The following is a 72089-nucleotide window of genomic DNA, read 5'->3' as shown; positions in this document are numbered from 1 at the left end:
GCCGAAACCGTGACAGTACCCCCCCCTTGACGCGCGGCTCCAGACGTGCGCCGACTCCGGCCTCGGGGACGACCAGGAGGACGCGGAGCAGGGCGCGTCGGGTGCCCACGATGGAATTCCGTCAGGAGAGACGGGTCTAAAATGTCTCTCCTTGGCACCCAGCACCGTTCCTCCGGGCCGTACCCCTCCCACTCCACTAGATATTGGAGACCCCCCATCCGACGTCTCTAATCCAAGATGGACCGCACGGAGTACGCCGGTGCCCCCTCGATGTCCAATGGGGGCGGAGGAGTCTCCCTGATCTCACTTTCTTGGAGTGGGCCAGCTACCACCGGCCTGAGAAGAGACACATGGAACGAGGGGTTAATACTTTTATACTCAACAGGTAGTAGTAATTTGTAACACACCTCGTTCAATCTTCTCAGGACTTTAAATGGCCCTACAAACCGCCGACCCAGCTTCCGGCAGGGCAGGCGGAGGGGCAGGTTTCTGGTAGAGAGCCAGACTCGATCACCAGGTGCGTACACCGGTCCCTCACTGCGGTGGAGATCGGCGCTCGCCTTATGACGACGGAGGGCCCGCTGCAGGTGGACGTGTGCAGCGTTCCATGTCTCCTCCGAGCGCCGCACCCACTCATCCACCGCAGGAGCCTCGATCTGGCTCTGCTGCCAAGGTGCCAGAACCGGCTGGTAACCTAACACACATTGAAAAGGGGTTAGGTTAGTGGAGGAATGGCGTAGGGAATTCTGGGCCATCTCGGCCCAGGGAACGTACCTTGCCCACTCCTCCGGCCGGTCCCGGCAGTATGTTCTAAGAAACCTACCCACATCCTGGTTCACACGTTCCACCTGCCCATTACTCTCCGGGTGGTAACCCGAGGTGAGGCTCACCGAGACCCCCAACCGCTCCATAAAAGCTCTCCAGACTCTGGAGGTAAATTGGGGACCTCGATCAGACACGATATCCTCGGGTACCCCGTAGTGCCGGAACACATGGGTGAATAGTGCTTCGGCCGTTTGCAGGGCAGTAGGAAGGCCCGGCATATGGAGCAAACGACAGGCCTTAGAAAACCGGTCCACAACGACCAGTATAGTGGTATTCCCCTGTGAAGGAGGAAGGTCAGTGAGGAAATCCACCGAGAGGTGCGACCATGGTCGTTGTGGAATGGGCAGGGGCAATAACTTACCCCTAGGCAGATGTCTAGGCGCCTTACACTGGGCGCACACCGAGCAGGAGGAAATATAAACCCTCACATCCCTCGCCAACGTGGGCCACCAGTACTTGGCACTAAGACAGTGCACTGTCCGACCGATACCAGGGTGTCCAGAGGAGGGTGACGTGTGAGCCCAATAGATCAATCGATCCCGAACCTCGAGCGGAACGTACTTCCGACCCTCCGGGCATTGAGGTGGACTAGGGTCGGTGCGTAACGCCCGCTCGATTTCAGCATCGACCTCCCACACTACCGGTGCCACCAGACAAGACTCCGGCAGTATGGGCGTGGGCTCCACGGACCTCTCCTCCGTGTCATACCGCCGAGACAGTGCATCTGCCTTACCGTTCTGTGACCCAGGGATGTACGTGATCTTAAATGTGAACCGAGTCAAAAACATATTCCATCTCACCTGGCGAGGGTTCAGCCTCCTCGCTGCCCGGATGTACTCCAGGTTACGGTGGTCCGTCAAAATGAGGAAAGGGTGTTGAGCCCCCTCAAGCCAGTGCCTCCACACCTTTAGGGCCTGTACCACGGCTAACAGCTCCCTGTCCCCTACGTCATAATTTCGCTCCGCCGGACTGAGCTTCTTGGAAAAAAAAGCACAGGGGCGGAGTTTAGGTGGCGCGCCGGACCGTTGCGAAAGCACAGCTCCTATACCGGCCTCTGACGCGTCCACCTCTACCTGAAATGGTAAAGAGGGATCCGGATGCGCCAGCACCGGGGCCGAGGTAAACAGATCCTTCAGCCTCCCAAACGCCCTGTCCGCCTCGGCTGACCACTGCAGACGCACCGGACCCCCCTTCAAAAGAGACGTTATGGGAGCTGCCACCTGTCCAAAACCCCGGATAAACCTCCGGTAGTAATTCGCAAACCCCAAAAACTGCTGCACCTCCTTCACAGTGGTTGGCGTTTGCCAATTACGCACGGCTGACACCCGGTCTACCTCCATCTTCACCCCTGACGCAGACAACTGATAACCCAAAAAGGAGACCGACTCCTGGAAAAACAGATACTTCTCTGCCTTGACATACAGGTCGTGCTCCAACAGCCTCCGCAACATTCGGCGCACCAGGGCCACATGCTCGACCCGGGTAGGCGAGTACACGAGAATGTCATCTATGTACACGACCACCCCCTGCCCCTGCATGTCCCTAAAGATCTCATCCACGAATGATTGGAAAACTGACGGAGCGTTCATCAACCCGTATGGCATGACAAGATACTCGTAATGGCCCGAGGTGGTACTAAAGGCTGTCTTCCATTCGTCGCCCTCCCTAATGCGCACCAAGTTGTACGCGCTCCTGAGATCTAATTTAGTGAAGAAACGCGCCCGTGCAATGACTCCGTCATGGTCGCAATCAGCGGGAGTGGATAACTGTACTTCACCGTGATCTGATTGAGACCACGGTAATCTATGCACGGGCGTAACCCACCATCCTTTTTCTTCACAAAAACGAAACTCGAGGACGCAGGGGAAGTGGAAGGCCATATGTATCCTTGTCTCAGAGATTCGTCTATGTAAGTCTCCATAGCTCTCTTCTCCTCCTGAGACAGAGGATACACATGGCTCCGTGGGAGCGCAGCTCCTGCCTGGAGGTCTATCGCACAATCTCCCTGCCTATGGGGAGGCAACTGCGTCGCCCTCGACTTACTGAACACAATAGCCAAATCCTCATACTCAGGGGGAACGTGCAATGCGGGCACCTGGTTTGGACTCTCCACCGAGGTAGCCCCTACGGAAACGCCTAAGCATCGACCCACACACTGGGCAGACCACTCCATCAGAGCCCTCTCCTGCCACGAAATAGATGGGTTATGGGTACTCAACCAGGGCATGCCCAGCACCACCGGATACGCAGGCGAGTCGATCAGAAATAGCTGGATCATCTCCTGATGACTCCCCTGCGCACACATCCTAAGTGGCGCCGTGACCTCCCTGATCAAGCCCGCACCCAACGGACGGCTATCTAGGGCATGAACGGGGAAGGGGACGTCAACAGGAAGAAGGGGAATCCCTAATGCTAAACAAAATTTCTTATCAACAAAATTCCCAGCCGCGCCTGAATCTACCAGCGCCCTATGCTGGGAATGAGGTGCTACCTGTGGAAAACGCACAGGTATACAGAAGTGTGCAACAGAGAGCTCTGGGTGAGCGGGGCGCATACTCACCTGGAAGGACTCCCCAGTGCGGGACCTGTCGTCTTCTCCCCTAGGAGGCCATCCCCAGCACCTAGCCGCGGTGTGTCCTCCCCGACCACAGTTGGTGCAGGAGATGGACCCCCTCGTAAGCCGACCCCTCCTCTCTCTAGCGCCAGCGCCCCCGAGCTCCATGGGGCACGGCTCGGAGGCGCTGGAGGGTGAAATGGACGGACCCCCCTCGGGACGTCCGCGGGTGGCTAGCAGGGTATCCAGCCTGATGGACATGTTGACCAACTGGTCGAACGAGAGACTGGTGTCCCTACAGGCTAGCTCCCTACGGACGTCCTCACGTAGACTACATCGGTAGTGATCGATGAGGGCCCGCTCATTCCACCCTGCATCCGCCGCTAGAGTACGGAATTCCAAGGCGAACTCCTGGGCACTCCTCTTCCCCTGCCGGAGGTAGAACAGACGCTCCCCCGCCGCTTTCCCCTCCGGGGGATGGTCGAACACCGCCCTAAAGCGGCGGGAGAACTCGTCGTATGTAATGGTGTTAGCGTCTATTCTCCTCCACTCTGCGTTGGCCCATTCCAACGCCTTGCCGGACAGGCAGGAGATCAGGGCGGACACGCTCTCGTGTCCCGAGGGCGCCGGGTGCACGGTGGCCAGGTAAAGCTCCACCTGGAGAAGGAATCCCTGACACCCGGCAGCGGTCCCATCGTAGGCCCTCGGGAGCGAGAGTCGAACTCCTCTGGGTTCCGGCGCGGGAATGGGCTGGCTGGCCGATGGTAAGGGCAGGGAAGATGGCGGTGGAGGTGCCCCTCGGTTCTCCCAGCCTCGGATGGTGGTGATCACCTCCTGCAGGGCGGCCCCCATCCGTAGGATCTGGTCATTCTGCTCGCGGATCCTGTCCTCCAGCGTCTCCTGTGCTGCTGTGGCTCCTGCTGATTCCATTCGATATGGTGTGTGATTTTGTCAAAGATGCTGTAGGTGGGTGTGGTGGTGGAATCAGGCGCAGGACACAGAAGTACAGTCCAAAAGACTTTAGTGAAATATCCGCACTGAACAAAAATGAACAAACTAGCCTGAAGGCGAAACTCCGCACGCAGGCGACAAAACAAAACGGGCGCACTACTCAGGTGCGACAAAACGCTCCAACACAGTGGAGAAAATAGCTCAACCGAGCAATACAGAAAATACATCCAGCAACGCACGACAGAGTAAGCAATCACACACAACAATGAACAAACACAACGAGAACTTATAGGACACTAATTACACTAAACGATAACAGGTGTAACAACAATCAGACAAAAGTAAACGAACATAGAAACATGCAACGGTGGCAGCTAGTATTCCGGAGACGACGAACGCCGAAGCCTGCCCGAGCAAGGAAGAGAGGCAGCCTCGGCCGAAACCGTGACAAACTGACCCAGAGGCATTTCAGCTGTCAGCTACTGTATTTATTTATCATTTAACTCATTCTTATTTACAATGACGGCCTACACCGGCCAAACCCGGACGACGCTTGGCCAATTGTGCGCCGCCCTATGGGACTCCCAATCACGGCCGGATTGTGATACAGCCTGGAATTGAGCCAGGGTTTGTAGTGACGCCTCTAGCACTGGAGATGCAGTGCCTTAGACCACTGAGATGCAGTGCCTTAGACCGCTGAGATGCAGTGCCTTGGACCGCTGAGATGCAGTGCCTTGGACCGCTGAGATGCAGTGCCTTAGACCGCTGAGATGCAGTGCCTTAGACCGCTGAGATGCAGTGCCTTAGACCGCTGAGATGCAGTGCCTTGGACCGCTGAGATGCAGTGCCTTGGACCGCTGAGATGCAGTGCCTTAGACCGCTGCGCCACTCGGGAGCCCATCTGTAGAGGTACAGAGATAGAGATATACAGGGAGGCAACCAACCATTACAATTCCACAAACTCGTTCAGGGAGACGTCACGTTACCGGGTGAGAAGAGGAAGGGACGGCTTAGCACTGACCTGTCTGTCTCTAGAGCACTCCGTCCGGAAACAAAAGCCGTGACGTCATACTGTGAAATGTGTAGAGATGTTCCTGTTTTTCATTCACCTCCTCCTCGAGCAAGCTTTAAGTCAATAGGTCTCGTCTTAACTACGTAGGAAGTCTGAACTTTATCTTACCAAGCATAAGTCCAACTGTTCCATCCACTCATTGCTGTTGTATGACCTGCTATCCATTGGAAGGGATTTATCAAGCTACAACTGCCTTTTACTCTCAGACGTAAATAATTCCCCTGTCAGATCTCTCCGTCTGGGTATTAGCATCATTACTGGTGACATGGTAAAATGACTTTTCTGGGGAAGCTAGCGGTTAAGAGGCTTGTGAATTTGCTTGTTAAAATGTGACCTTTGGCCCTAAACACACACACACACACACACACACACACTGATATCTGATGTCTTTACGATGTGGCACGATGTGTCAGAGAAGAGTCACGGCTAGGGCACAGCACCCAAGGCTCTGCTGAACATGTTTGGGTAGAGGCCGGATACAGATGACTACAGTGTTCCCTACACACTACACCTAGGGTTACAACAACTCAGAGATGACACAACCCTCTTCCACCCACACAGTGGTTCCTGGCCCGGGAGGTAGCCTAGATATTAGAGAGGCGGGCCTGCAACCGGCGGGTCACCGGTTAGAATCTCAAGTCCAAAAGGAGAAAATCTATTGCTTGAGCAAGGCACGTTACCCTTAAAAACGACTATAGTATTCTTCTATTCTTTGTCTATATTATATTCTGCTTACCTCTCTCGTGTGGCTCGGCAGCCGAGTACACCGCCAGGAAGCCGCTCCCAGCCGTGTTGGCATCAGACACCATCTGAATGAGCATCTTGTTGCCGGTGGAGACCAGGGCGCCTGGCCTGAACGTCCCACAGAAGCGGCCCAGCCTTTGGCCTCTCACATGGCCGCTGTAAACATCCACGTAGTCATAGCGACACAGGTTGTCACTCTCCAGGTCAATGAAACGGAAGGACAGGACCACCACTTTACCCTCAGGGACCTGGGGACAACATACAATCATATACAGTACACGGTACAATCCACACAATCACATAAGGGGCATATCTGACAACTCAAATATAAGAGGAAACAAATCTTCCTCTGACATGCAATGAATGAACCTATATGAAACTTCCCCTCTTTTAACATCACCAATCTGAAATCAACAGTCAAAGCACTCCAAGTCTAAATATACCAAGGATACACATGTTATTAACAAGTAATAAACGTACAGTTATTCTTTAATTACAGGACTTTGCTGTTGGTGATTATTTCCTTGACTTACCATGTATTCATTTCAGCCATGTGACCAGACTGCATGTTAAAAATACCAAGCAGGCAGCTCAAAATGCCCGAGAGCTGCTGTGGCCACTAGCCAAATACCAGACTACCAATTACACAGTTAGGATTGGTGGATTAGTATACCATTGAAGTGTATTACAGAAACATTGCATCATCTTTAGTTCACTGATATTGCTTCTCATTCTGTCTGACATGGCGCTGGTAAAGTAATAGCCTACAGTAGCTAATCGGGAACATACTAAACGGATAACTGTTAAACATGGATCATGTATTTACAGTAGGCTACAAGTATGGTTGTCTCACCGTGATTCTCCAAACACATTTTGTATTTGGGGGGTACACCCCTGGATACCCTGGGCTCCCAACGACCCCAGTATCCCCCGTTATATTGCCTCCGCATGTAAACGTTGGTCTGGAAACATGAGAAAAAAATTTGTGACACTTCTAATTCTAATACAAATGGCTATCAAGGAATCTTTGAAAGGAGAAGAAGCCTAGGCGTAAAGGAATTGTTGGTGTTCATTATGGGGGTGTCTCGGCAATACGCATGTGTGCGTCCTCATGTATACAATGCACACTGCAGATTCCTCCAAAATAATAACTCCCCGGTGATGATGATGATGAAGATGATGATGATGATGATTGATGCGGTTCCTTCATCATTGTGCTGTAGACTAACGTATCCTTGACACCTCGTGTTAAGCCTTTGTACAATAGGCTAGTGCTACACAGTTGTTTTTCCTGAACAAAAGCCTAACACAAGAGCCCCAAAAAATATAGATTGTTAGATTAAAGTGAAGGGAAAAGGTAACCTACCTCCGTTGTGACCCCAATAGAGACTGCGTGCAGACCTCTGTCAAAGACAGGACACCCCAATGCTCAAAAAATACTGCATATTCTCCACATTGTCGGGTGAACGGACCAGCCACCACTTCGCCCGTTTTCGCTCCGTGGCATGAATGACATTCAGTGGCTCAAGCAGTGGGGAAAAAGTACCCAGGGAAGTTCCTAGAGGGAGTTTTACAGGCTGCAAGCTGGAACACAGACTAAGAGATGAATATAGCATTTGTTTTGCGTGGTAGGAGGGACCAGTCGACAGGCAGCTGCCTTTTTCCAAAACCTGGGATCAAAGACACACTGGAAGTATTGGGGTGGGAGGAGTATGGGGAGAGTGGGGGACTCTTGCTTTAGTTTTATTCCACACCTGGCATAATAACTTACTTTAGATAGAAAAAATGTGAATATCCCTAGTGAAAGATTTATCCAAAGAACAGAGTTCCATATGAACAAAATGTATGCACTTTGCATACAGACTGTTTCTATGTGGTCTTCAGAATGAAAAGCATTTAAAAACAAGTGAATACTGAATGAATACATGCAAAATATGCCTAAACAACAAAAATAGCATATAAGTCTATCATTATTTTAGATAACACTATTACAGTAGGAATATACAGTGCATTTGGAAAGTATTCAGACCCCTTCACTTTTTCCACATTTTGTTATGTTACAGCCTTATTCTAAAATGGATGGAATAGTTTTTTTCCCTTATCAATCTACACACAATACCCCATAATGACAATGCAAAAACAGGTTTTATTTGAAAATGTTGCTAATTTATAACAAATAAAAAAACGGAAATATCACATTTACACAAGTATTCAGACCCTTAACTCAGTACTTTGTTGAAGCACCTTTGGCAGCGATTACAGCCTCGAGTCTTCTTGGGTATGACACTACAAGCTTGACACACCTGTATTTGGGGAGTTTCTCCCATTCTTCTCTGCAGATCCTCTCAAGCTCTGTCAGGTTGGATGGGGAGTTTGGCTGCACAGCTATTTTCTGGTCTCTCCAGAGATGCTCAATCGGTTTCAAGTCCGGGCTCTGGCTGGGCCACTCAAGGACATTCAGAGACTTGTACCGAAGCCACTTCTGCGTTGTCTTGGCTGTGCGCTTAGGGTCGTTGTACTGTTGGAAGGTGAACCTTTGCCCCAGTCTGAGGTCCTGAGCAGATTTTAATTAAAACATTTCTGCTCTGGAGCAGGTTTTTACTTTGCTCTGTTCATCTTTGCCTGGATCCTGACTGGTCTCCCAGTCCCTGCCGCTGTTAAAACATCCCCACAGCATGATGCTGCCACCATCATGCTTCACCGTAGGGATGGTGCCAGGTTTCTTCCAGAAGTGACTTTTGGCATTCAGGCCAAAGAGTTCAATCATGGTTTCATCAGACCAGAGAATCTTGTTTCTCATGGTCTGAGAGTCTTTAGGTGCCTTTTGGCAAACTCCAAGCAGGCTGTCATGTGCCTTTTACTGAGGAGTGGCCTCTGTCTGGCCAATCTACCATAAAGGCCTGATTGGTGGAGTGCTACAGAGATGGTTCTCCTTCTGGAAGGTTCTCCCATCTCCACAGTGGAACTCTGGAGCTCTGCCAGAGTGACCATCGGGTCCTTGGTCACTTCTCCCCCGATTGCACAGTTTGGCCGGGCGGTCTTGGTGGTTCCGAACTTCTTCCATTTAAGAATGATGGAGGCCACAGTGTTCTTGGGGACCTTCAACACTGCAGACATTTTTTGGTACCCTTCCCCAAATCTGTGCCTCGACACAATCCTGTCTCTGAGCTCTACGGACAATTCCTTCGACCTCATGGCTTGGTTTTTGCTCTGATATGCACTATCAACTGTGGGACCGTATATAGACAGGTGTGTACCTTTCCAAATCATGTCCAATCAATTGAATTTACCACAGGTGGACTCCAATCAAGTTGTAGAAACATCTCAAGGATGATCAATATAAACAGGATGCTCCATTTCGAGTCTCTGTCACGATCGTTGGTTAGAGATGACCAAGGCGCAGCGTTGAAAGTGAACATATCCTTTATTTATACAGATCACACGATCAAAACAATAAACGATAACGTGACGTCTACGGTTTAACACGAACCGAAATGAACAAAAACCCACAACACTAAGGTGAACACTGACAGTTTAAATATGGCTCCCAATCAGAGATAACGAGCCGACAGCTGACACTCGTTACCACTGATTGGGAGTCACACGACCAAACAATGAAACACAACCAAATACAACACAACCAAATGAACACACCCTGGCTCAAAATACACAGTCCCGGAGCCAGAGCGTGACAGTACCCCCCCCTAAAGGCGCGGACTCCGACCGCGCCTACACCCCAAATAGGGAAGGGCTGGGTGGGTATTGCTCCTCGGAGGCGGCTCCGGCTCCGGGCTTGAACACCACCCTACTCCAATCCCCCCGTAGTGCCCCCAGTCCGATCTGACCCAGCTAGCTGGATCAGGACTGCCGACGCGCACCCCTGGCTTGGCGCGTGAGGCAGGAATGGACCGGACCTGGCAGACGATACGCACCCTTTGCATGGTGCGTGGAGCCGGAACAGGCCTCACCAGGCTGAAGACTCGCATCCCTGGCTTGGTGCGAGTAGCAGGAATGGGCTGAATCCGGCTGACGACTCGCACCCTTGGCTTGGTGCGAGTAGCAGGAATGGGCTGAATCCGGCTGACGACTCGCACCCTTGGCTTGGTGCGAATAGCAGGAATGGGCTGAATCCGGCTGACGACTCGCACCCTTGGCTTGGTGCGAGTAGCAGGAATGGGCTGAATCCGGCTGACGACTCGCACCCTTGGCTTGGTGCGAGTAGCAGGAATGGGCTGAATCCGGCTGACGACTCGCACCCTTGACTTGGTACAAGTGGCAGGAATGGGCCGGACTGGGCTGGCGACGTGCACCACAGACCTGGTGCGGAGAGCAGGAACGGGCAGAGCCGGGCTGACGAGACGCACCACAGGCTTGATGCGGAGAGCAGGCACGGGCCGTGCCGGACTGACGACGCACACCACTGGCTTGGTGCGGGAAGCTTGGATGGGCCGGACTGTACTGGGGACACACACCACTGGTCCTACACCGGGATCTGGAACGGGCCGGACCGGACTGGCAACACACGCCAGTACCTCTCGCCGTGCCTCTACTTCCTCCATCCCCTCTTCGACCAGTGGCCCCCGTAACCCGGCGGCCTTCTCCAGCAACCCACTGGGCCGCTCTATCGCGGCCTCCCGCTGGTCCGACGTCGTGAGCCCCCCCCTAAAAATTTTCGGGGCGTCTCTCCTACCCGTGGACCAGGTCTCCATGTCCCTCGCCAGCCTCTCGCCCTTCTGCCATAATGTCAAGCCCTTCTCTTCCTCACTCGGCTTGACCCAGTCCAGGAGGCGAAGGAGATCTGTGATGGATCTCCCTGGCGATGGCTCCTGGACACGCTGCTTGGTCCCATCTTGGTGGGTTTTTCTGTCACGATCGTTGGTTAGAGATGACCAAGGCGCAGCGTTGAAAGTGAACATATCCTTTATTTATACAGATCACACGATCAAAACAATAAACGATAACGTGACGTCTACGGTTTAACACGAACCGAAATGAACAAAAACCCACAACACTAAGGTGAACACTGACAGTTTAAATATGGCTCCCAATCAGAGATAACGAGCCGACAGCTGACACTCGTTACCACTGATTAGGAGTCACACGACCAAACAATGAAACACAACCAAATACAACACAACCAAATGAACACACCCTGGCTCAAAATACACAGTCCCGGAGCCAGAGCGTGACAGTCTCATAGCAAAGGTTCTGAATACTTGGTATTTCCGTTTTTTTTTTTTTTATACATTTGCAAAAATCTCTAACAACAAATGTTTGCTTTGTCATTATGGGGTATTGTGTGTAGATTGATGATAATATTAGAATAAGGCTCTAACATAACAAATTGTGGAAAAAGTGAAGGGGTCTGAATACTTTCTGAATGCACTGTATGTTACAGTATTTACATTTACATTCCAAAATGTCCCCTTCTGCACCACATGTACATTACACCATATGTATCCTCTATACCAGGTAGTATCAGAGGAAGGCCTTAAAAAAGCCCCTAAAAATTGAACAGCCTAAAAATTGTCGGAATCCACCCAAGTCACAGTCTGGTCTCTCTGCTACCGCACGGCAAGTTCCGGAGCACCAAGTCTGGGACCAAAATGCTCCTGAACAGCTTCTACCACAAAGCCATGAATAAGACTGCTGAATAGTTAATCAGACTTCCTGCTTTTCACCCCTACCAACATGTACATATTACCTCAATAAATCACACCAACTGCACTACATGACCAAATGTATGTGGACACCTGCTCGTTGAACATCTCATTCCAAAATCATGGGCATTAATATGGAGTTTGTCCTGCTATAACATACTCCATTCTTCTGGGAAGGTATTCCACTAGATGTTGGAACATTGCTGCGGGGACTTGCTTCCATTCAGCCACAAGAGCATTAGTGAGGTTGGGTACTGATGTTGGGCGATTAGGACTGGCTCGTTGAGGTCAGGGCTCTGTGCAGGCCAGTCAAGTTCATCCACACCGATCTCAACAAACCATTTCTGTATGGACCTCGCTTTGTGCACAGGGGCATTGTCATGCTGAAACAGGAAAGGGCCTTCCCCAAACTGTTGCCACAAAGTTGGAAGCACAGAATCATGTAGAATGTCATTGTATGCTGTAGCGTTAAGATTTCCATTCACTGGAACTGAGGGGCCTAGCCCGAACCATGAAAAACAGCCCCAGACCATTATTCCTCGTCCACCAAACTTGACGGTTGGCACTATACATTGGGGCAGGTAGCGTTCTCCTGGCATCCGCCAAACCTAGATTTGTCCGTTGGGAATGCCAGATGGTGAAGCGTGATTCATCACTCCAGAGAATGCGTTGCCACTGCTCCAGAGTCCAACGGTGGTGAGCTTTACACCACTCCAGCCGACGCTTGGCATTGCGCATGGTGATCTTAGGCTTGTGTGCGGCTGCTCGGCCACGGAAACCCATTTCATGAAGCTCCCGATGAACACAGTTGCACAGAGGCAGTTTGGAACTCGGTAGTGAGTGTTGCAACCGAGGACAGACGATTTTTACGCGCTACCCACTTCAGCACTCGGTGGTCCCGTTCTGTGAGCTTGTGTGGCACACCACTTCGTGGCTGAGCCATTGTTGCTCCTAGATATTTCCACTTCACAATAACAGCACTTACAGTTGACTGGGGCAGCTCTAGCATGGCAGAAATTTGACGAACTGACTTGTTGGAAAGGTGGCATCCTATGACGGTGCCACGTTGAAAGTCACTGAGCTCTTCAGTGAGGCCATTCTACTGCCAATGTTTGTCTATGGAGATTGCATGGCGGTGCGCTCGATTTCATACACCTGTCAGCAATGGGTGTGGCTGAAATAGCCGAATCCACTAATTTGAAGGGGTGTCCATGTGCTTTTGTATATATATTGTACCTCGTACAGTGACTCGGTACAGATACTCCTCATATATAGACTATATATAGCCTAGTTATTGTTATTTTATTGTGTTCCATTTTTTGTCTATTTGCTATTTTTCTTTATTTTTAACTGCATGGTTGGGAAAGAACTGGTAAGTATGTATTTCACGGTAAAATCTGACAAATAAAATGGATTTGATTTGTTATATGCTATGTATTTGACAGACAGACAGACAGACACACACACACACACGAGACAGAAAACACAGAGAGCAGGCTGTAAATGGCTCCATCTGGTGGAGCAAATGAAGCATTGCCTCTCAAATAAATGTTTTCAGGTTGTCTGAATGTGTAATATTGGCTTGAAAGGCCATGTATCAACAGGTCATCAATAGTACATTTTACATTTACATTTTAGTCATTTAGCAGACGCTCTTATCCAGAGCGACTTACAGTTAGTGAGTGCATACATTTTTCATACTGGCCCCCCATACAAGTTGGGTAATGCAATTTAAATATGGGGTAGGCATCAACCCCACAAAAAAGAAATCACGACTGTGATTTACAGTTGGCTGATTAATTAATAGTTCTAGTTTTTTTCTTTATCGACTAGCGTATTATTACACGGCCACAATTTAGGTGGTAGGCCATTCAAACCACTAAGCTATGACGCAAACAGTCATCGATATTTCTTTATTTGACTATTTTGGACTAGGTAAAAAAAAACGTATCCCAAAATCGGTAATTGATTAGAGTTTGCATAACCAAGATGGCGGACCGAACGCCTGGTGGTTCGCAGAAAGCCAGCGCAAAGGTGAATCTTTTAATCGATATTTACTTGATGTATAGGCTATTAAACGCTATACGAACTGTTTATTGTACTTTGTGTGGTTATAAACGTTGTGCAGCGGTAGCCATACGTGTTCCTAATTATAAGGAGCATTTGTGTACGAAAAGACCAGGTAGTTAACTAACGCTAGCTAGCTAAAGGGCCTGATACACCAGTATTTTTCCTGTTTCAAACATTGGACTGATTTCACCAGGTGTTTACCTAGCTAACTGATTACTATGATAGGATTTGGCTCATTTAGCTAGTTGCTATGAGTTGGTGCTTGATTTTGGTTGTTGCACCAGCGTGGAGAATAAATAAACGGTAGCTAGCTAACGCTACCCTGCACTAGTCCTTTGCCTCTGTGAAGCTGTAGATGGACGAAAACGATCGGACCCGACGTATCCGTAGGCCTCCTGGCAGCCAGTGTTAACTAACTACTAGTGGTGCCAGCCAACTAAGTTAGTTAGCTAAGCTACTGACAAACTGTCAACATTTCGATCATTCCAATTCAACAACGCATCAATACTATCCACAGTATTAGTAAATTGCTAGTTGGCTATTAGCTAGATAGTTAGCAGCTAGCTAGCAACAACCTGTCACCTCACAAGTTAGCATAACCTCACCAGTTAGCATACTGTAAGGTAACTGCTTCACAACTTTGTCTGTCAGGTCAGCGTGTTAACTAATGCCTGGAAGAATATCAAGCAATCTCAAGGAAAATGCACAAATTAGTTAAAATATATATTAACTATTATTGTACTGTGACATGAGAGTGTATTCAACTCTTCAGCTAACTAAATTGTATTTTGTTTACATTTGTAGGCGCTTCTAGAGAGCAAGTTGAAGTCCTTCAGCATTGGCAAAACGGCCGTGTCCAAGAGGACCCTAAGCAAGAAGGAACAAGAGGAAATCAAAAAGAAGGTAAGACTAAATATAAGTGTTGAAAATGTATTTTATGTTACAAGTCACGCTCTCCGTAGCCGATGTGAGTAAGACTTTTAAGCAGGTCAACATTCACAAGGCCGCAGGGCCAGACGGATTACCAGGACGTGTACTCCGAGCATGCGCTGACCAACTGGCAAGTGTCATCACATTTTCAACATGTCCCCTGACTGAGTCTGTAATACCAACATGTTAGAAGCAGACCACCATAGTCCCTGTGCCCAAGAACATTAAGATAACCTGCCTAAATTACTACCGACCCGTAGCACTCACGTCTGTAGTCATGAAGTGCTTTGAAAGGCTGGTCATGGCTCACATCAACACCATTTTCCCAGAAACCCTAGACCCACTCCAATTTGCATACCACCCCAACAGATCCACAGATGATGCAATCTCTATTGCACTCCACACTGCCCTTTCCCACCTGGACAAGAGGAACACCTACGTGAAAATGCTATTCATTGACAGCTCAGCGTTCAACACCATAGTGCCTGACAACGACGAGACAGCCTATAGGGAGGAGGTCAGAAACCTGGCTGTGTGGTGCCAGGATAACAACCTCTCCCTCAACGTGATCAAGAGAAAGGAGATGATTGTGGACTACAGGAAAAAAAAGAGGACTGAGCAAGTCCCCGTTCTCATCGACGGGGCTGTAGTGGAACAGGTTGAGAGCTTAAATTTCCTTGGTGTCCACATCACCAACAAACTATCATGGTCCAAACACACCAAGACAGTCGTGAAGAGGGCCCGACAAAGCCTATTCCTCCTCAGGAGACTGAAAAGATTTGGCATGTGTCCTCAGATCCTCAAAAAGTTCTACAGCTGCACCATCGAGAGCATCCTGACTGGTTGCATCACCGCCTGGTATGGCAGCTGCTTGGCCTCCGACCGCAAGGCACTACAGAGGGTAGTGCGTACGGCCCAGTACATCACTGGGGCCAAGCTTCCTGCCATCCAGTACCTCTATACCAGGTGGTGTCAGAGGAAGGCCCTAAAAATTGTCAGACTCCAGTCACCCTAGTCATAGACTGTTCTCTCTGCTACCGCACAGCAAGCGGTATCGGAGCGCCAAGTCTATGTCCAAAAGGCTTCTTAACAGCTTCTACCCCCAAGCCATAAGACTCCTGAACAGCTAATCATGGCTACCCGGACTATTTGCATTGCCCCCCCCCAACCCCCACCCCCTCTTTTACGCTGCTGCTACTCTGTTTATTATCTATGCATAGTCACTTTAACTCTTCCCACATGTACATATTACCTCAATTACCTCGACTAACCGGTGCCCCCGCACATTCACTCTGTACCAGTACCCCCAGTATAGGTTACATTTTTCACTTACTATTTTTTCATTACCCATCTTATTTTTTTTACTGCATTGTTGGTTAAGGGCTTGTAAGTAAGCATTTCACTGTAAGGTCCACACCTGTTGTATTCGGCGCATGTGGCAAATAACATTTGATTTGAAGTTACAAGTTGTGGCCCACACAAGGGATCAAATTGAAATCGGGATATGCCCACATGTTTGTTTTGGGCAACATCCTAATTCACCTTGCATTTTGAATTAACTTGATCATTCCAAAGTGCGTGCATGTAGCTTCAGCTTTTTGTGTTTAACTTGGATTGTTGAATCGGTGTTGTGTTGATTAGAGCAAACGGTAGCAAAAGTTTTTGCAACAGAAATTAAAATACGTTTTTCTTATTGGACAAGTGCTCTGATGTTGTGAGAGATGTTGATGGTCTGGTCCTTGGCAGGAGGATGAGCGTGCAGCTGCAGAGATCTATGAAGAGTTCCTGGCTGCCTTCGAGGGAGGAGAGGGCAAGGTCAAGGCCTTCGTCCGGGGGGGCATTGCTAACGCAACTAAAGGTAAGAAGAACCAACTCAACCTTCACAAATCGCACAAAACTATCAGGGATATTTTTTAGCTAAATACTAAATGTGTAGATATGTTGTTTAGTAGGGTTGGGCAGTCAAATTACCAATTTCCATTGTCTCTGTGTAATGGATAAATACAGTTGTAAACTATTGTATTGTACATTGTAGTAAGAAACTAGACTAACTTGTGTTGACGTACTGAATGTTTCTTCCTACAGAGGAGGCTGCTTCTGATGACAAGAAGGGCAAGCTGTATAAACCCAAGTCACGCTTCGAAACAACAGCAGCACCGAAAAGCAGCTTCCTGCCTTTGGAAACCCCTCCACAGTTTTTAACATTAGATAAAATACATGTATGTATCATTGCAATCAGCATTTACAGTGGGGGAAAAAAGTATTTAGTCAGCCACCAATTGTGCAAGTTCTCCCACTTAAAAAGATGAGAGAGGCCTGTAATTTTCATCATAGGTACACGTCAACTATCATAGGTACACATGGTCCTCTGTAGCTCAGCTGGTAGAGCACGGCGCTTGTAACGCTAAGGTAGTGGGTTCGATCCCCGGGACCACCCATACACAAAAAAAAATGTATGCACGCATGACTGTAAGTCGCTTTGGATAAAAGCGTCTGCTAAATGGCATATTATATTATTATAACTATGACAGACAAAATTAGATTTTTTTTCTCCAGAAAATCACATTGTAGGATTTTTAATGAATTCATTTGCAAATTATAGTATTTGGTCAATAACAAAAGTTTCTCAATACTTTGTTATATACCCTTTGTTGGCAATGACACAGGTCAAACGTTTTCTGTAAGTCTTCACAAGGTTTTCACACACTGTTGCTGGTATTTTGGCCCATTCCTCCATGCAGATCTCCTCTAGAGCAGTGATGTTTTGGGGCTGTTGCTGGGCAACACAGACTTTCAACTCCCTCTAAAGATTTTCTATGGGGTTGAGATCTGGAGACTGGCTAGGCCACTCCAGGACCTTGAAATGCTTCTTAAGAAGCCACTCCTTCGTTGCCCGGGTGGTGTGTTTGGGATCATTGTCATGCTGAAAGACCCAGCCACGTTTCATCTTCAATGCCCTTGCTGATGGAAGGAGGTTTTCACTCAAAATCTCACGATACATGGCCCCATTCATTCTTTCCTTTACACGGATCAGTCGTCCTGGTCCCTTTGCAGAAAAACACCCCCAAAGCATGATGTTTCCACCCCCATGCTTCACAGTAGGTATGGTGTTCTTTGGATGCAACTCAGCATTCTTTGTCCTCCAAACACGACGAGTTGAGTTTTTACCAAAAAGTTCTATTTTGGTTTCATCTGACCATATGACATTCTCCCAATCCTCTTCTGGATCATCCAAATGCACTCTAGCAAACTTCAGACGGGCCTGGACATGTACTGGCTTAAGCAGGGGGACACGTCTGGCACTGCAGGATTTGAGTCCCTGGCGGCGTAGTGTGTTACTGATGGTAGGCTTTGTTACTTTGGTCCCAGCTCTCTGCAGGTCATTCACTAGGTCCCCCCGTGTGGTTCTGGGATTTTTGCTCACCGTTCTTGTGATCATTTTGACCCCACGGGGTGAGATCTTGCGTGGAGCCCCAGATCGAGGGAGATTATCAGTGGTCTTGTATGTCTTCCATTTCCTAATAATTGCTCCCACAGTTGATTTCTTCAAACCAAGCTGCTTACCTATTGCAGATTCAGTCTTCCCAGCCTGGTGCAGGTCTACAATTTTGTTTCTGGTGTCCTTTGACAGCTCTTTGGTCTTGGCCATAGTGGAGTTTGGAGTGTGACTGTTTGAGGTTGTGGACAGGTGTCTTTTATACTGATAACAAGTTCAAACAGGTGCCATTAATACAGGTAACGAGTGGAGGACAGAGGAGCCTCTTAAAGAAGAAGTTACAGGTCTGTGAGAGCCAGAAATCTTGCTTGTTTGTAGGTGACCAAATACTTATTTTCCACCATAATTTGCAAATAAATTCATTAAAAATCCTACAATGTGATTTTCTGTTTTTTTTCTTTTTCTCAATTTGTCTGTCATAGTTGACGTGTACCTATGATGAAAATTACAGGCCTCTCTTATCTTTTTAAGTGGGAGAACATGCACAATTGGTGGCTGACTAAATACTTTTTTTTCCCCCACTGTATTTGACTGCTGTTAAACTAATCTAATAGGTAGTCCTTTTACTGGACTAATATATTTTTTAACTTCCTTTCAGACACTGAAGAAAACAACTGAAAAGGGGAAGAAGAAGAGTAACCTAGAGCTGTTTAAGGAAGAACTGAAACAGTAAGCGATTTCACATCCCTCATCTGTTGCTCCATGGACTTGTCGATTGCCCTGGATTGCATGACATCTTCTCTGTCCGTCTCTCCCAGAATACAGGAGGAGAGGGATGAGAGGCACAAGATCAAAGGCAGAGTCAGTCGATTCGAACCTCTCTCTGGGACGGAGGGAAAACGCTCCTCAAGTAAGTGTCTGCTGTATAACTACTGACCGGGTGAGGTTAGGCTGGAGTCTGTTTCAATGGTCGAACAAAGCATGTCAGTTAAGATTTCAGGCTAGGAAACCGCTAGACTATCTAAAATACATACAGTGGGGAGAACAAGTATTTGATACACTGGCAATTTTGCAGGTTTTCCTACTTACAAAGCATGTAGAGGTCTGTAATTTTTATCATAGGTACACTTCAACTGTGAGAGACGGAATCTAAAACAAAAATCCAGAAAATCACATTGTATGATTTTTAAGTAATTAATTTGCATTTTATTGCATGACATAAGTATTTGATCACCTACCAACCAGTAAGAATTCCGGCTCTCACAGAGCTGTTAGTTTTTCTTTAAGAAGCCCTCCTGTTCTCCACTCAGTACCTGTATTAACTGCACCTGTTTGAACTCGTTACCTGTATAAAAGACACCTGTCCACACACTCAATCAAACAGACTCCAACCTCTCCACAATGGCCAAGACCAGAGAGCTGTGTAAGACATCAGGGATAAAATTGTAGACCTGCACAAGGCTGGGATGGGCTACAGGACAATAAGCAAGCAGCTTGGTGAGAAAACAACAACTGTTGGCGCAATTATTAGAAAATGGAAGAAGTTCAAGATGACGGTCAATCACCCTCGGTCTGAAGCGCCATGAAAGATCTCACCTCGTGGGGCATCAATGATCATGAGGAAGGTGAGGGATCAGCCCAGAACTACACGGCAGGACCTGGTCAATGACCTGAAGAGAGCTGGGACCACAGTCTCAAAGAAAACCATTAGTAACACACTATGCCGTCATGGATTAAAATCCTGCAGCGCATGCAAGGTCCCCCTGCTCAAGCCAGCGCATGTCCAGGCCCGTCTGAAGTTTGCCAATGACCATCTGGATGATCCAGAGGAGGAATGGGAGAAGGTAATGTGGTCTGATGAGACAACAATAGAGCTTTTTGGTCTAAACTCCACTCGCCGTGTTTGGAGGAAGAAGAAGGATGAGTACAACCCCAAGAACACCATCCCAACCGTGAAGCATGGAGATGGAAACATTATTCTTTGGGGATGCTTTTCTGCAAAGGGGACAGGACGACTGCACCGTATTGAGGGGAGGATGGATGGGGCCATGTATCGCGAGATCTTGGCCAACAACCTCCTTCCCTCAGTAAGAGCATTGAAGATGGGTTGTGGCTGGGTCTTCCAGCATGACAACGCCCCGAAACACACAGCCAGGGCAACTAAGGAGTGGCTACGTAAGAAGCACCTCAAGGTCCTGGAGTGGCCTAGCCAGTCTCCAGACCTGAACCCAATAGAAAATCTTTGGAGGGAGCTGAAAGTCCGTATTGCCCAGCGACAGCCCCGAAACCTGAAGGATCTGGAGAAGGTCTGTATGGAGGAGTGGGCCAAAATCCCTGCTGCAGTGTGTGCAAACCTGGTCAAGACCTACAGGAAACGTATGATCTCTGTAATTGCAAACAAAGGTTTCTGTACCAAATATTAAGTTCTGCTTTTCTGATGTATCAAATACTTATGTCATGCAATAAAATGCAAATTACTTAAAAATCATACAATGTGGTTTTCTGGATTTTTGTTTTAGATTCCGTCTCTCACAGTTGAAGTGTACCTATGATAACAATTACAGACCTCTACATGCTTTGTAAGTAGGAAAACCTGCAAAATCGGCAGTGTATCAAATACTTGTTCTCCCCACTGTAAAGGCTCTTGGATCATACTGACTACCCCCCTCCTCATACTGACTACATCCACCACCCCGCATACTGACTGCCTTCAACCCCCCCCCTAATACTGACTGCCTTCAAACCCCCCCTCATACTGACTGCCTTCAACCCCCCCCCCCCCCTAATACTGACTGCCTCCAACCTCTTCCTCATACTGACTGTCTCCAACCCCCCCTCATACTGACTGCCTGCAAACCCCCCCTCATACTGACTGCCTCCAACTCCCCCCCCGCTCACACTGATTGCCTCCAACCCCCCCGCTCATGCTGACTACCTCCAACCCCCCCGCTCATGCTGACTACCTCCAACACCCCCATACTGACTGCCTCCATGCCCTCATACTGACTGCCTCCACCCCCCTCATACTGACTGCCTCCACCCCCTCATAATGACTGCCTTCAACCCTCCCACCCCCTCTCATACTCACTGCCTCCAACCCCCCCTCCTCATACTGACTGCCTCCAACCCCCTCCCGCTTCATACTGTCTGCCTCTGATCCCCCCTTCTTACTGACTGTCTCCGACCCCCCCCACCACCCTCTTACTGACTGCCCCCACCCCCCTCATACTGACTGCCTCAAACCCCACACACTAACTGCCTTCAATCCCCCCCTTATACTGACTGCCTCCAACCCCCCCACACTGACTGCCTCCAACCCCCCCACACTGACTGCCTCCAACCCCCCCACACTGACTGCCTCCAACCCCCCCACACTGACTGCCTCCAACCCCCCCACACTGACTGCCTCCAACCCCCCCACACTGACTGCCTCCAACCCCCCCACCCCACATACTGACTGCCTTCAATCCCCCCTCATACTGACATGCCTCAAACCCCCCCTCTCATACTGACTGCCTCAAACCCCCCCTCTCATACTGACTGCCTCCAACCCTCTCCCCTCTCATACTGACTGCCTCCAACCCCCCCTCTCATACTGACTGACTCAACCCCCCCATACTGACTACCTCCAACCCTCTCCCCTCTCATACTGACTGCCTCCAACCCCCCCCTCTCATACTGACTGTCTCAAACCCCCCATACTGACTGCCTTCAATCCCCCCCATACTGACTGCCTCAAACCCCCCCTCTCATACTGACTGCCTTAAATCCCCCCTCATACTGACTGCCTCCAACCCTCTCCCCTCTCATACTGACTACCTCCAACCCTCTCCCCTCTCATACTGACTGCCTCAACCCCCCCCTCATACTGACTGCCTCAAACCCCCGATACTGACTGCCTTCAATCCCCCCCTCATACTGACTGCCTGCCAACCCCCCATACTGACTGCCTCCAACTCCCCCTATACTGACTACCTCCAACTCCCCCTATACTGACTGCCTCCAACCCATACTGACTGCTTCCACGCCCTCACACTGACTGCTTCCACCCCCTCATACTGACTGCCTCCAACCCCCTCGACCCCCATACTGACTTCCTCCAACCCCCTTCATCCCCCTCATATTGACTGCCTGCAAACCCCCCCTCCTCATACTGACTGCCTCCAACCCCCCTCTCATACTGACTGCCTCCAACCCCCCTCTCATACTGACTACCTCCAACCCTCTCCCCTCTCGTGCTGACTGCCTCAACCCCCCCCTCATACTGACTGCCTCCAACTCCCCCCATACTGATTGCCTCCAACCCCTCCATACTGATTGCCTCCAACCCCCCCATACTGACTGCCTCCAACCCCCCCATACTGATTGCCTCCAACCCCTCCATACTGATTGCCTCCAACCCCCCCATACTGACTGCCTCCACCCCCATTCACACCAACTGCCTCCAAGCCCCCCCATGCTGACTGTCTCCAAGCCCCCCCATGCTGACTACCTCCAACCCCTCCTCATACTGACTGCCTCCACACCCTCATACTGACTGCATCCAACCCCCTCATACTGACTGCCTCCACCCCCCTTCACATTGACTGCCTCCAAGCCCCCCCATACTGACTGCCTGCAAACCCCCCCTCATACTGACTGCCTCCAACCCCCCTCATACTGACTGCCTTCATCCCCCATACTGATTGCCTCCACCCCCCTCCTCCTGACTGCCTCCAACCTTCTCCCCCCATACTGACTGCCTCAACCCCCTCCATCCCACCATACTGACTGCCTCCAACCCCCTCCACCCCACCATACTGACTGCCTCAACCCCCTCCACCCCTCATACTGATTGCCTCCAACCCCCTCATACTGATTGCCTCCAACCCCCCATACTGACTACCTCCAACCCCCCCTCCTCATATTTACTGCCTCCAACCCCCCCTCTTCACACTGACTGCCTCCAACCCCCTCCTAATACTGACTGCCTCAACCTCCCCCATCCTCATACTGACTGCCTCCAACCTCCCCCATACTGACTACCTCCACCCCCCATACTGACTGCCTCCAACCCCCTCCACCCCCCATACTGACTTCCTCCAACCCTCCCACCCCCTCATACTGACTGCCTCCACCCCCCTCATACTGACTGCCTCCAACCCTCCACCCCCCTCATACTGACTGCCTCCACCCCCCTCATACTGACTGCCTCCACCCCCCCACCCCCTCATACTGACTGCCTCCACCCCCCCACCCCCCTCATACTGACTGTCTCCAACCCCCCCTCATACTGACTACCCTCACCCCCCTCATACTGACTACCTTCTCCCCCCATACTGACTGCCTCAACCCCCTCCACCCCACCATACTGACTGCCTCAACCCCCTCCACCCCTCATACTGATTGCCTCCAACCCCCTCATACTGATTGCCTCCAACCCCCCATACTGACTACCTCCAACCCCCCCTCCTCATATTTACTGCCTCCAACCCCCCCTCTTCACACTGACTGCCTCCAACCCCCTCCTAATACTGACTGCCTCAACCTCCCCCATCCTCATACTGACTGCCTCCAACCTCCCCCATACTGACTACCTCCACCCCCCATACTGACTGCCTCCAACCCCCTCCACCCCCCATACTGACTTCCTCCAACCCTCCACCCCCCTCATACTGACTGCCTCCACCCCCCTCATACTGACTGCCTCCACCCCCCCACCCCCTCATACTGACTGCCTCCACCCCCCCACCCCCCTCATACTGACTGCCTCCAACCTCCCCCATACTGACTACCTCCACCCCCCATACTGACTGCCTCCAACCCCCTCCACCCCCCATACTGACTTCCTCCAACCCTCCACCCCCCTCATACTGACTGCCTCCACCCCCCTCATACTGACTGCCTCCACCCCCCCACCCCCTCATACTGACTGCCTCCACCCCCCCACCCCCCTCATACTGACTGCCTCCAACCTCCCCCATACTGACTACCTCCACCCCCCATACTGACTGCCTCCAACCCCCTCCACCCCCCATACTGACTTCCTCCAACCCTCCACCCCCCTCATACTGACTGCCTCTACCCCCCTCATACTGACTGCCTCCACCCCCCCACCCCCTCATACTGACTGCCTCCACCCCCCCCCCTCTCTCATACTGACTGCCTCCACCCCCCCACCCCCCTCATACTGACTGCCTCCACCCCCCCACCCCCTCATACTGACTGCCTCCACCCCCCCACCCCCCTCATACTGACTGCCTCCAACCCTCCACCCCCTCATACTGACTGCCTCCACCCCCCTCATACTGACTGCCTCCACCCCCACACCCCCTCATACTGACTGCCTCCACCCCCCCACCCCCCTCATACTGACTGTCTCCAACCCCCCCTCATACTGACTACCCTCACCCCCTCATACTGACTACCTTCTCCCCCCATACTGACTGCCTCAACCCCCTCCACCCCCCTCATACTGACTGCCTCCACCCCCCTCATACTGACTGCCTCCACCCCCCCACCCCCTCATACTGACTGCCTCCACCCCCCCACCCCCCTCATACTGACTGTCTCCAACCCCCCCTCATACTGACTACCCTCACCCCCCTCATACTGACTACCTTCTCCCCCCATACTGACTGCCTCAACCCCCTCCACCCCACCATACTGACTGCCTCAACCCCCTCCACCCCTCATACTGATTGCCTCCAACCCCCTCATACTGATTGCCTCCAACCCCCCATACTGACTACCTCCAACCCCCCTCCTCATATTTACTGCCTCCAACCCCCCCTCTTCACACTGACTGCCTCCAACCCCCTCCTAATACTGACTGCCTCAACCTCCCCCATCCTCATACTGACTGCCTCCAACCTCCCCCATACTGACTACCTCCACCCCCCATACTGACTGCCTCCAACCCCCTCCACCCCCCATACTGACTTCCTCCAACCCTCCACCCCCCTCATACTGACTGCCTCCACCCCCCTCATACTGACTGCCTCCACCCCCCCACCCCCTCATACTGACTGCCTCCACCCCCCCACCCCCCTCATACTGACTGCCTCCAACCTCCCCCATACTGACTACCTCCACCCCCCATACTGACTGCCTCCAACCCCCTCCACCCCCCATACTGACTTCCTCCAACCCTCCACCCCCCTCATACTGACTGCCTCCACCCCCCTCATACTGACTGCCTCCACCCCCCCACCCCTTCATACTGACTGCCTCCACCCCCCCACCCCCCTCATACTGACTGCCTCCAACCCCCTCCACCCCCCATACTGACTGCCTCCAACCCCCTCCACCCCCCATACTGACTTCCTCCAACCCTCCACCCCCCTCATACTGACTGCCTCTACCCCCCTCATACTGACTGCCTCCACCCCCCCACCCCCTCATACTGACTGCCTCCACCCCCCCCCCCTCTCTCATACTGACTGCCTCCACCCCCCCACCCCCCTCATACTGACTGCCTCCACCCCCCTCATACTGACTGCCCCCCCCCCCCCTCCCCCCCCCCTCTCATACGGACTGCCTCCACCCCCCCCCCCCCCCCCCCCCCCCCCTCATACTGACTGCCCCCCCCCCCCCCCTCTCTCTCATACTGACTGCCTCCAACCTCCACCCCACTTCCACTTAGCTGGGAAACAACATTTATCCTGCTTCTCTGCTTTTTTTAGTGGATGGTTCTTCAAGAAGAAACCGTCCTTCCAGTGGTAATTTGATAACTTAATACAGTGGCTTGCTTTTAATATCTACGTGTCACTAAGTTGATATAATATAGAAAGGCTTAGCTGCTCTGCTCTCTCTGCAGTTCTGGACGACTCTGCACCTGGTTCCCATGACGTCGGAGACCCCTCTACGACTAACTTATATCTCGGAAACATCAACCCACAGGTAAACCTTTTTATGGTTTATAAATGGCTTATAAATGTGTTTATATGCCTAATTGCCTATATTAGTAACTGAAATGCTGCTAATATATTGTATTACTGAGGATATCCCAATGTAAAATGACACCAATAACAAAAAGTTCCTCCCTCTCTGTTGTTGTGGTTGCTGTGTAGATGAACGAGGAGATGCTGTGTCAGGAGTTTGGACGCTATGGTCCTCTGGCCAGCGTGAAGATCATGTGGCCGCGGACAGATGAGGAGAGGGCCAGGGAGAGGAACTGTGGCTTTGTGGCCTTCATGAACCGGAGGGATGCGGAGAGAGCTCTGAAGAACCTCAACGGTATTAAAGCCTTAGTTATCATCACAACTGTCACGATGCAACTTCACTTACATTACATGACTTGTTCAAGGCCAGAATGGCAGGAGATATGATACATGGGATCAGCAGCCTTCCATGGTCAATACCAGTGATAATAATAATGGTTATTTTGTGAAGTGGTTCCTTGCATCATACAACCTTTTTGGCACATGGTGTTCCAGACCATTTTTTATTTTGAGCTTTTGGACAAGTAAAAAAATCTGTCATACTCTGTCCAATACTAGCCTAATTGACAGAGTGAAAAGAAGGACGCCTTTACAGAATAAAACATATTCCAAAACAAGCATCCTGTTTGCAACAGGGCACTTAAGTAATACTGCAAAAAATGTGGCAAAGAAATTAACTTTTTGTCCTGAATACAAAGCGTTATGTTTGGGCAAATCCAACACAACACATCACTGAGTACCTCTCTTCAGTGGTGGCTGCATCATGTTATGGGTGTGCTTGTCATCGGCAAGCACTTGGGAGTTTTTTAGGATAAAAAGAAATGGAATACAGCTAGGCACAGGCAAAATCCTTGAGGAAAACCTGGTTGTCTGCTTTGTCAACAAACACTGCGAGACGAATTCACCTTTCAGCAGGACAATAACATAAATCACAAGGCCAAATCTACACTGGAGTCGCTAACAAGATGACATTGAATGTTCTTGAGTGGCCTAGTTTATAGTTTTACATTTTAGTCATTTAGCAGACACTCTTATCCAGAGCGACTTACAGTTAGTGAGTGCATACATAAAAATAACAAAAATCATACTGGCCCCCCGTGGGAATCGAACCCACAACCCTGGCTTTGCTAGCGCCATGCTCTACCAACTGAGCTACAGGGGACTACTTTTGACTTAAATCGGCTTGAAAATCTATGGCAAGACTTGAAAATGGCAGTCTAGCAATGATCAACAACCAACTTGACAGAGCTTGAAGAATTTTAAAAAATAATGGGCAAATATTGAACTATCCAGATGTGCAAAGCTCTTAGAAACTTACCCCAAAAGACTCACAGCTGTAATCATTGTTTCTAACATGTATTGACTCAGGGGCTTGAATACTTAACTAATCAAGATATATTAGTGTTTTTTATTTTTCATACATTTTTATAAATGTTCGACATTTTCTTCCACTTGACATTAGACTATTATTTTGTGTAGATCGACGACAAAAATTACAATTAAATCAATTTTAATACAACTTAGTTTCAAAATAAATTGTGGGAAAAGTCAAGCGGTGTGAATACTTAGTGAAGGGACTGAAAGGGGTCATTCATCAATAATGTACCCCACAGAACGGCCTGTAGAAGGTAGACACAACATCATTGGTTATAGAAATGCAAAACAGAATAACAATGGTTATTTCCCCCCCCAATTTGTATTTGTTAACATCAACACGACCATGACATATTGGCATTCCTAGCACATTGAAAAGAGCAGCTGCTTCAGTAGAATTGGTAGTAAGATCAGATAGACCGTGATTTTGATAGAAGACAAATAGGCTACTAGTGTTGTTTTTTTAAGATACTGTTTTGTACTGCTTCCAGGGAAGATGATCATGAACTTTGAGATGAAGCTGGGCTGGGGTAAAGGTGTGCCCATCCCACCTCACCCCATCTACATCCCCCCATCCATGGTGGAGAACACCCTCCCTCCGCCCCCCTCCGGCCTGCCCTTCAACGCACAGCCCAGCGAGAGGCTGAAGAACCCCAACGCCGCCCTGCTCCCTCCGCCAAAGAACAAGGAGGAATTCGACAAGGTAACTCACCGTGTCATGTCTGGGATGTTGCTGTATGCTGTATTAGGCCTGTTGAACCAGTATTTTAAACTATTTTGTTAGCCACAGGCCTACTTAGGCTATTGGGCAGGTAGTGACATTTTTGGTCATATCTTCTACTAGTCATGGGTTTATTCCGTTTAAAAAAAATGTCTACATTTATTGAGGCAAGATTTTGCATTGCCGTTTTCCCTAGCTGGGTTAGAGGAAAATAATTTAGGATGACAGTACAGGAACAATGGCTATATAGAGAGGTGTGTTATTTAGGCTAAATAAAGAAGCAATGGTAAGTTGTGTGGGAATTTAAGAACTGTATACATTTGACCTTTAGTAAAACTGACAGCAGTAAAGGAAAGTTGTTTTTCATATGATGCAGTTTATAATGCATTTTTATATTATATTTTTCACCTGTTGCCTTTTAATAATACTCACATATTCTATGTTTATTATCTGATGTGACTTCATATACAGACTCTGTCCCAAGCCACAGTCAAAGTGGTTATCCCAACAGAAAGGTACACGTTTTTCTTTTTTAAATTGGTGTAAAAACGTAGAAAAACGACCCATAATGAATAAACCCACATTTTAAAAGATTGATCAATTAGATCTCTGCACGCTACGGGGGGGTTGTTCAGTATGGGTGAGCAATGGTTGAGGCAAGCACACGTAGGCTTATGACCCCATCGGGTTTAATGCTAGCAGACGTAAGCCCCATCAGGTTTAAAGCTAGCATACGTAGCGTTATAGCCCCTTCAGGATTAATCCTAGCATACGTAGCCTTATAGCCCCATCAAGTTTAATGCTAGCAGACTTAGCCTTATAGCCCCATCAGGTTTAATGCTAGCAGACTTAGCCTTATAGCCCCATCATGTTTAATGCTAGCAGACTTATTAGCCTTATAGCCCCATCATGTTTAATGCTAGCAGACTTAGCCTTATAGCCCCATCATGTTTAATGCTAGCAGACTTAGCCTTATAGCCCCATCATGTTTAATGCTAGCAGACTTAGCCTTATAGCCCCATCATGTTTAATGCTAGCAGACTTAGCCTTATAGCCCCATCATGTTTAATGCTAGCAGACTTAGCCTTATAGCCCCATCATGTTTAATGCTAGCAGACTTAGCCTTATAGCCCCATCAGGTTTAATGCTAGCAGATGGAGTAGCCTTATAGCCCCATCAGGTTTAATGCTAGCAGATGGAGTAGCCTTATAGCCCCATCAGGTTTTATGCTAGCAGACTTAGCCTTATAGCCCCATCAGGTTTTATGCTAGCAGACATAGCCTTATAGCCCCATCAGGTTTAATGCTAGCAGACGGAGTAGCCTTATAGCCCCATCAGGTTTAATGCTAGCAGATGGAGTAGCCTTATAGCCCCATCAGGTTTAATGCTAGCAGATGGAGTAGCCTTATAGCCCCATCAGGTTTAATGCTAGCAGATGGAGTAGCCTTATAGCCCCATCAGGTTTAATGCTAGCAGATGGAGTAGCCTTATAGCCCCATCAGGTTTAATGCTAGCAGATGGAGTAGCCTTATAGCCCCATCAGGTTTAATGCTAGCAGATGGAGTAGCCTTATAGCCCCATCAGGTTTAATGCTAGCAGATGGAGTAGCCTTATAGCCCCATCAGGTTTAATGCTAGCAGATGGAGTAGCCTTATAGCCCCATCAGGTTTAATGCTAGCAGACTTAGCCTTATAGCCCCATCAGGTTTAATGCTAGTACACTACAATATACTCATTCCTACAGCACACCATTGGTTTACGTCCACCACACTGTCCATATGCTCTTCTCTTCACACATTTATCCAACTCACCCTGCAAACATCAATACAGTCCATGAACCACCATGCCATTACCCGTCTGATGGTATAGAGGTCATCAAAATCATTTTCACTACACCATATCACCACTCGCATGCATAGGCTAATAACATCTACGTTATGATGCTAGGTACATATTACACTCACTCACATGGCTTGCATACCATACCATTCTGGCAGTAGTTGGGTTCTTGCCCTCTGACTATTGCTCACTCCCACCGACACGCCCCCTTGGCCTCTGTCATCCAATCACGGGGTCAGCAACACCTGGCCCCAGCTCAGACATCCAATCCAAACCTCCCATTAGTCTCAGTGACCTTTTGACATTGGCCTTGGTGAGCAGAACAAGTTGAACTGTCTGCGGCAGCGAGGGACCTGAAAGCATCATGGGATGGATTGGGAAAGTATACAGAATTTTACCCACCATGCAGTGGTAGGATCAGCTCCAATACTATCTCGTCAATGTGATTTGTGTTGTCTACAAATTAAATGAAAGACATCCTTTGTTGTTTTGTTGGCCACTAATTTGTCCAACACGCACCATTTATTAGATCACTCTGAAATTCTCCGAAGGAGCTTAGGCCTAATTCACCCATTTACACATTGGTATTTATTGATACATCATTATGTAGTGATTCAAATGACCAATAGAGGGCCTTTTGTTATGTAGCCTATTTAGGCCAACAATCCTATACTGCTTTGGTTTTTCCAGTCAGCCAGTCAGTCAGTCAGCCAGCCAGCCAGTCAGGAGTTGAGGGTGGGTCTGACAGGCACTGTATTGGCTGATACTTCACTCAATAAAGAGTCACTCAAACCTCCCCATCACTTTTTTTATTATTATCCAGCTTCACTGTCCTCCCTTCCTTCTAGTCTTTACTGTGGGGAGATGGTAGTTAGCGTTGCCTGTTATCTTGATTTACAAAGACCCATGCACGCTTATGTAACTAGTAGAAGTAATAACTTCTGTTTGTTTTAGACCGCTGATGGCTCTTGAAATTGGTGTACGGTCTTATAATTTCAGAAATGCTAAAGGTCAACCATTTAGGAAGATGTTTCTTCCATTCTTACACGTGTAACATTTTCACACAGATTAGTTAATCTAGTCAAATGATACAATGTAAGAAATAGTTCCAAGTTGAATTGTCTAGTACATGTTTTGTGTTAGTGTAGGACAGAGGCTGTACTAGTTCTCACTAGCAGGCAGACAGACAGACAGACAGACAGGCTGGGCCTTAGGAGAAGAAGGGTCGACTGCTCTGAATCCATTTGTTTTAACTGTGTTTTTCTTCTAGGAATTTGCTCTCTCTCATCCACCGAATGATCGAGTTTGTGGTGCGTGAGGGCCCCATGTTTGAAGCCATGATCATGAATCGAGAGCTCAACAACACCATGTACCGGTATGTATGTGTGTGTGTGTGTGTGTGTGTGTGTGTCCTATGATAACCGTTTTGATTATGTAATGTCATGTACCATAATGTATTTGTTATACAACAAGTTGACTGTTTGTCATTACGTTGCCTCTGTTGGTCAGGTTTCTGTTTGAGAATCAGAGCCCAGCACACGTGTACTACCGCTGGAAACTCTACACCATACTGCAGGTCAGTATGTACCAGCCAATCATCTGGCATCAGCTCCGGCATCACATCCTCCCTTTCTGCCTTCTTCTTTAGCACCTCTGTTGTCTGTTCTCATGACTGGTAAAGGTGGAAAGTAGTTTACAGTGAGGGGGGGAAAAGTATTTGATCCCCTGCTGATTTTGTACGTTTGCCCACTGACAAAGAAATGAGGGAAAAAGGCAGTCCCGGTCGTCAAGGGCAACAGGACTGCAGGGTTGCGGCATGCTCAGAATGGCCTGGACTCGAACGGGGGGCGCAGTTTTGTAATGTACTTTATAATAACACCTATGTCTTTATCTTTTTATACGAGACCCAAACAAAAACAATGAACACATAGTCGGTAGTCCTTTGCTTATCGTGATACCTCTGCCAAAACTTAAAGAAAATAATTGCGTTGCTAAACCGTAAAATTACGTGTAATGTATATAGATTTGAATTGAGTTTTTTGTATGATTCAAGCTAAATATTTGTAAGTCGCTCTGGATAAGAGCGTCTGCTAAATGATGTAAATGGAATGATCAGTCTATAATTGTAATGGTAGGTTTATTTGAACAGTGAGAGACAGAATAACAAAACAAAAAATCCAGAAAAAACGCATGTAAAAAATGTTATAAATTGATTTGCATTTGAATGAGGGAAATAAGTATTTGACCCCTCTGCAAAACATGACTTAGTACTTGGTGGCAGAACCCTTGTTGGCAATCACAGAGGTCAGACGTTTCTTGTAGTTGGCCACCAGGTTTGCATACATCTCAGGAGGGATTTTGTCCCACTCCTCTATGCAGATCTTCTCCAAGTCATTACGGTTTCAAGGCTGACGTTTGGCAACTCGAACCTTCAGCTCCCTCCACAGATTTTCTATGGGATTAAGGTCTGGAGACTGGCTAGGCCACTCCAGGACCTTAATGTGCTTCTTGAGCCACTCCTTTGTTGCCTTGGCCGTGTGTTTTGGGTCATTGTCATGCTGGAATACCCATCCACGACCCATTTTCAATGCCCTGGCTGAGGGAAGGAGGTTCTCACCCAAGATTTGACGGTACATGGCCCCGTCCATCGTCCCTTTGATGCGGTGAAGTTGTCCTGTCCCCTTAGCAGAAAAACACCCCCAAAGCATAATTTTTTCACCTCCATGTTTTATGGTGGGGATGGTGTTCTTGGGGTCATAGGCAGCATTCCTCCTCCTCCAAACATGGCGAGTTGAGTTGATACCAAAGAGCTCCATTTTGGTCTCATCTGACCACAACAGATGTTCATTGGCAAACTTCAGACGGACCTGTATATGTGCTTTCTTGAGCAGGGGGACCTTGCGGGCGCTGCAGGATTTCAGTCCTTCACGGCGTAGTGTGTTACCAATTGTTTTCTTGGTGACTATGGACCCAGCTGCCTTGAGATCATTGACAAGATCCTCCCGTGTAGTTCTGGGCTGATTCCTCACTGTTCTCATGATCATTGCAACTCCACGAGGTGAGATCTTGCATGGAGCCCCAGGCCGAGGGAGATTGACAGTTCTTTTGTGTTTCTTCCATTTGCGAATAATCGCACCAACTGTTGTCACCTTCTCACCAAGCTGCTTGGCGATGGTCTTGTAGCCCATTCCAGCCTTGTGTAGGTCTACAATCTTGTCCCTGACATCCTTGGAGAGCACTTTGGTCTTGGCCATGGTGGAGAGTTTGGAATCTGATTGATTGATTGCTTCTGTGGACAGGTGTCTTTTATACAGGTAACAAGCTGAGATTAGGAGCACTCCCTTTAAGAGTGTGCTCCTAATCTCAGCTCGTTACCTGTTTAAAAGACACCTGGGAGCCAGAAATCTTTCTGATTGAGAGGGGGTCAAATACTTATTTCCCTCATTAAAATGCAAATTAGTTTATAACATTTTTGACATTTATTTTTCTGGATTGTTTTGTTGTTATTCTGTCTCTCACTGTTCAAATAAACCTACCATTAAAATTATAGACTGATCATTTCTTTTGTCAGTGGGCAAACGTACAAAATCAGCAGGGGATCAAATACTTTTTTCCCTCACTGTAGGTCAAACATGTCTGTTCTCTCATGACTGGTTAGGTGGAAAGCTGTATAGGTCAAACATGTCTGTTCTCTTTATATTGTCACATTGAAAAGGAGGAAGCAGAGGGATTGTTGAACATGTTACTGTTTGACACCCTGAGCAATGTCCTCATTGTGTAATCTAATGTGAATGATGTCCTAACCCCCCCACAGGGAGAAGTGCCAACAAAATGGCGGACGGACGAATTCCGCATGTTCAAGAACGGCTCGTTGTGGCACCCTCCTCCCCTCAACCCCTACCTTCACGGCAACTTTGAAGAGGGGAAGGAGCCAGATGAGGAAGAAGAGGAGCCTGGGAAGAAAGGCTGCTTAAAAGAAGAGTAGGTTCCCTGTTTATAATGTCATTAACATAATGGTATTCTCTAATGGTTACTGTCACCCTAATGTCGTTCAGACACTTCCGGCCAAATACGCAAAGAATCTGGTGGACCAACGAGTCAACCTTAGCCTTCGTTAGCCAACAAAGAAAGACCTGGAGAAACTCCAGGCGTATAGGCATTTGCTTAATCGGCTTAATCTACCAACCAATCATCTCCCACAACACCTTCCCCCTAACCCGCCCCCGTACTCAAGCACACCACAAGCACAGAGCCACGCCTTGCAGTCGTGTGATTCGCTCAAATTAAATGATGACAAATGCTTTATTCAGTAGGTCACTCCCACAGAATTCTATGGTCTCTCCCACTAAGGCGAACTTTGAATCCTTGATGTACCAGGCTTATATGTGCTTTGTGCAATAGCATGGGGACGAAGTTACTGTCACGTTAACACTCAAGACCCTGAGATAGACTAGTGTCCTGTCCAGGGGGTGTACTGGTACATCAAGCTGTCTCACTTTACAGAAACAGGAGATAGACTAGTGTCCTGTCCAGGGGGTGTACTGGTACATCAAGCTGTCTCACTTTACAGAAACAGGAGATAGACTAGTGTCCTGTCCAGGGGGTGTACTGGTACATCAAGCTACCTCACCTTACAGAAACAGGAGATAGACTAGTGTCCTGTCCAGGGGGTGTACTGGTACATCAAGCTGTCTCACACTACAGAAACAGGAGATAGACTAGTGTCCTGTCCAGGGGGTGTACTGGTACATCAAGCTGTCTCACTACAGAAACAGGAGATAGACTAGTGTCCTGTCCAGGGGGTGTACTGGTACATCAAGCTGTCTCATTACAGAAACAGGAGATAGACTAGTGTCCTGTCCAGGGGGTGTACTTGTACATCAAGCTGTCTCACTACAGAAACAGGAGATAGACTAGTGTCCTGTCCAGGGGGTGTACTGGTACATCAAGCTGTCTCACTACAGAAACAGGAGATAGGCTAGTGTCCTGTCCAGAGGGTGTACTGGTACATCAAGCTGTCTCACTACAGAAACAGGAGATAGGCTAGTGTCCTGTCCAGAGGGTGTACTGTACATCAAGCTGCCTCACCTTACAGAAACAGGAGATAGACTAGTGTCCTGTCCAGGGGGTGTACTGGTACATCAAGCTGTCTCACTACAGAAACAGGAGATAGGCTAGTGTCCTGTCCAGAGGGTGTACTGTACATCAAGCTGTCTCACTACAGAAACAGGAGATAGACTAGTGTCCTGTCCAGGGGGTGTACTGGTACATCAAGCTGTCTCACTACAGAAACAGGAGATAGGCTAGTGTCCTGTCCAGAGGGTGTACTGGTACATCAAGCTGTCTCACTACAGAAACAGGAGATAGACTAGTGTCCTGTCCAGGGGGTGTACTGGTACATCAAGCTGTCTCACTACAGAAACAGGAGATAGGCTAGTGTCCTGTCCAGAGGGTGTACTGTACATCAAGCTGCCTCACCTTACAGAAACAGGAGATAGACTAGTGTCCTGTCCAGGGGGTGTACTGGTACATCAAGCTGTCTCACTACAGAAACAGGAGATAGACTAGTGTCCTGTCCAGGGGGTGTACTGGTACATCAAGCTGTCTCACTACAGAAACAGGAGATAGACTAGTGTCCTGTCCAGGGGGTGTACTGGTACATCAAGCTGTCTCACTACAGAAACAGGAGATAGGCTAGTGTCCTGTCCAGAGGGTGTACTGGTACATCAAGCTGTCTCACTACAGAAACAGGAGATAGGCTAGTGTCCTGTCCAGAGGGTGTACTGTACATCAAGCTGCCTCACCTTACAGAAACAGGAGATAGACTAGTGTCCTGTCCAGGGGGTGTACTGGTACATCAAGCTGTCTCACTACAGAAACAGGAGATAGGCTAGTGTCCTGTCCAGAGGGTGTACTGTACATCAAGCTGTCTCACTACAGAAACAGGAGATAGACTAGTGTCCTGTCCAGGGGGTGTACTGGTACATCAAGCTGTCTCACTACAGAAACAGGAGATAGGCTAGTGTCCTGTCCAGAGGGTGTACTGGTACATCAAGCTGTCTCACTACAGAAACAGGAGATAGACTAGTGTCCTGTCCAGGGGGTGTACTGGTACATCAAGCTGTCTCACTACAGAAACAGGAGATAGGCTAGTGTCCTGTCCAGAGGGTGTACTGTACATCAAGCTGCCTCACCTTACAGAAACAGGAGATAGACTAGTGTCCTGTCCAGAGGGTGTACTGTACATCAAGCTGCCTCACCTTACAGAAACAGGAGATAGACTAGTGTCCTGTCCAGGGGGTGTACTGGTACATCAAGCTACCTCACTACAGAAACAGGAGATAGACTAGTGTCCTGTCCAGGGGGTGTACTGGTACATCAAGCTGTCTCACTACAGAAACAGGAGATAGGCTAGTGTCCTGTCCAGAGGGTGTACTGTACATCAAGCTGCCTCACCTTACAGAAAAAGGAGATAGACTAGTGTCCTGTCCAGAGGGTGTACTGGTACATCAAGCTGCCTCACCTTACAGAAACAGGAGATAGACTAGTGTCCTGTCCAGAGGGTGTACTGGTACATCAAGCTGCCTCACCTTACAGAAACAGGAGATAGACTAGTGTCCTGTCCAGGGGGTGTACTGGTACATCAAGCTGTCTCACTACAGAAACAGGAGATAGGCTAGTGTCCTGTCCAGAGGGTGTACTGTACATCAAGCTGCCTCACCTTACAGAAACAGGAGATAGACTAGTGTCCTGTCCAGAGGGTGTACTGTACATCAAGCTGCCTCACCTTACAGAAACAGGAGATAGACTAGTGTCCTGTCCAGGGGGTGTACTGGTACATCAAGCTACCTCACTACAGAAACAGGAGATAGACTAGTGTCCTGTCCAGGGGGTGTACTGGTACATCAAGCTGTCTCACTACAGAAACAGGAGATAGGCTAGTGTCCTGTCCAGAGGGTGTACTGTACATCAAGCTGCCTCACCTTACAGAAACAGGAGATAGACTAGTGTCCTGTCCAGAGGGTGTACTGGTACATCAAGCTGCCTCACCTTACAGAAACAGGAGATAGACTAGTGTCCTGTCCAGAGGGTGTACTGGTACATCAAGCTGCCTCACCTTACAGAAACAGGAGATAGACTAGTGTCCTGTCCAGAGGGTGTACTGTACATCAAGCTGCCTCACCTTACAGAAACAGGAGATAGACTAGTGTCCTGTCCAGGGGGTGTACTGGTACATCAAGCTGTCACACTACAGAAACAGGAGATAGACTAGTGTCCTGTCCAGGGGGTGTACTGGTACATCAAGCTGCCTCACTACAGAAACAGGAGATAGACTAGTGTCCTGTCCAGGGGGTGTACTGTACATCAAGCTGCCTCACCTTACAGAAACAGGAGATAGACTAGTGTCCTGTCCAGGGGGTGTACTGGTACATCAAGCTGTCTCACTACAGAAACAGGAGATAGGCTAGTGTCCTGTCCAGGGGGTGTACTGTACATCAAGCTGCCTCACTACAGAAACAGGAGATAGACTAGTGTCCTGTCCAGGGGGTGTACTGGTACATCAAGCTGCCTCACCTTACAGAAACAGGAGATAGACTAGTGTCCTGTCCAGGAGGTGTACTGGTACATCAAGATGCCTCACCTTACAGAAACAGGAGATAGACTAGTGTCCTGTCCAGGGGGTGTACTGGTACATCAAGGTGTCTCACTACAGAAACAGGAGATAGACTAGTGTCCTGTCCAGGGGGTGTACTGGTACATCAAGCTGTCTCACTACAGAAACAGGAGATAGACTAGTGTCCTGTCCAGAGGGTGTACTGGTACATCAAGCTGCCTCACTACAGAAACAGGAGATAGACTAGTGTCCTGTCCAGGGGGTGTACTGTACATCAAGCTGCCTCACCTTACAGAAACAGGAGATAGACTAGTGTCCTGTCCAGGGGGTGTACTGGTACATCAAGCTGCCTCACTACAGAAACAGGAGATAGACTAGTGTCCTGTCCAGGGGGTGTACTGTACATCAAGCTGCCTCACCTTACAGAAACAGGAGATAGACTAGTGTCCTGTCCAGGGGGTGTACTGGTACATCAAGCTGTCTCACTACAGAAACAGGAGATAGGCTAGTGTCCTGTCCAGGGGGTGTACTGTACATCAAGCTGCCTCACTACAGAAACAGGAGATAGACTAGTGTCCTGTCCAGAGGGTGTACTGGTACATCAAGCTGCCTCACCTTACAGAAACAGGAGATAGACTAGTGTCCTGTCCAGAGGGTGTACTGTACATCAAGCTGCCTCACCTTACAGAAACAGGAGATAGACTAGTGTCCTGTCCAGGGGGTGTACTGGTACATCAAGCTGTCACACTACAGAAACAGGAGATAGACTAGTGTCCTGTCCAGGGGGTGTACTGGTACATCAAGCTGCCTCACTACAGAAACAGGAGATAGACTAGTGTCCTGTCCAGGGGGTGTACTGTACATCAAGCTGCCTCACCTTACAGAAACAGGAGATAGACTAGTGTCCTGTCCAGGGGGTGTACTGGTACATCAAGCTGTCTCACTACAGAAACAGGAGATAGGCTAGTGTCCTGTCCAGGGGGTGTACTGTACATCAAGCTGCCTCACTACAGAAACAGGAGATAGACTAGTGTCCTGTCCAGGGGGTGTACTGGTACATCAAGCTGCCTCACCTTACAGAAACAGGAGATAGACTAGTGTCCTGTCCAGGGGGTGTACTGGTTCATCAAGATGCCTCACCTTACAGAAACAGGAGATAGACTAGTGTCCTGTCCAGGGGGTGTACTGGTACATCAAGGTGTCTCACTACAGAAACAGGAGATAGACTAGTGTCCTGTCCAGGGGGTGTACTGGTACATCAAGCTGTCTCACTACAGAAACAGGAGATAGACTAGTGTCCTGTCCAGAGGGTGTACTGGTACATCAAGCTGCCTCACTACAGAAACAGGAGATAGACTAGTGTCCTGTCCAGGGGGTGTACTGTACATCAAGCTGCCTCACCTTACAGAAACAGGAGATAGACTAGTGTCCTGTCCAGGGGGTGTACTGGTACATCAAGCTGCCTCACTACAGAAACAGGAGATAGACTAGTGTCCTGTCCAGGGGGTGTACTGTACATCAAGCTGCCTCACCTTACAGAAACAGGAGATAGACTAGTGTCCTGTCCAGAGGGTGTACTGGTACATCAAGCTGTCTCATTACAGAAACAGGAGATAGACTAGTGTCCTGTCCAGGGGGTGTACTGGTACATCAAGCTGTCTCATTACAGAAACAGGAGATAGACTAGTGTCCTGTCCAGAGGGTGTACTGTACATCAAGCTGCCTCACCTTACAGAAACAGGAGATAGGCTAGTGTCCTGTCCAGGGGGTGTACTGGTACATCAAGCTGCCTCACTACAGAAACAGGAGATAGACTAGTGTCCTGTCCAGAGGGTGTACTGTACATCAAGCTGCCTCACCTTACAGAAACAGGAGATAGACTAGTGTCCTGTCCAGGGGGTGTACTGGTACATCAAGCTGCCTCACTACAGAAACAGGAGATAGACTAGTGTCCTGTCCAGGGGGTGTACTGGTACATCAAGCTGTCTCACTACAGAAACAGGAGATAGGCTAGTGTCCTGTCCAGGGGGTGTACTGGTACATCAAGCTGCCTCACTACAGAAACAGGAGATAGACTAGTGTCCTGTCCAGGGGGTGTACTGGTACATCAAGCTGCCTCACTACAGAAACAGGAGATAGACTAGTGTCCTGTCCAGGGGGTGTACTGGTACATCAAGCTGTCTCACTACAGAAACAGGAGATAGACTAGTGTCCTGTCCAGGGGGTGTACTGGTACATCAAGCTGTCTCACTACAGAAACAGGAGATAGGCTAGTGTCCTGTCCAGAGGGTGTACTGTACATCAAGCTGCCTCACCTTACAGAAACAGGAGATAGACTAGTGTCCTGTCCAGAGGGTGTACTGTACATCAAGCTGCCTCACCTTACAGAAACAGGAGATAGACTAGTGTCCTGTCCAGGGGGTGTACTGGTACATCAAGCTACCTCACTACAGAAACAGGAGATAGACTAGTGTCCTGTCCAGGGGGTGTACTGGTACATCAAGCTGTCTCACTACAGAAACAGGAGATAGGCTAGTGTCCTGTCCAGAGGGTGTACTGTACATCAAGCTGCCTCACCTTACAGAAAAAGGAGATAGACTAGTGTCCTGTCCAGAGGGTGTACTGGTACATCAAGCTGCCTCACCTTACAGAAACAGGAGATAGACTAGTGTCCTGTCCAGAGGGTGTACTGGTACATCAAGCTGCCTCACCTTACAGAAACAGGAGATAGACTAGTGTCCTGTCCAGGGGGTGTACTGGTACATCAAGCTGTCTCACTACAGAAACAGGAGATAGGCTAGTGTCCTGTCCAGAGGGTGTACTGTACATCAAGCTGCCTCACCTTACAGAAACAGGAGATAGACTAGTGTCCTGTCCAGAGGGTGTACTGTACATCAAGCTGCCTCACCTTACAGAAACAGGAGATAGACTAGTGTCCTGTCCAGGGGGTGTACTGGTACATCAAGCTACCTCACTACAGAAACAGGAGATAGACTAGTGTCCTGTCCAGGGGGTGTACTGGTACATCAAGCTGTCTCACTACAGAAACAGGAGATAGGCTAGTGTCCTGTCCAGAGGGTGTACTGTACATCAAGCTGCCTCACCTTACAGAAACAGGAGATAGACTAGTGTCCTGTCCAGAGGGTGTACTGGTACATCAAGCTGCCTCACCTTACAGAAACAGGAGATAGACTAGTGTCCTGTCCAGAGGGTGTACTGGTACATCAAGCTGCCTCACCTTACAGAAACAGGAGATAGACTAGTGTCCTGTCCAGAGGGTGTACTGTACATCAAGCTGCCTCACCTTACAGAAACAGGAGATAGACTAGTGTCCTGTCCAGGGGGTGTACTGGTACATCAAGCTGTCACACTACAGAAACAGGAGATAGACTAGTGTCCTGTCCAGGGGGTGTACTGGTACATCAAGCTGCCTCACTACAGAAACAGGAGATAGACTAGTGTCCTGTCCAGGGGGTGTACTGTACATCAAGCTGCCTCACCTTACAGAAACAGGAGATAGACTAGTGTCCTGTCCAGGGGGTGTACTGGTACATCAAGCTGTCTCACTACAGAAACAGGAGATAGGCTAGTGTCCTGTCCAGGGGGTGTACTGTACATCAAGCTGCCTCACTACAGAAACAGGAGATAGACTAGTGTCCTGTCCAGGGGGTGTACTGGTACATCAAGCTGCCTCACCTTACAGAAACAGGAGATAGACTAGTGTCCTGTCCAGGGGGTGTACTGGTACATCAAGCTGTCTCACTACAGAAACAGGAGATAGGCTAGTGTCCTGTCCAGGGGGTGTACTGGTACATCAAGCTGTCACACTACAGAAACAGGAGATAGACTAGTGTCCTGTCCAGGGGGTGTACTGGTACATCAAGCTGCCTCACTACAGAAACAGGAGATAGACTAGTGTCCTGTCCAGGGGGTGTACTGTACATCAAGCTGCCTCACCTTACAGAAACAGGAGATAGACTAGTGTCCTGTCCAGGGGGTGTACTGGTACATCAAGCTGTCTCACTACAGAAACAGGAGATAGGCTAGTGTCCTGTCCAGGGGGTGTACTGTACATCAAGCTGCCTCACTACAGAAACAGGAGATAGACTAGTGTCCTGTCCAGGGGGTGTACTGGTACATCAAGCTGCCTCACCTTACAGAAACAGGAGATAGACTAGTGTCCTGTCCAGGGGGTGTACTGGTACATCAAGATGCCTCACCTTACAGAAACAGGAGATAGACTAGTGTCCTGTCCAGGGGGTGTACTGGTACATCAAGGTGTCTCACTACAGAAACAGGAGATAGACTAGTGTCCTGTCCAGGGGGTGTACTGGTACATCAAGCTGTCTCACTACAGAAACAGGAGATAGACTAGTGTCCTGTCCAGAGGGTGTACTGGTACATCAAGCTGCCTCACTACAGAAACAGGAGATAGACTAGTGTCCTGTCCAGGGGGTGTACTGTACATCAAGCTGCCTCACTACAGAAACAGGAGATAGACTAGTGTCCTGTCCAGGGGGTGTACTGGTACATCAAGCTGCCTCACCTTACAGAAACAGGAGATAGACTAGTGTCCTGTCCAGGGGGTGTACTGGTACATCAAGCTGCCTCACCTTACAGAAACAGGAGATAGACTAGTGTCCTGTCCAGGGGGTGTACTGGTACATCAAGCTGCCTCACCTTACAGAAACAGGAGATAGCCTAGTGTCCTGTCCAGGGGGTGTACTGGTACATCAAGCTGCCTCACCTTACAGAAACAGGAGATAGACTAGTGTCCTGTCCAGGGGGTGTACTGGTACATCAAGCTGCCTCACCTTACAGAAACAGGAGATAGACTAGTGTCCTGTCCAGGGGGTGTACTGGTACATCAAGCTGCCTCACCTTACAGAAACAGGAGATAGACTAGTGTCCTGTCCAGAGGGTGTACTGGTACATCAAGCTGTCTCATTACAGAAACAGGAGATAGACTAGTGTCCTGTCCAGGGGGTGTACTGGTACATCAAGCTGTCTCATTACAGAAACAGGAGATAGACTAGTGTCCTGTCCAGAGGGTGTACTGTACATCAAGCTGCCTCACCTTACAGAAACAGGAGATAGGCTAGTGTCCTGTCCAGGGGGTGTACTGGTACATCAAGCTGCCTCACTACAGAAACAGGAGATAGACTAGTGTCCTGTCCAGAGGGTGTACTGTACATCAAGCTGCCTCACCTTACAGAAACAGGAGATAGACTAGTGTCCTGTCCAGGGGGTGTACTGGTACATCAAGCTGCCTCACTACAGAAACAGGAGATAGACTAGTGTCCTGTCCAGGGGGTGTACTGGTACATCAAGCTGTCTCACTACAGAAACAGGAGATAGGCTAGTGTCCTGTCCAGGGGGTGTACTGGTACATCAAGCTGCCTCACTACAGAAACAGGAGATAGACTAGTGTCCTGTCCAGGGGGTGTACTGGTACATCAAGCTGCCTCACTACAGAAACAGGAGATAGACTAGTGTCCTGTCCAGGGGGTGTACTGGTACATCAAGCTGCCTCACCTTACAGAAACAGGAGATAGACTAGTGTCCTGTCCAGGGGGTGTACTGGTACATCAAGCTGTCTCACTACAGAAACAGGAGATAGGCTAGTGTCCTGTCCAGGGGGTGTACTGTACATCAAGCTGCCTCACTACAGAAACAGGAGATAGACTAGTGTCCTGTCCAGGGGGTGTACTGGTACATCAAGCTGCCTCACCTTACAGAAACAGGAGATAGACTAGTGTCCTGTCCAGGGGGTGTACTGGTACATCAAGATGCCTCACCTTACAGAAACAGGAGATAGACTAGTGTCCTGTCCAGGGGGTGTACTGGTACATCAAGGTGTCTCACTACAGAAACAGGAGATAGACTAGTGTCCTGTCCAGGGGGTGTACTGGTACATCAAGCTGTCTCACTACAGAAACAGGAGATAGACTAGTGTCCTGTCCAGAGGGTGTACTGGTACATCAAGCTGCCTCACTACAGAAACAGGAGATAGACTAGTGTCCTGTCCAGGGGGTGTACTGTACATCAAGCTGCCTCACCTTACAGAAACAGGAGATAGACTAGTGTCCTGTCCAGGGGGTGTACTGGTACATCAAGCTGCCTCACTACAGAAACAGGAGATAGACTAGTGTCCTGTCCAGGGGGTGTACTGTACATCAAGCTGCCTCACCTTACAGAAACAGGAGATAGACTAGTGTCCTGTCCAGGGGGTGTACTGGTACATCAAGCTGTCTCACTACAGAAACAGGAGATAGGCTAGTGTCCTGTCCAGGGGGTGTACTGTACATCAAGCTGCCTCACTACAGAAACAGGAGATAGACTAGTGTCCTGTCCAGGGGGTGTACTGGTACATCAAGCTGCCTCACCTTACAGAAACAGGAGATAGACTAGTGTCCTGTCCAGGGGGTGTACTGGTACATCAAGCTGCCTCACCTTACAGAAACAGGAGATAGACTAGTGTCCTGTCCAGGGGGTGTACTGGTACATCAAGCTGCCTCACCTTACAGAAACAGGAGATAGCCTAGTGTCCTGTCCAGGGGGTGTACTGGTACATCAAGCTGCCTCACCTTACAGAAACAGGAGATAGACTAGTGTCCTGTCCAGGGGGTGTACTGGTACATCAAGCTGCCTCACCTTACAGAAACAGGAGATAGACTAGTGTCCTGTCCAGGGGGTGTACTGGTACATCAAGCTGCCTCACCTTACAGAAACAGGAGATAGACTAGTGTCCTGTCCAGAGGGTGTACTGGTACATCAAGCTGTCTCATTACAGAAACAGGAGATAGACTAGTGTCCTGTCCAGGGGGTGTACTGGTACATCAAGCTGTCTCATTACAGAAACAGGAGATAGACTAGTGTCCTGTCCAGAGGGTGTACTGTACATCAAGCTGCCTCACCTTACAGAAACAGGAGATAGGCTAGTGTCCTGTCCAGGGGGTGTACTGGTACATCAAGCTGCCTCACTACAGAAACAGGAGATAGACTAGTGTCCTGTCCAGAGGGTGTACTGTACATCAAGCTGCCTCACCTTACAGAAACAGGAGATAGACTAGTGTCCTGTCCAGGGGGTGTACTGGTACATCAAGCTGCCTCACTACAGAAACAGGAGATAGACTAGTGTCCTGTCCAGGGGGTGTACTGGTACATCAAGCTGTCTCACTACAGAAACAGGAGATAGGCTAGTGTCCTGTCCAGGGGGTGTACTGGTACATCAAGCTGCCTCACTACAGAAACAGGAGATAGACTAGTGTCCTGTCCAGGGGGTGTACTGGTACATCAAGCTGCCTCACTACAGAAACAGGAGATAGACTAGTGTCCTGTCCAGGGGGTGTACTGGTACATCAAGCTGCCTCACCTTACAGAAACAGGAGATAGACTAGTGTCCTGTCCAGGGGGTGTACTGGTACATCAAGCTGTCTCACTACAGAAACAGGAGATAGGCTAGTGTCCTGTCCAGGGGGTGTACTGGTACATCAAGCTGCCTCACTACAGAAACAGGAGATAGACTAGTGTCCTGTCCAGGGGGTGTACTGGTACATCAAGCTGTCTCACTACAGAAACAGGAGATAGACTAGTGTCCTGTCCAGGGGGTGTACTGTTACATCAAGCTGCCTCACTACAGAAACAGGAGATAGGCTAGTGTCCTGTCCAGGGGGTGTACTGTTACATCAAGCTGCCTCACTACAGAAACAGGAGATAGACTAGTGTCCTGTCCAGGGGGTGTACTGTTACATCAAGCTGCCTCACTACAGAAACAGGAGATAGACTAGTGTCCTGTCCAGGGGGTGTACTGGTACATCAAGCTGCCTCACCTTACAGAAACAGGAGATAGACTAGTGTCCTGTCCAGGGGGTGTACTGGTACATCAAGCTGCCTCACCTTACAGAAACAGGAGATAGACTAGTGTCCTGTCCAGGGGGTGTACTGTTACATCAAGCTGCCTCACTACAGAAACAGGAGATAGACTAGTGTCCTGTCCAGGGGGTGTACTGGTACATCAAGCTGCCTCACTACAGAAACAGGAGATAGACTAGTGTCCTGTCCAGGGGGTGTACTGTACATCAAGCTGCCTCACTACAGAAACAGGAGATAGACTAGTGTCCTGTCCAGGGGGTGTACTGGTACATCAAGCTGCCTCACCTTACAGAAACAGGAGATAGACTAGTGTCCTGTCCAGGGGGTGTACTGGTACATCAAGCTGCCTCACCTTACAGAAACAGGAGATAGACTAGTGTCCTGTCCAGGGGGTGTACTGGTACATCAAGCTGCCTCACCTTACAGAAACAGGAGATAGACTAGTGTCCTGTCCAGGGGGTGTACTGGTACATCAAGCTGCCTCACCTTACAGAAACAGGAGATAGACTAGTGTCCTGTCCAGGGGGTGTACTGGTACATCAAGCTGTCTCACTACAGAAACAGGAGATAGACTAGTGTCCTGTCCAGAGGGTGTACTGGTACATCAAGCTGCCTCACTACAGAAACAGGAGATAGACTAGTGTCCTGTCCAGGGGGTGTACTGGTACATCAAGCTGTCTCACTACAGAAACAGGAGATAGACTAGTGTCCTGTCCAGAGGGTGTACTGGTACATCAAGCTGTCTCACTACAGAAACAGGAGATAGACTAGTGTCCTGTCCAGGGGGTGTACTGTACATCAAGCTGCCTCACCTTACAGAAACAGGAGATAGGCTCCTCAATGGGCCATTCTGGCTCGGACAAGGCTACTAACTTTAAACATTAAAAATGAACTACTTTTCTTTCTTATCACCCGCCCTCCCCTCTCTCTCTCTCTCCCTTAAAATTCTATTTATTGGGCTTTATTGGCATGGGAAACATGTTTTTATATTGCCAAAGCCAGTGAAATAGGTAATAAACAAAAGTGAATTAAAAAATGAACAGTAAACAGTACACTCACAAAAGTTCCAAAATAACTAAGACATTTCAAGTGTCATTGTGTATATGTAATGTGTGTTGTAATGATGTGCAAATAGTTCAAGTACAAAAAGGAAAATACGTAAACATAAATATAGATTGTATTTACAGTAAATAGTAAACAAAAGTGAAATAAACAATAAATATTAACAGTAAACATTACACTCAGAAGTTCCAAAAGAATAAAGACATTTCAAATGTCATATTATGTATATATACAGTGTTGTAACAATGTGCAAATAGTTCAAGTACAAAAGGGAAAATATATATAAATATGGTTTGTATTTTCAATGGTGTTTGTTCTTCACTGGTTGCCCTTTTCATGTGGCAACAGGTCACAAATCTTGCTGCTGTGATGGCACACTGTGGCATTTCACCCAGTAGATAAGGGAGTTTATCAAAATTGGTTTTGTTTTGAATTCTTTGTGGGTCTGTGTAATCTGAGGGAAATATGTGTCTCTAATATGTTCACACATTTCCTAGGTGGCCTTTCTCAATAGCAAGGCTATGCTTACTGAGTCTGTACATAGTCAAAGCTTTCCTTAAGTTTGGGTCAGTCACAGTGGTCAGGTATTCTGCCACTGTGTACTCTCTGTTTAGGACGAAATAGCATTCTAGTTTGCTCAGTTTTTTTGTAAATTCTTTCCAATGTGTCAAATAATTATATTTTTGTTTTAACAGCTCTTTTATGGATTTTGATAATTAGCCTAATTCTGCATGCATTATTTGGTGTTTTACGTTGTACATGGAGGATATTTTTTCAGAATTCTTTGTCCCATTTTGTGAATTATTGTTGGTGAGCAGACCTAGTCGAAGTGAGTCGAATTTTATGTTCCTTTTGATGGCATAGAAGGCCCTTCTTGCCTTATCTCTCAGATCGTTCACAGCTTTGTGGAAGTTACCTGTGGTGCTGATGTTTAGGCCGAGGTATGTATAGTTTTTTGTGTGCTCGAGGGCAACGTTGTCTAGATGGAATTTGTATTTGTGGTTCTGGCAACTGGACCTTTTTTGGAACACCAGTATGTTTGTCTTTACTGTCAGGGCCCAGGTCTGACAGAATCTGTGCAGAAGATCATCAGCAAACAGTATACATTTGACATCAGATTCTAGTAGGGTGAGGCCGGGTGCTGCAGACTGTTCTAGTGCCCTCGCCAATTCGTTTATATATATATATATGTGTTGAAGAGGGTGGGGCTTAAGCTGCATCACTGTCTCACCCCACGGCCCTGTGGAAAGAAATATGTGTTTTCTGCCAATTTTAACCGCACACTTGTACATGGATTTTATAATGTCGTATGTTTTTCCCCCAACTCCACTTTCCATCAATTTGTATAGCAGACCCTCATGCCAAATTGAGTCAAAAGCTTTTTTGAAGGCAACAAAGCATGAGAAGACTTTGCCTTTGTTTTGGTTGGTTTGTTTGTCAATTAGGGTATGTAGGGTGAATACGTGGTCTGTCGGCAATTTGGTAAAAAGCCAATTTGACATTTGCTCAGTACATTGTTTTCACTGAGGAAATGTATGAGTCTACTGTTAATGATAATGCAGAGGATTTTCCCAAGGTTGCTGTTGACGCATATCCCACGGTAGTTATTGGGGTCAAATTTTGTCTCCACTTTTGTGGATTGGGGTGATCAGTCCTTGGTTCCAAATATTGGGGAAGATGCCAGAGCTGAGGATGATGTTCAAGAGTTTAAGTACAGCCAATTGGAATTTGTGGTCTGTATATTTTATCATTTCATTGAGGATACCATCAACACCACAGGCCTTTTTGGGTTGGAGGGTTTGTATTTTGTCCTGTAGTTCATTCAATGTAATTGGAGGATCCAGTGGGTTCTGGTAGTCTTTAATAGTTGATCCTAAGTTTTGTATTTGGTCATGTATATGTTTTTGCTGTTTGTTCTTTGTTATAGGGCCAAACAGATTGGAGAAGTGGTTTACCCATATCTCCGTTTCGGATAGATAACTCTTTGTGTTGTTGTTTGTTTAATGTTTTCCAATCTTCCCAGAAGTAGTTAGAGTCTATGGATTCTTCAACTACATTGAGCTGATTTCTGACGTGCTGTTCCTTCTTTTTCCGTAGTGTATTTCTTTATTATTTTAGTGATTCACCATAGTGAAGGCGTAGGCTCAGGTTTTCTGGGTCTCTATGTTTTTGGTTGGATATGTTTCTCAATTTCCTCCTTAGGTTTTTGCATTCTTCATCAAACCATTTATCATTGTTGTTAATTTTCTTTGCTTTTCTGCTTGACATTTTTAGATTTGATAGGGAAGCTGAGAGGTCAAATATACTGTTTAGGTTTCTACTGCCAAGTTTACACTTTCACTATTACAGTGAAACGTTTTGTCCAGGAAGTTGTCTAAAAGGGATTGAATTTGTTGTTACCTAATTGTTTTTTGGTAAGTTTCCATACTACCTTCCTTCCATCAATAGCATTTCTTAATATTATTCTGTTCCTTTGGCGGCTCATGATTGAGTATTGCTCCGTTCAAGTAGTGTGATTTTGCTGTGGTCTGATAGGGGTGTCAGTGGGCTGACTGTAAACGCTCTGAGAGACTCTGGGTTGAGGTCAGTGATAAAGTAGTCTACAGTACTACTGCGAAGAGATGCGCTATATGTGTACCTACCATAGGAGTCCCCTCGAAGCCTACCATTGACTATGTACATACCCAGCGTGCTGCAGGAGATGTGACCCGTTTTTGTTGGTTATGTTGTCGTAGTTGTGCCTAGGGGGGCATATGGGGGACGGAATGCTGTCACCTCCAGGTAGGTGTTTGTCCCCCTGTGTGCTGAGGGTGTCAGGTTCTTGTCCAGTTCTGGTATTTAGGTCGCCACAGACTAGTACATGTCCCTGGGCCTGGAAATGATTGATTTCCACCTCCAGGTTGGAGAAGCTGTCTTCATTAAAGTATGGGGATTCTAGTGGGGGGATATAGGTAGCACACAGGAGGACATCTTTCTCTGTTGAGATGATTTCCTTTTGAATTTCTATTCAGTTACAGTTGAAGTCAGAAGTTTCCATACACTTAAGTTGGAGTCATTAAAAGTCGTTTTTCAACCACTCCACAAATGTCTTGTTAACAAACTATAGTTTTGGCAAGTCGGTTAGGACATCTACTTTGTGCATGACACAAGTAGTAAGTAAGTGTTTACAGACAGATTATTTCACTTATAATTCACTGTATCACAATTCCAGTGGGTCAGAAGTTTACATACACTAAGTTGACTGTGCCTTTAAACAGCTTGGAAAATTCCAGAAAATGATGTCATGGCTTTAGAAGCTTCTGATAGGCTAATTGACATCATTTGAGTCAATTGGAGGTGTACCTGTGTATGCATTTCAAGGCCTACCTTCAAACTCAGTGCCTCTTTGCTTGACATCATGGGAAAATCAAAAGAAATCAGCCAAGACCTCAGAAAAAAAATGTAGACCTCCACAAGTCTGGTTCATCCTTGGGAGCAATTTCCAAACGCCTGAAGGTACCACATTCATCTGTACAAACAATAGTACGCAAGTATAAACACCATGGGACCACGCAGCCGTCATACCGCTCAGGAAGGAGAAGCGTTCTGTCTCCTAGAGATTAACGTACTTTTGTGCGAAAAGTGCAAATCAATCCCAGAACAACAGCAAAGGACCTTGTGAAGATGCTGGAGGAAACGGGTACAAAAGTATCTATATCCACAGTAAAACGAGTCCTATTTCGACATAACCTGAAAGGCCGCTCAGCAAGGAAGAAGCCACTGCTCCAAAACCGGTGGGGATGTGGCTGGAGGTGTAGGTCTGGATGTAGGTTCTCTGCGGGGGTGGCCAGCTCTCTAATGGGTTGTTCTCTGTCACCCGTCATCGTTCTCACCTTCTCCTCCAGCACTCTGAATCCTCTCCTCTAGTGCTCTGTTCTGCTCCTGCTCTTTCTCCTGTTGATGTTGTCTCACCACAGTCCAGAGTGCAGACATGTCTCTCTCCACCTGCAGCTCTCCAGGTCTAGTTAAGGGGATGTTGTTGTGCTGGACTGTTGTCTGGGTCTGTGCTGACTGGAGTGTGTTCACCTGCTGTTCCAGCTCCACCTGCCTTACCTCCAGCTGGGTGAATTTATCCTTCATTTCAATGAGGGAGTAGTACTCTGTGCTGGGAGGTTGACTTTCCGCTTGGGGTTGCTCGTCTGTGTTTTTTTTTTACTGAAGAGGTCTGGTCTGACACGCTCGGGGTGGGGGTATCTTTCTCAAGGGAGAGCTTCTCCTGTTGAGCTATTTCTTTGATTAGGTGAAAGTCCAGCTGAAACTGTTTGGGGTTGCCCTATACCAATACTGTTCCATACTTATATTGGCTGACTCTCTCTTCTCTCTCTCCTCTCTCTCCTCCTCTCCTCTCTCCTCTCTTCTCTCTCCTCTTCTCCCCTCTCTCCTCTCTCTTCTCTCTCCTCTTCTCTCTCCTCTCCTCTCTCTCTCCTCTCTCTCCCCCTCCCTCCCTCCCTCCCTCCAGAGAGCGTGATCAGCTAGAAGAGATGTTGAGAGGTCTAACTCCATGTAAAGGGGACATAGCAGAGGCCATGTTGTTCTGTCTGAGTCATGCCGAGGCTGCAGGGGAGATCGTAGAGTGTGTCACAGAGTCTCTCTCCATCCTGAAGACACCACTCCCCAAGAAGGTAAACAGGATGCTAGGCGTCATACTATGTTATATAGGCATCTTCCTTTCTTTGTTTTTTTGTTGCATGTATATAGTATTGTTTTGTATGCTTACCTCACGAAATGAATTTCCATGTAAATGGGCAATGAAGTTACTATATAGTGTCATAGTCACAACCTTGTTTTGCGTTCACACGTGTTTGTTGCTTTTGTAAATGTTTTCCTTGTTATTTTGGTTTCGAAAGAGCCTCGAGTGGCATGTGTAAAACATGGGGCGGCAGGTAGCTTAGTGGTTAAGAGCGTTGTGCCAGTAACCGAAAGGTCGCTGGTTCTAATCCCCGAGCCGACTAGGTGAAAAATCTGTCGATGTGCCCTTGAGCAAGGCACTTAACCCTAATTGCTCCTGTAAGTCGCTCTGGATAAGAGCGTCTGCTAAATGACTAAAATGTAAATGTAATGCAGTAAAATTAATCATTTTTATCTTAGTTATTCCATTCTATCAGGGAGGACTTGCCAGTTGGTCTGAATGCCTTTTAATAATTCCTTCCTTGTTTTTCAGATTGCACGGTTATATCTTGTCTCAGATGTGCTGTATAACTCATCTGCTAAAGTAGCCAACGCCTCTTACTACAGAAAATAGTAAGTTGAGTTTGGGTTCAGTGGTTGTGACTGACCTTGTTCGCTTTTGGTTTGCATAACTTTGCAGTATACTTTATTGGCATTGAAGATGTTTTCCTACATAAGTTAATATGTTCAACCCTCACACAGCTTTGAGACCAAGCTCTGCCAGATCTTCTCAGACCTCAATGCAACATACAAGACGATACAGGGTCACCTCCAGTCAGAGAACTTCAAGGTATATTCAATTGTATACATTTTCCAATCACAATTTTAATCATGTTACCTACACCTATCTTTCAGAACTACACAATCCTTTCAGATCTACACAGGGTTTAGGGGCTAGGGTTTAGGGGCTAGGGTTTAGGGGCTAGGGTTTAGGGGCTAGGGGCTAGGGTTTAGGGGCTAGGGTTTAGGGGCTAGGGTTTAGGGGCTAGGGTTTAGGGGCTAGGGTTTAGGGGCTAGGGTTTAGGGGCTAGGGTTTAGGGGCCAGGGTTTAGGGGCCAGGGTTTAGGGGCTAGGGTTTAGGGGCCAGGGTTTATGGTTTAGGGGCCAGGGTTTAGGGGCCAGGGTTTAGGGCAGGGTTCTTCAATTCCGGTCCTGGAGGGCCGAAACACTTCTGTTTTTTATTTCTACCTGGTAGTTAATTGCACTCACCTGGTGTCCCAGGTCTGAATTAGCCCCTGATTTAGAAGGAGAGGATGAAAAACAGAGGTGTTTTGGCCCTCCAGGACCGGAATTGAAGAAACCTGGTTTAGGGGCTACGGATTGCTTCTGGACAGAGTTTTACCATTTCACCTGTCTAATGTAGTATATCCTATTGGCCAGCAGCAACGGGTGATGTCGTGTTTCCGTGCGTGGGAGGACTGGGCCGTGTACCCAGATCCCTTCCTCATCAAGCTACAGAACATCTTCCTGGGTCTAGTCAACCTGTCGGCTGAGAAGGAGGTCCCCACTCCCAACACAGTAGAGGTCAGCTAGCCTGCTCCCCCCTCTTGTCCTAATGAATGCTTACTGACCTTATTATTAGCTACGATTTGAAAATATTATCATGGTTTGACAATGTTTTGTGACTATTTGGAAATGTTATGATTTGGTAATGTTGACTGTGTAATGTCGTCCACCCAGCCCTAATAACCTTTGGAAGCTTATTTTGTTGTGAATGTATTCCTAAACCACTCCACTTCTCCTCTCTACAGAAACCACTGTTTGAACATCTGGCCCCTGGTCTGTTGGCCCAGCCTAAGCCAGTGGAGGACATCGACGGGGCCCCCATCGGGGAAGACGTGGACGGGGCCCCCATCGGGGAGGACGTGGACGGGGTTCCTATAGGGCTAGACGGGGGTGCCATGGTGGGCGGCGCCCCTCTAGACGGAGCTGTCCTGAGGTTGGATGAACTGGACGGAGTGCCCATCAAGGCCCTGGAGGAGGACATAGATGGACTGCCCTGTCAGTGACCTTATGACCTCTACACTACCACATCCACATAGGGGACACATTGATTATTAAAGGGATACTTCATATTTGTTTCCTTACCTTGTATAAGCGGTCTATGGACTTAACCCTAACCTCAACAGGACAATTTTCTAACAACTTCCTCCTTGTCTTTTAGTGGATCATGCTGCTGCCAAAGCAGCATCCTTTAAAGTAGCACCTTCAAAATGGGAAGCAGTGGAGGAGTCTGATCTGGAGGCACAGGGTGAGACCACAACTACAGGCTACTTTCTACAAAGCTAGGACTCCACTTCAATGTGTCCTAAGCCTGTTTCTGTGGTCGTTTCTACCAAGCTAGGACTCCACTTCAATGTGTCCTAAGCCTGTTTCTGTGGTCGTTTCTACCAAGCTAGGATTCCACTTGAAAGTGTCCTAAGCCTGTTTTTTTGTGACTATTTTCTTTTCAAGCTATGATTTTGTCTTAATTGTGTATCTGTCTCCGCCTCAGCCGTGACCACCTCTAAATGGGAGATCTTTGAGCAGCCGGAGGAGGAGAAGGACGAGGGTGACAGCGATGATGAGGACACCAAGAGTTCTCGTTCAGAGGAGCTTCCGAGTTACTCCCAGCCCATCAGAGAAGACTTGGACTCCAAGACCAAGCACTCGGAGTTGAATGAGGACAGGCGCACCAAGCTACGGGAGATAGAGGTAATTTTACTGGAGCTCAGTTGGTAGAGCGTGGCTCTTGCAACACTAGGATAGTGGGTTCGATTCCTGGGACCACCCATGTGTACAAATAAAACAAATAAAATGCACGCTTGACTGTAAGTCTCTTTGGATAAAAGCGTCTGCTAAATGGTATATATTATTATTATGTATTATTACACAACAGACTATTGAGATGGCCTGAAATAAACAGACGAACAAGCACAACTCACATGAGGCTCGGAGTTGTGAATTTAATAGTTTAAAAAAAAATAATGATACCAAGACGTTTGGTTTCCTTCACTTGTTCAATGGCCACACCATGTAAATTGACCCTGTCGTATTGTTCTAAATGTTCAAATAATTTGTTTTATTAACTTCAGGTCAAAGTGATGAAGTTCCAGGACGAGCTGGAGTCTGGGAAAAGGCCCAAGAAGTCTGGCCAGAGTCTCCAAGACCAGGTGGAACACTACAGAGACAAGCTTTTACTCAAGGTATTACTTATGAAACCTAATCCTCTTTGTTCCTGAAGGAACATAGGAGCTGTACTATTGTTTGCCAATGTTCTGGGACCCTTTATTACAGGAATTACAGTCATTGCTATTTACCTCAATATTACCTGAAGTTTAAAGCTGAAGAACATATCCAAGAGGATACTTCAGATATTGACATATTTGATATCCCAGGACTCCCTGGAAAACAGTTCCAATTGTTACTGGGTGTACTATCCTAGCTGAATAAATGAAAAATAAATGAAAATGTGGATAATGTTGCTTTCCATTCAATAATATAACGTAACGGCGTCTTGTTTAGGAAAAAGAGAAGGAGAAACTGGAAGGAGAGAGAGAGAAGGAGAAGAGAGAGAAGGAGAAGAGAGAGAAGGAGAAGAGAGAGAAGGAGAAAAGCGAAGCTCGTTCAAAAGACGTCAAGAAGGAGAAGGAGGAGTCTACTCCGACCAGGAGAGACAGGTTAGTCCCTCATAGTTTGTGTGATGCATTCATTAGACTTAATGACATTAGTGGCTGTATCGATCAATCAATCAAGCTTTATTTATAGACCACCATTTCTTCCAACAAATGCCTTTTAACGTGCTTAACAAATAAAAGAATACGAAACGTTTCTATGCAAATCTAAAATGAAGATAGACATAAATAATGGTTGGATAGCAAGAGGAAGAGTGGGAGAGCTGTGTGATGGGTTCTTATCAGAATAGATCCTAGGAAAGCACTCAACTCACTATTAGGGTCCATTCATATGAACCGTTGAATAGAGGGGCAGTTCAGCAATTCCTTGACAGAGATTCATATCTCACTGGGATTCAAATCAAAACCGATACCCAGTCGTTGTACGATCAGTGCTGACAACAAAAAAAAACAAATATTCTGCCAATGTCGTCATCTCTGCCAGGCGTGGTCTGTCTCCTGTGGTTGCTAGGAAACGGCGTCACAGCGGCTCGCCCGGCAGCCCCCCGCGGAGCAGCAGCAGCAGACGTGTGCGCTCCCCGTCCCCCCGCTCGGAGAGGTCAGAACGTTCCGAGCGCTCCTTTTCCAAGGACGTATTGTCATCACGATCCCGCTCCTCCCACAAAGACTCCCCTCGCGTCACCAGCAGCAAGAAGTCCTCCAAAAGGTCAGGAAGCGTTTAGATGTCTTTAAAACATTATTCTAGATGGAAGTTTATTGTTCTACTTTTCCTGGTCTGCCTGGCTCCTCTTCTTTTATTAACCTTTGAGACACCAACTGTTAGTAGGATAGATATTTGATGGATATTCTTTGTGATGGGATAACTTTCAGAAACTTCCTTAAGGCCATTACAGCTTGGGTCTCCAGTTCTCCTCCTAACTCTCCTGTGTGTGTTTTCTCCCCAGATCTCCCTCATTATCCCGCACACCCAAACGTTCCAGGAGGTCACGCTCCAGAACACCCAAGAAATCCGCTAAGAAGTCACGGTCAAAATCACGTTCTCCGCACCGGTCCCACAAGAAATCAAAGAAGAGCAAACACTAACTCACACCCCTGTTCACTCTCCACTATACACCCTCCCCCCAACCTCCCCTATACACCCTCCCCCCAACCTCCCCTATACACCCCCCCTCTCCCGTGATGTATAAATAAAAGAATGAACTGGAGTGGCAGCTCAGTTCCCTGCCTGAATGTTCCTGTGAAGAAGAGGAGGAGGATGAAGAGGAGAAATGGGTATGCACCGGTTGCCATGTTGGGTCTCGATGGATCCAGCCTGGTTGCCAGGTGAGGTGTCTCTGGATCTAGCCGCGTTGCCATGTTGAGACTCAATGGAACCAGCAGGGTTGCCATGTTAGGACTAAATACATTTAGCCAGAATGGGTCTCTATGGATCAAACCGAATAATAAGAAATGATGATCTGGATGTGTGTCCTGCCCACTCTTCCACTGCCCAATGGGGTTCATCCTTGTGGTAGACCACACCCCCAGTGTGATGACTAGTCTTTTTCCCATGCTATCCTTTTCTCTTTTTTTTTTCACAAATTAATAAAAAAGGATTCATAAAATAATATTTGTCTTAACTTTTTGCAACGCAAATCGTTTCAGACAAGTCCTAGAAGACTGCTGTTTCAGTCCGTTTCCTTTATCTGGAGCCAAATGAACACAACCCAGAAATGCAGTATTTCTCTACAGGCAACACCAGAATGACTCTGAGGTCAGTTAGAAGTTATAGTTGTTAGGATTTCCACAGATAATAGATCAAACAGTCAGTCTTTTTCCGACAGACAGGCATCCTAATGTACCTGTCCAGCTCTGGTATTAATGATATGGCTGTTCTGTGCCTGAGGACACCCCAAACAGACAAAGATTCTTGCTCAGTCTGTAATGGCAGTGGTGGAGTCCGAGGGGAAACGGGAGAACGTTTGGAAGCTTGGAGCTGTACTTGACAACACTGAAAATATAGAAGCCCTACTGCTTCAAATGTATCATGGTGAGATCATCCTTTGTAGAAATAAACATATCAAATGATGTGTAACTTAGACTACACACATCTTTAAAGCAAAAACAACGATTTAAAAGTTTTGAAGGATGGCAGTTTGTTGTTCATTCTCCGCTGAGGGTATAGACCATAGACTTTTTAGTGCTTACACTATGGTGGATATATGGACACTCCCTCATAAAGACATGGGAACACGGTGTGTGTGTGTGTGGCCCCTTGGATAAAGACATAGGAACACGGTGTGTGTGGCCCCTTGGATAAAGACATGGGAACACTGCGTGTGTGTGGCCCCTTGGATAAAGACATAGGAACACTGCGTGTGTGGTCCCTTGGATAAAGACATAGGAACACTGCGTGTGTGGCCCCTTGGATAAAGACATGGGAACACTGCGTGTGTGGTCCCTTGGATAAAGACATAGGAACACTGCGTGTGTGGCCCCTTGGATAAAGACATGGGAACACTGTGTGTGTGTGTTGCCCCTTGGATAAAGACATGGGAACACTGCGTGTGGCCCCTTTGATAAAGACATGGGAACACTGCGTGTGTGGCCCCTTAGATAAAGACATGGGAACACTGCGTGTGGCCCCTTTGATAAAGACATGGGAACACTGCGTGTGTGGCCCCTTGGATAAAGACATGGGAACACTGTGTGTGGCCCCTTGGATAAAGACATGGGAACACTGTGTGTGTGTGTGGCCCCTTGGATAAAGACATGGGAACACTGTGTGTGTGTGTGTGCCCCCTTGGATAAAGACATGGGAACACTGCGTGTGTGTGTGGCCCCTTAGATAAAGACATGGGAACACTGCGTGTGTGTGTGGCCCCTTGGATAAAGACATGGGAACACTGCGTGTGTGGCCCCTTGGATAAAGACATGGGAACACTGCGTGTGTGGCCCCTTAGATAAAGACATGGGAACACTGCGTGTGTGTGTGGCCCCTTAGATAAAGACATGGGAACACTGCGTGTGTGTGTGGCCCCTTGGATAAAGACATGGGAACACTGCGTGTGTGGCCCCTTGGATAAAGACATAGGAACACTGTGTGTGTGGCCCCTTGGATAAACATTTACATTTACATTTTAGTCATTTAGCAGACGCTCTTATCCAGAGCGACTTACAGGAGCAATTAGGGTTAAGTGCCTTGCTCAAGGGCACATTTACGTCATTTAGCAGACGCTCTTATTCAGAGCGACTACAAATTGGTGCATTCACCCTATAGCCAGTGGGATAACCACTTTACAATTATACTTTTTTTTTTTGGGGGGGGTAGAAGGATTACTTTATCCTATCCCAGGTGTTCCTTAAAGAGGTGGGGTTTCAAATGTCTCCGGAAGGTGGTGAGTGACTCCGCTGTCCTGGCGTCGTGAGGGAGCTTGTTCCACCATTGGGGTGCCAGAGCAGCGAACAGCTTTGACTGGGCTGAGCGGGAACTATGCTTCCGCAGAGGAAGGGGAGCCAGCAGGCCAGAGGTGGATGAACGCAATGCCCTCGCCTGGGTGTAGGGACTGATCAGAGCCTGAAGGTACGGAGGTGCCGTTCCCCTCACTGCTCCATAGGCAAGCACCATGGTCTTGTAACGGATGCGAGCTTCAACTGGAAGCCAGTGGAGTGTGCGGAGGAGGGGGGTGACGTGAGAGAACTTGGGAAGGTTGAACACCAGACGGGCTGCGGCATTCTGGATGAGTTGTAGGGGTTTAATGGCACAGGCAGGGAGCCCAGCCAACAGCGAGTTGCAGTAATCCAGACAGGAGATGACAAGTGCCTGGATTAGGACCTGTGCCGCTTCCTGTGTAAGGCAGGGTCGTACTCTCCGAATGTTGTAGAGCATGAACCTGCAGGATCGGGTCACCGCCTTGATGTTAGCGGAGAACGACAGGGTGTTGTCCAGGGTCACGCCAAGGCTCTTCGCACTCTGGGAGGAGGACACAACGGAGTTGTCAACCGTGATGGCGAGATCATGGAACGGGCAGTCCTTCCCCGGGAGGAAGAGCAGCTCCGTCTTGCCAGGGTTCAGCTTGAGGTGGTGATCCGTCATCCATACTGATATGTCGGCCAGACATGCAGAGATGCGATTCGCCACCTGGTTATCAGAAGGGGGAAAGGAGAAGATTAGTTGTGTATCGTCAGCGTAGCAATGATAGGAGAGGCCATGTGAGGATATGACAGAGCCAAGTGACTTGGTGTATAGGGAGAAAAGGAGAGGGCCTAGAACTGAGCCCTGGGGGACACCAGTGGTGAGAGCACGTGGTGCGGAGACAGCTTCTCGCCACGCCACTTGGTAGGAGCGACCGGTCAGGTAGGACGCAATCCAGGAGTGAGCCGCGCCGGAGATGCCCAGCTCGGAGAGGGTGGAGAGGAGGATCTGATGGTTCACTGTATCAAAGGCAGCAGACAGGTCTAGAAGGACAAGAGCAGAGGAGAGAGAGTTAGCTTTAGCAGTGCGGAGAGCCTCCGTGACACAGAGAAGAGCAGTCTCAGTTGAATGACCAGTCCTGAAACCTGACTGGTTTGGATCAAGAAGGTCATTCTGAGAGAGTTGGCTAAAGACGGCACGCTCAATAGTTTTGGAAAGAAAAGAAAGAAGGGATACTGGTCTGTAGTTGTTGACATCAGTGGGATCGAGTGTTGGTTTTTTGAGAAGGGGTGCAACTCTCGCTCTCTTGAAGACGGAAGGGACATGGCCAGCGGTCAAGGATGAGTTGATCAGCGAGGTGAGGTAGGGGAGAAGGTCACCGGAGATGGTCTGGAGAAGAGAGGAGGGGATGGGGTCAAGCGGGCAGGTTGTTGGGCGGCCTGCAGTCACTAGTCGCAAGATTTTATCTGGAGAGAGAGGGGAGAAATAAGTCAAAGCATAGGATAGGGCAGTGTGAGCAGGACCAGCAGTGTCATTAGACTTAACAAACGAGGATCGGATGTCGTCAACCTTCTTTTCAAAGTGGTTGACAAAGTCATCCACAGAGAGGGAGGAGGGGGGAGGGGGGGGGATTCAGCAGTGAGGAGAATGTGGCAAAGAGCTTCCTAGGGTTAGAGGCAGATGCTTGGAATTTAGAGTGGTAGAAAGTGGGGAGGGGAGGACCGAGCCGGCCGGGAGGATAGGGGACACAGGGAGTCAAAGGATGCAGAAAGGGAGGAGAGGAGGGTTGAGGAGGCAGAATCAGGAGATTGGAGGGAGAAGGATTGAGCAGAGGGAAGAGATGATAGGATGGAAGAGGAGAGAGTAGTGGGAGAGAGAGAGACATGGGAACACTGTGTGTGGCCCCTTGGATAAAGACATAGGAACACTGCGTGTGTGGCACCTTGGATAAAGACATGGGAACACTGCGTGTGTGGCCCCTTGGATAAAGACATGGGAACACTGCGTGTGTGGCCCCTTGGATAAAGACATGGGAACACTGCGTGTGTGTGTGTGTGTGTGTGGCCCCTTGGATAAAGACATGGGAACACTGCGTGTGTGGCCCCTTGGATAAAGACATGGGAACACTGCGTGTGTGGCCCCTTGGATAAAGACATGGGAACACTGCGTGTGTGTGTGTGTGTGTGTGTGTGGCCCCTTGGATAAAGACATGGGAACACTGCGTGTGTGGCCCCTTGGATAAAGACATGGGAACACTGCGTGTGTGGCCCCTTGGATAAAGACATGGGAACACTGCGTGTGTGGCCCCTTGGATAAAGACATGGGAACAGACCGACTGATTCAGTTTGGAAGTGACAGTAGTAAAGGAAAACGGATACCTTTTCAAGCCTCTGATGTCTTGAGGTTTATTGAAGTACTGTCTAGAAAGACCCCTTGCTGCTATAATGACGTTGTATTGATGTGTTAATCCTGACGACATAATGTGGCTGTAAGGGTAGGAAAAACTTGTATGATCGAATAATTATAATTATGGCTTTTTCTTTGCAACTCTGCCTAGAAGGACAGCATCCCAGAGTCACCTCTTCACTGTTGACATTGAGACTGGTGTTTTGCGGGTACTATTTAATGAAGCTGCCAGTTGAGGACCTGTGAGGCATCTGTTTCTCAAACTAGACACTCTAATGTATTTGTCCTCTTGCTCAGTTGTGCACCGGGGCCTCCCACTCCTCTTTCTATTCTAGTTAACGCCAGTTTACGCTGTTCTGTGAAGGGAGTAGTACACAGCGTTGTACAAAATCTTCCGTTTCTTGGCAATTTCTCGCATTCAATAGCCTTCATTTCTCAGAACAAGAATAGACTGATGAGTTTCAGAAGAAAGTTATTTGTTTCTGGCCATTTTGAGCCTGTAATCGAACCCAAAATTGCTGATGCTCCAGATACTCAACAAGTCACAAGAAGGCCAGTTTTATTGCTTCTTTAATCAACACAACAGTTTTCAGCTGTGCTAACAAAATTGCAAAAGGGTTTTCTAATGATCAATTAGCCTTTTTAAAATGATAAACTTGGATTAGCAAACACAACGTGCCATTGGAACACAGGACTGATGGTTGTTGATAATGGGCCTCTGTACGCCTATATAGATATTCCATTAAAAATCAGCCGTTTCAAGCTACAATAGCCATTTACAACATTAACAATGTCTACACTGTATTTCTGATCAATTTGATGTTATTGTAATGGACAGAAAAATTATAATAATATAATAATAATATAATAATAATATGCCATTTAGCAGACGCTTTTATCCAAAGCGACTTACAGTCATGCGTGCATACATTTTTGTGTATGGGTGGTCCCGGGGATCGAACCCACTACCCTGGCGTTACAAGCGCCGTGCTTTACCAGCTGAGCTACAGAGGACCACAGAAATTGCTTTTCTTTCGAAAACAAAGACATTTCTAAGTGACCCCTAACTTTTGAACGGTGGTGTGTGTATGTATGTATGTGTATATATATGTGTGTGTGTGTGTGCAGTGAGGGGGAAAAAAGTATTTGTACGTTTGCCCACTGACAAAGAAATGATCAGTCTATAATTTTAATGGTAGGTTTATTTGAACAGTGAGAGACAGAATAACAACAAAAAAATCCAGTTATTGCATATTATATAATATCATTAAAACGGTGAGGAATCAGCCCAGAACTACACGGGAGGATCTTGTCAATGATCTCAAGGCAGCTGGGACCAGTCACCAAGAAAACAATTGGTAACACACTACGCCGTGAAGGACTGAAATCCTGCAGCGCCCGCAAGGTCCCCCTGCTCAAGAAAGCACATATACAGGGCCGTCTGAAGTTTGCAAATGAACATCTGAATGGTTCAGAGGAGAACTGGGTGAAAGTGTTGTGGTCAGATGAGACCAAAATCGCCGTATTTGGAGGAGGAGGAATGCTGGCTATGACCCCAAGAACACCATCCCCACCGTCAAACATGGAGGTGGAAACATTATGCTTTGGGGGTGTTTTTCTGCTAAGGGGACAGGACAACTTCACCGCATCAAAGGGACGATGGGCGGGGCCATGTACCGTCCGAGGGGTATTGACAGTTCTTTTGTGTTTCTTCCATTTGCGAATAATCGCACCAACTGTTGTCACCTTCTCACCAAGCTGCTTGGCGATGGTCTTGTAGCCCATTCCAGCCTTGTGTAGGTCTACAATCTTGTCCCTGACATCCTTGGAGAGCTCTTTGGTCTTGGCCATGGTGGAGAGTTTGGAATCTGATTGATTGATTGCTTCTGTGAACAGGTGTCTTTTATACAGGTAACAAGCTGAGATTAGGAGCACTCCCTTTAAGAGTGTGCTCCTAATCTCTGCTCGTTACCTGTATAAAAGACACCTGGGAGCCAGAAATCTTTCTGAATGAGAGGGTGTGAAATACTTATTTCCCTCATTAAAATGCAAATCAATTAATAACATTTCTGACATGTGTTTTTCTGGATTTTTTAGTTGTTATTCTGTCTCTCACTGTTCAAATAAACTTACCATTAAAATTATAGACTGATCATTTCTTTGTCAGTGGGCAAATGTACAAAATCAGCAGGGGATCAAATACTTCTTTTCTCTCACTGTGTGTGTGTGTGTGTATATATATATATATATATATATATATATATATATATATATATATATATATATATATATATATATATATTTGCGAGAGAGAAAAAACCAGCACCGACACCGACATCTCGCTTCCAGACAAGCTAAACACCTTTTTCACCCACTTTGAGGATAACACAGTGCCTCTGACGAGGCCCACTACCAAGGACTGTGGCCTCTCCTTCTCCGACGTGAGTAAGACATTTAAGCATGTTAACCCCCGGCATCCCTAGCCGCGTCCTCAGAGCATGCGCAGACCAGCTGGCTGGTGTGTTTACGGACATATTCAATCTCTCCCTTTCCCAGTCTGCTGTCCCCACATGCTTCAAGATGGCCACCATTGTTCCTGTACCCAAGAAAGCAAAGGTAACTGAACTAAATGACTATTGCCCGTAGCACTCACCTCTGTCATCATGAAGTGCTTTGAGAGACTAGTCAAGGATCACCTCTACCTTACCTGTCACCCTAGACCCACTTCAATTTGCTTACCGCCCCAATAGATCCACAGACGATGCAATCGCCATCACAGTGCACACTGCCCTATCCCATCTGGACAAGAGGAATACCAATGTAAGAATGCTGTTTATTGACTATAGCTCAGCCTTCAACACCATAGTACCCTCCAAGCTCATCATTAGGCTCGAGGCCCTGGGTCTGAACCCTGTCCTGTGCAACTGGGTCCTGGACTTCCTGATGGGCCGCCCCCAGGTGGTGAAGGTAGGAAACAACACCTCCACTTCGCTGATCGTCAACACTGGGGCCCCACAAGGGTGCGTGCTCAGCCCCTTCCTGTACTCCCTGTTAATCCATGACTGCGTGGCCAAGCACGCCTCCAACTCAATCATCAAGTTTGCAGACGACACAACAGTAGTAGGCTTGATTACCAACAATGATGAGACAGCCTACAGGGAGGAGGTGAGGGCTCTGGGAGTGTGGTGCCAGGAAAATAACCTCTCACTCAACGTCAACAAAGGAGATGATCGTGGACTTCAGGAAACAGCAGAGGGTGCACCCCCCTATCCACATCGACGGGACCCGCAGTGGAGAGGGTGGAAAGCTTCAAGTTCCTTGGCGTATACATCACTGACAAACTGAAATGGTCCACCCACGCAGACAGTGTGGCGAAGAAGGCACAACAGAGGCTCTTCAACCTCAGGATGCTGAAGAAATTTGGCTTGACACCTAAAACCCTCAAACTTTTACAGATGTACAATTGAGAGCATCCTGTTGGGCTGTATCACCGCCTGGTATGGCAACTGCACCGCCCACAACTGCAGGGCTCTCCAGAGGGTGATGCGGTCTGCCGAACGCATTACCAGGGGCAAACTACACGCCCTCCAAGACAAATAGAACACCCAATGTCACAGGAAGGCCAAAAAGGACACGAACCACCCGAGCCACTGCCTGTTCACCCCGCTATCATCCTGAAGGCGAGGTCAGTACAGGTGCATCAAAGCTGGGACCGAGAGAATGAAAAACAGCTTCTATCTCAAGGCCATCAGACTGTTAAATAGCCATCACTAGCACATCAGAGGCTGCTGCTGCCTATTGAAATCACTGGCCACTTTAAGAAATGGAACACTAGTCACTTTAATAATGTTTACATATCTTGCACTACTCATCTCATGTATATACTGCATTCTATTCTATAATATTATACTGTATCTTAGTCCATGCCACTCTGTCATTGCTTGTCCATATGTATATATTCTTAAATTCCATTCCTTACTAGTTTTGTGTGTATTGGCTATATGTTGTGAAATTGTTAGATATTACTAGTTAGATATTACTGCACTGTCGGAGCTAGAAGCCCAAGCATTTCGCTACACCCGCAATTACATATGCTAAACGCGTGTATTTGACAAATAAAATATGATTTGATTTATTATTGCCCACATCCTCTGAATTACACTGACTGTACAAAACATTAAGAACACTTGCTCTTTCCATGACATACATTGACCAGGTGAAAGCTATGATCCCTTATTGATGCCACTTGTTAAATCCACTTCAATATGTGTAGATGAAGGGGAGGAGACAGGTTAAAGAAGGATTTTTAAGCCTTGAGACAATTGAGACATGGATTGTGTATGTGTGCCATTCAGAGGGTGAATGCGCAAGACAAAGGTTGTAAGTGCCTTTGAACGGGGTATGGTAGTAGGTGCCAGGCGCACCGGTTTGAGTGTATAAAGAACTACAATGCTGCTGGGGTTTTCACACTCAACAGTTTCCTGTGTGTAGAATGGTCCACCACCCGAAGGACATCCAGCCAACTTTGACACAACTGTGGGAATCATTTGAGTCAACATGGGCCAGCATCCCTATGAAACGCTTGACACCTTGTAGTCCATGCCCCAACGAATTGAGGCTGTTCTGAGGGGGAAAAGGGGGAATGTGTTCCTAATGGTTTGTCCACTCAGTGTATATTCTTCAGAACTATATTGAGCCACTGAAATGAAATGTATCTTAGTGTTTGCTTATACAAACCTCTTCAAAGTGTTATGCAAAATGTGTCCTGTTTCATGTTTTCAAATATGAGGCACTATATATTTTTCCTGTAGGCTTATATTTTTATTGCACAAACATGTCCAGTTGCCCCTGTGAGAAAAGCGTACTGGTGTATGGAGACTTTCTTTCGTCATTCAAACCAATATTGTTGAAGCAAAACAAAAACAACTAGCCTATTCCTAAACCAGATATCAAACTCAAATCTTTCCCAAGAGTCTAATAATCTCCTTCAAGTGATGTTGTCTTTTGTGTGTTCCACTACTTCTCCCTCTTTCCGCTAAAGTGCCATGTATTTACTCTCATACAATCGGTCGCTATGGAAACTCCCTTTGGTTGGTTCTGCTGGGCTCCTGCATTCGGTTGTTTTAACACAGGGGCCCAATTTATCAATGCACGGGAATGTTTCACCCTTAACCAAGCCAACCCACTGAAACACCCACACTTAGCACCGTGAAGGGCATGTTTATACCCGGCATATTACAGTGTTATCTCTTAGTCAGTAAACCCTTTTAAAATACCATTCCAGGCTGACAAGGACGTCCTAAGATTTCAATCGAAACCAATCAAATCCGGAAGAGGGGCAACAGACAACGAAGTAAGGTCAAATTAGTGATAAATTGATCGTTGACATATTGATTGAGAGATACCCCAATGTCTTATCTTTGTCATGTTTGCCCCATCACTGGATAGAGAGAGAATCCAATTCATGTTGGCTGGAAGTGCAGCAATATTACAGGGGCTTCCAGAGCAGACAGCTGTGGAAGTGGACTAAAGTGTCTCTGTCTGTGGTTGGGTCCTTGGTCCTGCCCTGCCTGCCAAACCCCCCTAGCTTAGCTGGCTCTTTAGACAGGATGCCAGTTGTCATGGTTGCAGGGCTAAGCAGCAGCATATTGGCCCTTATAAACACACAGTCCCATTCACCCAGGGGTAAAGATATCAGGATATTGGCCTTTATAAACACAGTCCCATTCACCCAGGGGTAAAGATATCAGGATATAGGCCCTTATAAACACAGTCCCATTCACCCAGGGGTAAAGATATCAGGATATTGGCCCTTATAAACACAGTCCCATTCACCCAGGGGTAAAGATATCAGGATATAGGCCCTTATAAACACACAGTCCCATTCACCCAGGGGTAAAGATATCAGGATATAGGCCCTTATAAACACAGTCCCATTCACCCAGGGGTAAAGATATCAGGATATTGGCCTTTATAAACACACAGTCCCATTCACCCAGGGGTAAAGATATCAGGATATTGGCCCTTATAAACACAGTCCCATTCACCCAGGGGTAAAGATATCAGGATATAGGCCTTTATAAACACACAGTCCCATTCACCCAGGGGTAAAGATATCAGGATATAGGCCCTTATAAACACACAGTCCCATTCACCCAGGGGTAAAGATATCAGGATATTGGCCCTTATAAACACACAGTCCCATTCACCCAGGGGTAAAGATATCAGGATATACAGTAGACCCTTATAAACACACACACCCATTCACCCAGGGGTAAAGATATCAGGATATAGGCCCTTATAAACACAGTCCCATTCACCCAGGGGTAAAGATATCAGGATATAGGCCCTTATAAACACAGTCCCATTCACCCAGGGGTAAAGATATCAGGATATAGGCCCTTATAAACACAGTCCCATTCACCCAGGGGTAAAGATATCAGGATATAGGCCTTTATAAACACACAGTCCCATTCACCCAGGGGTAAAGATATCAGGATATAGGCCCTTATAAACACAGTCCCATTCACCCAGGGGTAAAGATATCAGGATATAGGCCCTTATAAACACAGTCCCATTCACCCAGGGGTAAAGATATCAGGATATAGGCCCTTATAAACACACACTCCCATTCACCCAGGGGTAAAGATATCAGGATATTGGCCCTTATAAACACACAGTCCCATTCACCCAGGGGTAAAGATATCAGGATATTGGCCCTTATAAACACAGTCCCATTCACCCAGGGGTAAAGATATCAGGATATTGGCCCTTATAAACACAGTCCCATTCACCCAGGGGTAAAGATATCAGGATATAGGCCCTTATAAACACAGTCCCATTCACCCAGGGGTAAAGATATCAGGATATAGGCCCTTATAAACACACAGTCCCATTCACCCAGGGGTAAAGATATCAGGATATAGGCCCTTATAAACACAGTCCCATTCACCCAGGGGTAAAGATATCAGGATATAGGCCCTTATAAACACAGTCCCATTCACCCAGGGGTAAAGATATCAGGATATTGGCCCTTATAAACACAGTCCCATTCACCCAGGGGTAAAGATATCAGGATATAGGCCCTTATAAACACAGTCCCATTCACCCAGGGGTAAAGATATCAGGATATAGGCCCTTATAAACACAGTCCCATTCACCCAGGGGTAAAGATATCAGGATATAGGCCCTTATAAACACACACTCCCATTCACCCAGGGGTAAAGATATCAGGATATTGGCCCTTATAAACACACAGTCCCATTCACCCAGGGGTAAAGATATCAGGATATTGGCCCTTATAAACACAGTCCCATTCACCCAGGGGTAAAGATATCAGGATATTGGCCCTTATAAACACAGTCCCATTCACCCAGGGGTAAAGATATCAGGATATAGGCCCTTATAAACACAGTCCCATTCACCCAGGGGTAAAGATATCAGGATATAGGCCCTTATAAACACACAGTCCCATTCACCCAGGGGTAAAGATATCAGGATATAGGCCCTTATAAACACAGTCCCATTCACCCAGGGGTAAAGATATCAGGATATAGGCCCTTATAAACACAGTCCCATTCACCCAGGGGTAAAGATATCAGGATATAGGCCCTTATAAACACAGTCCCATTCACCCAGGGGTAAAGATATCAGGATATAGGCCCTTATAAACACACAGTCCCATTCACCCAGGGGTAAAGATATCAGGATATAGGCCCTTATAAACACAGTCCCATTCACCCAGGGGTAAAGATATCAGGATATAGGCCCTTATAAACACAGTCCCATTCACCCAAGGGTAAAGATATCAGGATATTGGCCCTTATAAACACAGTCCCATTCACCCAGGGGTAAAGATATCAGGATATAGGCCCTTATAAACACACACTCCCATTCACCCAGGGGTAAAGATATCAGGATATACAGTAGACCCTTATAAACACAGTCCCATTCACCCAGGGGTAAAGATATCAGGATATAGGCCCTTATAAACACACACTCCCATTCACCCAGGGGTAAAGATATCAGGATATTGGCCCTTATAAACACACACTCCCATTCACCCAGGGGTAAAGATATCAGGATATTGGCCCTTATAAACACACACTCCCATTCACCCAGGGGTAAAGATATCAGGATATTGGCCCTTATAAACACAGTCTCATTCACCCAGGGGTAAAGATATCAGGATATTGGCCCTTATAAACACAGTCCCATTCACCCAGGGGTAAAGATATCAGGATATTGGCCCTTATAAACACACACTCCCATTCACCCAGGGGTAAAGATATCAGGATATTGGCCCTTATAAACACACACTCCCATTCACCCAGGGGTAAAGATATCAGGATATTGGCCCTTATAAACACAGTCCCATTCACCCAGGGGTAAAGATATCAGGATATTGGCCCTTATAAACACAGTCCCATTCACCCAGGGGTAAAGATATCAGGATATTGGCCCTTATAAACACAGTCCCATTCACCCAGGGGTAAAGATATCAGGATATTGGCCCTTATAAACACAGTCCCATTCACCCAGGGGTAAAGATATCAGGATATTGGCCCTTATAAACACAGTCCCATTCACCCAGGGGTAAAGATATCAGGATATAGGCCCTTATAAACACAGTCCCATTCACCCAGGGGTAAAGATATCAGGATATAGGCCCTTATAAACACAGTCCCATTCACCCAGGGGTAAAGATATCAGGATATAGGCCCTTATAAACACAGTCCCATTCACCCAGGGGTAAAGATATCAGGATATTGGCCCTTATAAACACAGTCCCATTCACCCAGGGGTAAAGATATCAGCATATTGGCCCTTATAAACACACAGTCCCATTCACCCAGGGGTAAAGATATCAGGATATAGGCCCTTATAAACACACAGTCCCATTCACCCAGGGGTAAAGATATCAGGATATAGGCCCTTATAAACACAGTCCCATTCACCCAGGGGTAAAGATATCAGGATATAGGCCCTTATAAACACAGTCCCATTCACCCAGGGGTAAAGATATCAGGATATAGGCCCTTATAAACACAGTCCCATTCACCCAGGGGTAAAGATATCAGGATATTGGCCCTTATAAACACAGTCCCATTCACCCAGGGGTAAAGATATCAGGATATAGGCCCTTATAAACACACACTCCCATTCACCCAGGGGTAAAGATATCAGGATATACAGTAGACCCTTATAAACACAGTCCCATTCACCCAGGGGTAAAGATATCAGGATATTGGCCCTTATAAACACACACTCCCATTCACCCAGGGGTAAAGATATCAGGATATTGGCCCTTATAAACACAGTCCCATTCACCCAGGGGTAAAGATATCAGGATATTGGCCCTTATAAACACAGTCCCATTCACCCAGGGGTAAAGATATCAGGATATTGGCCCTTATAAACACACACTCCCATTCACCCAGGGGTAAAGATATCAGGATATTGGCCCTTATAAACACACACTCCCATTCACCCAGGGGTAAAGATATCAGGATATTGGCCCTTATAAACACAGTCCCATTCACCCAGGGGTAAAGATATCAGGATATTGGCCCTTATAAACACAGTCCCATTCACCCAGGGGTAAAGATATCAGGATATTGGCCCTTATAAACACAGTCCCATTCACCCAGGGGTAAAGATATCAGGATATTGGCCCTTATAAACACACACACCCATTCACCCAGGGGTAAAGATATCAGGATATCGCAACCCATATTAGACACACCCCATTGATTAGAAGTCCTGTGTTGGACTCTCAGTTCTCCCCCAGTAGAATAAAGCTGTAGGTTTAGTCAAACAGCACCTCGGTTCATCCAAATAAAGTCACACTTTCCCAGAAGTGTAATCAATCTATTTGGGTGTTATAGAAAAGTGTGTGATGCCTCTGCTTGTCCGTGTTATCAGCGTGACAGGGACATGTACTTTTAATGTGTAGGCTGGCCCAAATGGCACCCTGTTCCCTATGTAGTGCGCTACTGTTGACCAGAGCCCCATCAGGTCCTGGTCAGAAGGAGTGCTCCATTTGGGAAACCGGTCAGTATAACAGGGACATGTACTGTACGTTCTGTAAAGTGTTGATGTGGAACATGTATTTCCTGTTTTCCCGTGTAATGAAGTGTAATTTAAAGATCACAGGGACAGGGGGGGGGGGGCGTCTTGGATCTAGTTAGTCAGGTTCCTCATTCGTTACAGTTGTCAGCTGCCCACTGCCCTCCCACTTCTGCTGTGTGATCAGCCCTGAAGTGGTTCCTAAAGTGGATCAGAGGGATGAGTCTGACAGATCCATGGCACGTCAGGTCGACACAGCAGTTAGCGTCGAAACACCCCGTTATGAGTCAGCTGAGGAACACTTCTCTTTCCTTGGGTGTAACTAACGTCACTGTGGATATCGCCCCAGATTCCACCGCTGTAGTGCTGACTGTCTGTCTGTCTGTCAGGACAAGCAAAGTTTCCCTAGGGCTCCCTCTTAACTCCTCGAACATTCCACACTGTGCAGGAAGTAACCACAGGGACACCAAGCCCAGCAAAACACACACACACACACACACACACACACACACACACACAGAGCCCAGCCTCAGAGCCAGTCTCATCGCAACTCATGCACAGATTCAGCTCTTCTTATCACATAAAACCCCTTTTAGTTCACTTTGAACTGCCTCCTCCCTGAATTCGTAAGGGTATTATGGCTTTGAGATATAGTAATCGGGCAGGTATGCACTGCACATCGCTTAATTCACGGTACATTAACAGTTTGATCACTTAAATAGTTTGAAATGTATACAGGGCAGGTCGTTTTATAATGATGTAATAACATATTTATAACGTACATGTTATGTCATATAAAGTGTTTTGTGCATACCTGCTTGCCCTGTGCCGAGGTAAAAGCCCCCGCTGCAGTCAGGACTGGTCCGGATGGGTCCGGATGGGTCCGGATGGTTCTGGAATGTGTTGGTGTGAGCACCTAGAGGGGAGGAATACGTTTTAAAGAACCGCTCCAGGTCCCGGTCTAGGAGGAGATGTGGTGGGTCCCGGGGTCACACATCTGAGTTCCACAACCATAGAGATCCTATTCAGGTACTATTGGTAGTATTCTAATTACTAATTCTACGGCCACGACACGCCCTCTGTGACGTAAAGCTGGGAGAGGTCAGAGGTCAAGAACCATGTTACCCGGACGCCTCAGGTCTGCTGCTCTCATTAACTCTGTCAGTCTTAGGACACACACACACACACACACACACACACACTCTAAGTAGATCAAAAACACACATGCATTTTTTTTATAGTCACGTGACT

At 47.6% G+C, this 72089-nt stretch overlaps 1 protein-coding gene and 1 pseudogene across 5 annotated transcripts in view; one reads left to right on the top strand and one right to left on the bottom strand.

The window, feature by feature from the left end:
• The window catches only part of LOC311123164 (procollagen C-endopeptidase enhancer 2-like), a 23851-nt pseudogene extending 16189 nt beyond the window's left edge, over positions 1–7662 (bottom strand). Inside the window, exons 1-3 of the transcript in view lie at positions 7513–7662; positions 7000–7108; positions 6139–6394 (exon numbers count right to left, since the gene is read on the bottom strand). The product of the transcript in view is annotated as a procollagen C-endopeptidase enhancer 2-like (transcript). The remainder of the gene's footprint in view (positions 1–6138; positions 6395–6999; positions 7109–7512) is intronic.
• A 6128-nt stretch (positions 7663–13790) lies between these two features.
• LOC311123170 (U2 snRNP-associated SURP motif-containing protein-like) lies at positions 13791–56570 on the top strand. Of its 4 annotated transcripts, none has more exons than XM_084197434.1 (25): positions 13791–13840; positions 14681–14779; positions 16553–16664; positions 16892–17025; positions 18901–18971; positions 19061–19152; positions 25907–25942; positions 26041–26123; positions 26294–26459; positions 28030–28241; positions 28731–28774; positions 31368–31472; positions 31607–31673; positions 33912–34078; positions 51148–51310; positions 51850–51929; positions 52059–52146; positions 52740–52880; positions 53108–53357; positions 53521–53607; positions 53851–54050; positions 54431–54541; positions 54861–55015; positions 55455–55676; positions 55915–56570. In XM_084197434.1, exons 1-25 carry the CDS (start codon positions 13796–13798, stop codon positions 56051–56053), a joined length of 3069 nt encoding a protein of 1022 aa, XP_084053560.1. In that variant the 5' UTR covers positions 13791–13795; the 3' UTR covers positions 56054–56570. The 4 variants fall into 4 exon arrangements, with proteins under 4 accessions (XP_084053560.1, XP_084053559.1, XP_084053562.1 ...); XM_084197433.1 differs by having other exon boundaries at positions 52737–52880; XM_084197436.1 differs by lacking the exon at positions 25907–25942.
• Positions 56571–72089: the final 15519 nt, after the last annotated feature.

Source organism: Coregonus lavaretus (assembly GCF_964263955.1).
Source record: "Coregonus lavaretus genome assembly, contig: HAP1_SCAFFOLD_187, whole genome shotgun sequence".
Classification (NCBI taxonomy): Eukaryota; Metazoa; Chordata; class Actinopteri; order Salmoniformes; family Salmonidae; genus Coregonus; species Coregonus lavaretus.
Note: the sequence above shows the minus strand (reverse complement) of the source record. Positions and strands in the feature narration are given on the sequence as shown.

Coding starts and splice junctions, on each gene's coding strand:
- LOC311123170 (XM_084197433.1), top strand. CDS start 13,796: ATGGCGGACCGAACGCCTGGTGGTTCGCAGAAAGCCAGCGCAAAG. Junction 19,153..25,906: donor GGAGGGAAAACGCTCCTCAA/GTAAGTGTCTGC, acceptor TGCTTTTTTTAG/TGGATGGTTCTTCAAGAAGA. Junction 52,881..53,107: donor CCACTCCCAACACAGTAGAG/GTCAGCTAGCCT, acceptor TCCTCTCTACAG/AAACCACTGTTTGAACATCT.